The sequence below is a fragment of the Periplaneta americana genome, chromosome 12 (genome assembly GCF_040183065.1).
Source record: "Periplaneta americana isolate PAMFEO1 chromosome 12, P.americana_PAMFEO1_priV1, whole genome shotgun sequence".
Taxonomy (NCBI): Eukaryota; Metazoa; Arthropoda; class Insecta; order Blattodea; family Blattidae; genus Periplaneta; species Periplaneta americana.
Window position 1 is genome coordinate 93848043 of NC_091128.1, and position 72089 is coordinate 93920131.

General features: G+C 35.1%; 2 protein-coding genes across 2 annotated transcripts; one reads left to right on the forward strand and one right to left on the reverse strand.

The window, feature by feature from the left end:
• Positions 1 to 19797: 19797 nt before the first annotated feature.
• On the reverse strand, positions 19798 to 21457 carry LOC138710689 (uncharacterized). The gene has a single exon (XM_069841752.1). The coding sequence runs from the start codon at positions 21329 to 21331 to the stop codon at positions 19916 to 19918; it is 1416 nt and encodes a 471-aa protein (XP_069697853.1). The 5' UTR covers positions 21332 to 21457; the 3' UTR covers positions 19798 to 19915.
• Positions 21458 to 39523: 18066 nt separating this feature from the next.
• On the forward strand, positions 39524 to 42516 carry LOC138710690 (uncharacterized). Its single transcript, XM_069841753.1, has one exon. The coding sequence runs from the start codon at positions 39747 to 39749 to the stop codon at positions 41190 to 41192; it is 1446 nt and encodes a 481-aa protein (XP_069697854.1). The 5' UTR covers positions 39524 to 39746; the 3' UTR covers positions 41193 to 42516.
• Positions 42517 to 72089: the final 29573 nt, after the last annotated feature.

Consider the following 72089-nt stretch of genomic DNA (forward strand, 5'->3'; position numbering starts at 1 on the left):
AACGTGAATATTATTCATATCGCAATTTCACAGATTTATTACAGGTGTATTTAAGAAATTGTAGAAGAATAGTAATTAGTGACACTATCCTATTTATTCTTCTTGGAGCCAAAGTTGTAACTTTTAAAAGTGTGGTTACTATGTTGAAGTGTATGTGTTGCAACGGATGCTTGATTTGTTATGTATGTGAGTCAGTTATGGGATGCTTGATGTCGTCGCAATGTCGTAATTATAGTTTGATTGTGTTTGTGTGACTATTGTGTATTAATTTATGATGTATGGTACGGAAAGCTGCATATTTGTGTTATAGAAGTGTTACGTATGTGTGTTGTTAATGTTTTTGTATGTTTCAAATTGATAACTGATATTTGTTTTGCAATCGCAATGCCTAATTTACGGATTGTTTATGTTTTGTTTACATCACGTAAGCTGATTTAATTTTCTTCTCCATTTCTCTTTATGCTTATCTTTTTTGTGTATAAAATTATTGCCCTAACATACATATGTAAAATAGGGCTAACCCCCATTGGAGATACAATAATAATAATTATTATTCATATCGTTATAAAACGATAACAGAATACAAATGATGACTTGAATTTTATTCACATCTCTAAAGAACGATAACAAAATATAAATAACGTGATATCCATAAAGAACGATAACCGGATATAAATGATAATTTGAATATAATTTACATCGCTAAAGAACGATTAAAAAATAAAATGAAAACTTTAAGAAGGCCCGAACCCACAACCTTTGAATCATTAAACAAGCACTCTACCGCTGGTCTACGAGGTGCAGATATGGAACACTTTCATAGTTCCGGAACTGCTTGTACAAGCACATGCATCGTGTAACATCGCCGCGACCCGAAGTGGACTTTGAAAATATTCGCTGTTCACTAGTGCGGCCACTTTTTTTTTGACAACTGTACATACATACATACATACATACATACATACGTACGTACGTACGTACCTACATACATACATACATACATACATACATACATACATATATATATATATATATATATATACATTCATACATACGTGTTTTGCCCATGGACAGATTTTTCACTGTAAACCCAACGTTCTCCAATCATTCCTATTTTCTGCCTTCCTCTTAGTCTCCGCATAAGATCCACATATCTTAATGTCGTTTATCATCTGATGTCCTCTTCTACCCCGAACTCTTCTCTCGTTTACCATTCCTTCCAGTGCATTATTCAGTAGGCAGTTTCTTCTCAGCCAGTGACCCAACCAATTCTCTTTTCTCTTTCTGATCAGTTTCAGCATCATTCTCTCCTCACTCACTCTTTCCAACACAACTTCATTTCTTATTCTGTCTACTTCACACGCTCCATTCTTCTCCATATCCACATTTCACACTCTTCTATTCGTTTCTCTTCACTTCATCGTAATGTCCATTTAGGAGGTATTTTATAATATGTGGGATTAAATTTATCGGCGGCCAGAAAATGTAGTTTTAGGACTTTTGGTACACTGCTTAAAGTCCACCCACCACACAATCATAGTGTTCTTCCCAAAGACAGGTCTTTCACTGCAAACTCAGCTTTCTCCAATCTTTCCTCTTTTCTGCCTTCCTCTTAGTCTCCATATATGACCCATATATCTTAATGTCGTCTATCTTATGTCTTCTTCTCCTGTTCACCATAACTTCCAATGCGTCCTTCAGTAGGCAGTTTCTTCTCAGCCAGTGACCCAGTCAATTTCTTTTCCTCTTCCTAATCAGTTTCAACATCATTCTTTCTTCTCCCACTCTTTCCAACACAGCTTCATTTCTTATGCTGTCCGTCCATTTCACACGCTCCATCCTTCTCCATATTCACATTTCAAACGCTTCCAGTCGTTTCTATTCACTTTCTTCATTTCCCTATATGTCACACTCAAGCACTTCACTCCCTAAGTTCTTTTTCCAGAAGTCCGAATAAGACGCTTCTTTTTCTATTAAAAGCTTCCTTTGCCATTGCTATCCTCCTTTTGACTTTCTGGCAACAGCTCATGTTACTTCTTATAGTACAACCCAAGTATTTTAAGATGTCCACTTGCTCTACTGCCTCATTTAGAATTCACAAGTTTGCCTTATTTACTTTTCTTCCTATGACCATGATCTTCGTCTTATTTGCATTTATTTTCATCCCATACTGCTCACAGCTGTCATGCTAGCTCCAGTAGCATATACTTTAGTATCACCTCCTCTTCTGCTAACAACGCCATATCATCAGCAAATCGTATTCACTTTTGTCTTCTTCCTCCTACTGTCACTGCTTCTATGTTTTGAAAACAGTTGTTCACTAAATACTCCTAGTAGATGTTGAAGAGGGGCATCCTTGACGTACTTCTCTTGCTATTTCACTTCCTTCTGACATTTCTTCTCCTATCCTGGCTTTAAGGTATATATTTGCAGAAATTCTGCGCACAAATTGATATACTACTTTCAAATAAGATATAAAATTTTATATAATAAGTGCCTGACAGAAGGACGGTCTACCAAATGACCACAAATCTAAAGCCATCTAATTATTAGCAGAGATGGATGATCGCTCCATCCGACTATAAAGGAGGTAACGTGTGGTCAACTCATTGAGCCTCTAGTCTTTAAAGTCGTTAGCTGGACCGAATTACGCGCACATTGTAGCTTCCTTTGTTACGATTATTAGGCTGTGCTAGTTCGATAGCGATCCTATATAGCAGCCGAAGAAATAGTGTCTACATTTCCTCTGGCTCGATTGTAGGAAGATTTTGTGTATCAACATATAACACAGGCTGAAATGACGTCAAGATTAGTACATTAGTATACAGCTGACTTTCATTCAGAGCAGATCAGTTTAATTCGTGGCAATGCAGTACATATTAGAACATCGAATCCTTATTTACTATACGTAAGCCTATATAACCAATAAATAGTATAAAAAGTATCGTGCGACTTTTCTCCGGAAATATTCTGGCTTTCAACAGATATCTGATTCAACAGTCCAGAATTTATGGAAAAGAGAGAGGGAGTCGTTCCTTTTTAAATAATTTAACGCTCACAAACCGCGTTTTAACTGAATAAAAACTCCATGACATATACGATAGGCTAGAACTTTCTCTCCTGAAATCGTTAACAAAGTTATCTCAACAGATAGATGTATCCAAGGTACCAGCTTAAAACGCGACGAATATTTTTAAAACTAGAGCCTTATAAGATAACAGTCGTTCATAATTGGAATGGATCATTTGACTAGGATTCAATTCTATCGACAGAGATGAAATCCAGTGTCTGTCTAGAAATTTTAAAAAGATATGAACTGTGCACTAGAGCGGACTGTTGATAGTTCCAACATTTATTATAAGTTAAGTCAATAATATTCGTGTATTGTAATGTACACCGTGTTTCATAAAGATTTTGGAGGTTAAAAAACTTTATTGCAAGCAAATTATTGAACTTACGTTAATGAAACCTGTGAAGAACGAACTAGGAACGCAAACAGTTTGTGTGTGTATGTTTTGTTAAGCTCAGAGTTCGAATTCCTGCCACTAGGCTGCTTTGTTTTGTTCAACTACTTATTTCTCGTATTTCTTACTGTTGTGCAATGGTTGCTATGCGGGTGGAGAAATCGTTCTGGGTTTTGGAATTTCACACTACTAGGTCAGTAATTACTGTCCTATGTGAATTTCGTATAATATTGTAAAAGAACCCACCTAGCGAAAATTCTGTTTGCAAATAATTGAAAGAAACAGGTTTTTCTCTGCAAAGGGAAATCACCTGGTCGCCCACATTAAATTCAGAGGAAGACAGGGATTGTGTGTTGTGCGCAGTCCACAGGAATCAACAGAAATTGTAGCTAGAGAACTGGACATGTAAGAAAACAAGTGTGGCCCCCCGATCACCGGACCTGACATCATCCTAACTTCTTTTTTGTGCAGTTACATCAAAGACAAGGTATTTGTCCCACAGATGCCATTTAATATAGGAGACCTAAGGCAGCGTATCATCGCAGTGGTTAACACTATTGACGGTCCATGATGATGCGAGTGTGGCAAGATCTAGACTATCGTATGGTTTGTGCCATGTCAGCCATTTGTAGGTGTAAAAGAACTGTTTGAGTTCCTCGTTCATTCTGGACTGGTTTCATCAACGTAAGTTCAATAGTTTACTCACAATAAAGTTTTTTAACCCTTCAAATATTTATGAAACACGGAGAATAATTCGTGAGGTTTTTATGCCGAAAACTAAGTGAAACTTCTTTTCAGGCGTACACCCGTTAGAACAATACCGCATGCCAATAAACCGGATACTGTTAATTGAAAAGAAACACACAAACCAGGTTAAATTAATACAGTGGTTCCTAAAAATTAACCGGCATCTTCCATGGCATATCTTAGAAATTCTGCGCTTTGCCCTCGCAGTTAAACAATTCTTCTGCTCCAAATATTAATGGAAAATATAGTTGAAGTATTTTAATTATGGTAGAATATATGTACTAGTCTTATGTTTAAGATGGTAAGGCTTATTGAAGACGGGAGAAAGAAAGGCATACATAGGTTAGTAAGTTTTATATTTTTATTCCCAATTTGAAATCAGCACTAATACAGAAAAAAAAGATAATTTACAATGTAAACTAAAGAAAATTATTAAAAGTAGTGAATGGAAGCCACTGCTGGAATTCTTCTTCTGAGTGTTATAAGGGAAGAATAGCAATTGTAAAAAAAGTTAATTTGTGTATACAAAATTCACATAGTAAATACAAAAAATATTGAGATGGACGTAACTTACTGCTCATCTTAAACAAGTTGTCTGATAGGCATACTCGCTTTCGAATTCTACAAAGTACATACCTCAAATCATTCCCAGGAATTGGCCAGCTTTTTATCTCCTAGAATTGGCCCTGCTACAGCTAGTACGGTTATATAGATTTCAACAAGGAATTTATCAATCATATGTGATGAGTTCTTGTTCTTACATAGAACACAACTTTCCCCATACCGAATATGAGTACACTAACTAACTAACCTAGCCTGGCAGTGAAACAAAGAAATATAAATTACAACCTTAAACTGCACGGAGAATATTTACCTTCATTTATACATATAGAAAAAAGGTGAACAATTATAGAAGATTTCCAACTAATGTAGTGTATATAAAACATATACCATTTAACTGTTAACGTCAGTATTTGCAGAATCTGTCTTATACAGATATTAAGTACAATATTTTAAAAATTTTATCAATTTTAACCATTTTTTATATATAATAGTGATATTTAACAAATGTAACATGAGTTTTATGTAATGTACATTCATATTTTATATATGTTTTAGATTTCACTTTCGGCAAGTCGGCCAAAACTACGAAAATTAGTCAAATTGAGGATTTCCCACACCAATATTATATTTTATTACATATAACTCATGATTAATTATTTAAATTATTGTTATGCATATTACTGTTAACACCTTATTAGACTTACGTTTAGATTTCGTTGTAACAATTTGAATATCTGATGATGACGTATAGGCGAAAATGTTCATAAAATGTCTTCTGTAAGATGTATTACCAAATAATAATTTTGCAAAAACGATAGATCATATGATTCAAACTTTAAAATAAATTTATAATCCTGGATAATGTAGGCAACAGCGTAAAAATAATTATAATACAAACCAACATATAACACTGGGGGGGTCAACATGTTCCCCACGCGACTACTTAAATGTTAATGAAAAAAATACGTATTTCATAGAATAATGCTGCATTAGCCAAACCTGTTATTTACCCATATCAAGACTATCCATTTCCAATAAGTATGTATTAGACTAGTTTTTTGGTGCAGGTTTGAATGTTTTGGCCTTTTTTGAGCAAAGCCATGCATACCACGTGTTTTGGATTTAATAAGATTTATTTTTAGTTTTAATGTAAAAATTTTACTACTATGATCGTAATCGTGAAATTGAATGTACACAACACACCGCGTAAGTTCATCAACAATGCATGCACTACAGCAGTTCTTCCCAACTGTTTATGACTGATGACACACTTTACTGAACGTCCACGATATCGCGAGACACTTAATTGTTTTTAATAATAATAATAATAATAATAATAATAATAATAATAATAATAATAATAATAATAATACAGTAATAACAACAACAACCAGTGCTTTTCTTCTGAAGATGTATAAAAAAATCCGAACCTATCTATGCTGGATATCCGTTAAAAGATTTCTATTATCATTAAAAAAAATCACCTATTTAAATTAATGTGAAGTCTGTGCTTGGTGGGTTGCACAGAGTTTCTATATACGTGGCCTTATGGTTGACAGGCCAACACGTAAATCATCTTCAAAATGCAGCAGTCTGTTCAGATTGTTTAGATTTCACTGTTTTCATGATAGAAAATGCTGATTCACACAAGTACGACTTTGAAAACGGCAGTTCTAAACGTCTTTTTTAGTTTCTTTGGTATCATCGACTGATTTGACAAATCATTTCCGCATATAAGACACTCAGGATTTTGTTTATATTGATCTCCACGCCACGTAAAACCATATTGCAAGTATTCATCACTATATTTACGAAACGCAGTACATTTTTGTGAACCCTAAAGGGAATTTTCGCTCGCATTATTTAAATTAGCACTGCTGTCATCTAACACAGAATTTCAATCAGATTGTCTTTTTCGAATTAAAAATTTGTCCATGATGAAATTTAAATGAAGCACTTTTGATAAAATAGGCGCGCTATCACCCGCTCACACGTGTATGAGCCGTTCATAACAAAAGTGGTGTAAGTCAAAATTGGGTAATAAGATTTAAAGTAACAATTCTGTAAAATATAGCGCAATGTAGCAATTAATATGGCCTTCTTGCTATCTACTGACTACTAATTTACTTAATTACTTACTTACTTACAAATGGCTTTTAAGGAACCCGAAGGTTCATTGCCGCCCTCACATAAGCCCGCCATCGGTCCCTATCCTGTGCAAGATTAATCCACTCTCTATCATCATATCTCATCTCCCCCAAACCCATTTTAATATTATCCTCCCATCTACGACTGGAGATAGTTTAAATAAATTGAATATTAATTGCTACTTTGCGGTGTATTTCCCAGAATATTTACTTTAACCCTCATTACCCATTTTTTACTTACACCACTTCTGCTCTAAAGAGTTCATATATTGAAACTGACCAATATGTTCTGTCGATTCTAAACTGTTTATTACTAAGTGGGAAGAGCAAACGAATTACTAAGCATTGTTGCAGTGTTCATTTTCACTTGAATAAATCGCCCGTCAAAAAAAAAAAAAAAAAAAAATTAAATTGAGCATTATTGCAGGTGTTCACGTTTCATTGGTAAAGTCTGTCTCAAAATAAAATGTACCATATCAAAAACTTCGTTGTAAATAAAAAATGCGTTGTAAAGAGACTTTCTGGATGGCATAAAATTTATTTTTCAATTACAAAATTTCGCGACACACACCATGGGGCTGTGCGACATACCAGTGTGTCGGTGTGTCGCGACATATCAGTTGGGAACCTCTGCACTACAATATATTCCAAATTCCCCTTTCACCGCTAAACTTCTCTGTGATTATGGGTACGTGTATACGGGAGACTTTTATCGTTTGATAGTTTTGTCGTTGAAAATGAAACATTATTATTTTCAATTCGCATTGTTTAGATGAACCACTATTCTCTAGCAGCGACAGAAAAGATCCCACGTGTTCCATTATTTGCAGCGACCGCGACACCACAATCGTTCAGCGACTGTCGATAATAGCTATGAAACAAAGAATCCTGAATATGTTTGTTCACAAGGGCTGAGATATTTTGCCCAGACGCTCACTAGGCTTACTTTTCCTGTTCATTCACACAGTACACATGTCAAAATGTCTACAATTGCGAGTATTAATACAGAACCTTAACATTCAGGTCGAACGATGACCTTCTCTGATCAACTTGGAACTTCCAGACTATATTTCTGTCGTCGAATTGCAAAAGGGGATACGTCCAAAATGACAAAGTTTATGAAACTGGCCCTTCAATAAACACAGACTAATGAGAGGGTTCACCAAAAGCACTTTCTTATCTATAATAATCTAAGAAGAAGGAGAGAGATGCATGCTAACACCACAGTCTAGTATATATAGTCACGAAGCTCAATATCTAGTAAATATGCATCCATAGATAGTTGCTAAGCACTAGGATCGCTACTATCGTCTCATTACAGGCAATGAGAAAGAATACCTGCACAGTCTATTGTTGCTAGTACCCTCATAAACTCAAGCTTCGTGACTGTATTATACTAGACTGTGCTAACAAATTGAAATCCATAATGACAACGTAGGTTTTCTGCGACAGTTTCCAGTCCGTGTACACGCTGTATCACCAATATCCTGTATACGAGGTCTCAGCGAAGGATTGTCGATCGACAAATAGTCTCCTGTTTGCGCGTAACCTATTCCAACCATTTCACTGACGACAATAAAGAAACGGTGGAATAGAAACTACAAGAGAAACTGAAATATAAATAAGTTTGCAGAATATATTTCCTTTTTATCTTTTAGGAAAGACTGATTATTTTTGTGAAAGTTCTATAAAATTTTGTAATAATTTCTTACTTTGATCTTTAAAGGTTCTTCATTAACATCTGTTATTACGTTTGGGAATCAATCTGCGAAACGAAAGATTCAAACGCAAAATATTATATTGCTTGTACTACACATTTCTTCCTCAGTTTGTTCGTAGTTGATATGACCGAACAAATATACTATTACTATGGTCGGACATTATGTTATGCAGATCTCTGCTAAACTTTAAATCATCAGCATATGGAGAACATAAAATGTTCAATGCTACTAAAATAATGTTCAGTGGTGTAAGCGGAAATGAAGTATGATTTAATTAACATTGAAATTACACTGCACTGAACAACACTATCACTGTGCACTAATTTTGATGCCTTAAAAATACAAGCTCAATGCTCGTTCATTACAAGCAAATTTTATCCAGCACAACTTGAGATAAAAGTGTTAATCTTCTGGATGTCTCAGCGTCTGATAGGACTGTTGTTATGAGTTCTTCAACGTCTTCCATTGACGGAATTCCGTCGTCAACCAATTTTTCAAATGTATCTGATTCATAACCGTTCATGACCATAATTGCGATAAAATTACATGTTATCATGAAGCAATAGAGACCGCGCATAGAGAATTCATCTTTAAATCTTTCCACGTTGAATTCTGAAGAAAGAGACTCCTCTGAACAGTTCAGATAACCCGAGAGTGTTTTTCGAAGTGTTCGATCATACTCAGAAAACAGACTATCCCACTCATTCAATAGGAGTTCAGGTTCTGAATTCAAAAGTAAAATGAGTCCCATATCTATCACAGGAGAAGCATAGTAAGGGGTCTGAAAGTCCAGGAACTTCACTCCCACGGGTCTATTGCTTGAATTGTAGCAGAAAAGCATGTTATTGCTGTTGAAATCACCATGACACAAAACTGCAAGAGGTTCTTCTGGAGCCAGAAGTTCATCAAAGTGTTGCTGAAAACTTCCAATTTTTTCGCAAAGATTCATGATCTTTTCAGTGTAGCCTCTACCTCCAAGCTGCATCTTGTTCAACTCCAGCAGTGTAAACCTAGCACAATGTTTTAAACATACAGCATACACGCTTACTTCATTAAAACTTCCTGATGGTGTCTTACTACTAAGAAATCGTCTTGCATCTGCTATCTTTGTCACTACATGCTGCTTATATCCTTCAAAATCTTTATTCTTCGTCGCATAAGACAACGCATGGAACCGTGCTAATCCTTGCAATGCAACTCTGATGTGATCTTCGTCCATTAACATCATCTTGTTGCCTCCTATTTTATAGCCCTGCTTTCTCAAATCTTCCAAAACAACAATGCCATCTTCAGGATCATGGCAAGAATAATAACACTTCGGAATGACATCAAACTTTGATTGTGTACCACACGAAGTTTTACCCACATTCTTGTCTTCGTCACTGATACAATTTTCAAGTAAAAATGGTATTATGTTAGACAATATTGTGCACTCGTTATAAAATTGATCAACGGAATTTTGTATAATTCTCACTAATGAATTTTGTGGCATTATCTTCACTATTACGTGATGTACATTTGTGTGCTTCTTCATCTTTCTCTCCTCTTCCAGATGTATTTCCGCCGCGTACATTTTAGATGCACCATGAAAGGCTAACTCAGATTTATCTAAAATTTCTACATTACAGTCCTTGACTTTATACTTCACAATTTCATTTTCAGACCCAGTGAAATTTGATGGATTTGAACTGAGATATGACGGTACTTTTGTGATTAAAGTTTCTTTAATTCTGTCCAATATCTTTTCCTCTGACGAAGATTCTTCTTTAGTATGAAGCATGTTAGAACTTAATATCAGATTGGAAATAATACTCACGAAAGCTAGTTAGCTTGATATTCTGATTATTGACCTCATTAACTTGTGACCATAACTTAGACTAAATAGTTCCTTACAATTTCTTATCATTGTTAAATATATAATAATATAGACTCAATACTAACATTACAAGTCAGAAAATATAATCCTCAACATCCTAGAGGATGGATAACAAACAATGGGTCATATCTCTAAACAATAATCCTTATGCTATTTACCATAATATTGCAAACAACGTAATTACAGTACAGTAAATAATATTGTGGAAATCAACATGTAAATACACCTGTCAGATTAACATAAAATAGATACAAATGACAAATCATGCGCTGCGATAATAATGATACCATTTACTTACTTACTTACAATGGCTTTTAAGGAACCCACAGGTTCATTGCCGCCCTCATATAAGCCCGCCATCGGTCCCTATCCTGCGCAAGATTAATCCAGTCTTTATCATCATATCCCACCTCCCTCAAATCCATTTTAATATTATCCTCCCATCTACGTCTCGGCCTCCCTAAAGGTCTTTTTCCCTCTGGTCTCCCAACTAACACTCATAGAGTGCATTTTTGGATTAACCCATATGTCCTACATGCCCTGCCCATCTCAAACGCCTGGATTTCACGTTCCTAATTATATCAGGTGTAGAATACAATGCATGCAGTTCTGCGTTGTGTAACTTTCTCCATACTCCTGTAACTTCATCCCTCCTAGTCCCAAATATTTACCTAAGAACCTTATTCTCAAACAGCCTTAATCTCTGTTCCTCTCTCATAGTGAGAGTCCAAGTTTCACAACAATACAGAACCGGCAATATATTATAAATTCTAACTTTCAGATTTTTTGACAGCAAACTGGATGATAAAAGCTTCTCAACCGAATAATAACAGGCATTTCCCATATTTATTCTGTGTTTAATTTCCTCCCGAGTATCATTTATATTTATTACTGTTGCTCCTAGGTATTTGAATTTTTCCACCTCTTCAAAGCATAAATTTCCAATTTTTATATTTCCATTTCGTGCAATATTCTCGTCAAGAGACATAATCATATACTTTGTCGTCCACATCTGTGGAGTAACGGCTAGCGTGTCTGGCCGTGAAATCAGGTCGCCCGGGTTCGATTTCCGGCCGGGACAAGTTACCTGGTTGAGGTTTTTTTCCGGGGTTTTCCCTCAACCCAATATGGGCAAATGCTGGATAACTTTAGGTGCTGAACCCCGGACTCATTTCACCGGCATTATCATCTTCATCTCATTCAGACGATAAATAACCTGAGATGTTGATAAAGCGTCGTAAAATAACCTACTAAAATAATAATAATAAAATATACTTTGTCTTTTCGGGATTTACTTCGAAAGCTATCCCTTTACTTGCTTCAAGTAAAATTTCCGTATTTTTCCTAATCGTTTGCGGATTTTCTCCTAACATATTCACGTCATCCGCAGAGACAAGCAGCTGATGTAACCCGTTCAATTCCAAACCCTCTCTGTGATCCTAGACTTTCCTATTGACATACTCTAGAGCAGTGGTCGTCAGTACTCGCTGAAATGTGCAATTTGTACGCGGTGCCGTCCCGTGTGCACTGTCGTGCAACAGAGAGAGATAGAGAGCATACCCGCTAGCAGCTACGCAGTGAAGTATGGTGCACTGCATTTTCCGCGGGTTAGAGAAGCTAGCCCCAGCGTGTTCTGTGCTGACGACTCCTGCTCTAGAGGAAAATTATAAAGTAAAGGTGGTAGTGCATCTCCTTGCTTTAGCCCACAGTGAATTGGAAACGCATCTGACAGAAACTGACGTATATGGACTCTGCTGTACGTTTCACTGAGACACATTTTAATTAATCGAACTAAATCTTTTGGAATACCAAATTCAATAAGAATATCATATAAAACTTCTCTCTTAACCGACTCATATACCTTCTTGAAATCTATAAATAACTGTTGCATTGTACCCTTATACTCCCAATTTTTCTCCATTATCTGTCCAATACAAAATATCTGATCAATAGTTGATCTATTACGCCTAAAACCACACTGATGATCCCTAATAATTTCATCTACATATGGAGTAAGATACGACACAAAAATATTATATTATGCATAAGCGAATGCTATTATTGTCTAGAAAATGGCGATCTTATAGTATTCAATTATCTGTCAAATTAGGACTTTTTTAAATTATGCACAATACTAGACTAGACTAAAAGAAAACCTATATTCCACATCGATATTTACTAATTCGAACTATTTGGTATGGTATGGTTTAATGACATTTCTGGCTTTGAGCCAGTCGCCATTATAGAATTTTACACACAGGATGCCCTATCCAGCCTCTGCACATGGATAACAATAAATATAGTTACACGGGGTGAAAGTGAAATAACCCTGCTAATTGAAATGGACGATAGGATAGGTTTAAATGAATAGTAAACCTAGTATATCGGTACGTTTTGTGATTAACCTAAATGCACAGTTAATTAGACAATAAATTTGGAAGTTTCAGTAGTTTGACAACATCGCCGCTAACATACTTCTCTTTCTTCTCGTAATACAGACGCATGAGGTCAACGAACTCAGGCCTGTTGCTATAGTGAACTACTCCTATCTCCTCCGTCTCTGGCCACATCGTCGCAACCTGATCGCATCGTTCAGTGGCTTAAAACTAGTACTTTTTAAGTTAAATTTACATTAAAAACGTCCATGCTAATGAAATATTCCAGAAGGATAAATGATTATTTATTAGATCTCCTATCAATATGGATAAAATCACGATCCTACTTGCCAAATAGTTACCAAATAAGAGGTTGTTAAACATTTGGGAAAATACCTTTTTTTCTGAGAAAAGTATGAACTTCGCACCAATATGGTATTAGGACTACTCTTTTTCCTTAAATGCAGCATGAGCTATCCGCTCTGAAAATCTGCAGGTTATTTCACTTGTACTCTATATACATTATATGAATTTTAGCCAAATGTAGAGTTAGAACTGTGTAATATGAGGTCAAGTTTTAACCCTTATTGATGAAACAGGGCCTAAATGTACAATTGGGTTCAAAAATAATGGGCCGACTCTTGGTAGTTTAAATGTAACTATTTAGGTCAGGTTCACACGAGTAAACTCATTGCGTCCGAAGGCAATGCTGTGATGTTTATTCCGGTTGATTCTTTGATAGTGATCCGTCTACAATGCAGCAAATGCAAGGAGGCGGTGTAGCACAGGGGTGAGGTTTGTGATTTCAAAATCAGAGGATGTAAGTTCGCTTCCCAGCAGGGTTGATTTTTTTTTTACTGTATTACTTTATATTTTTAATGACAAGTCTTTTTTATTTATTATTTAAATTTAAATATACACAATACACAATATAATTAGAACAATAGAAATAGAAATAAAATAATACAATCAATATAAACAGATACTTTAACATTAATAAAATTTGAAGACCGAATGAGCAGCGCTCGTGTTCGGTCGCAGTTCAGATATATTATTAATAGGCCTATAAGAGAATATACGAAATAAATTAGGAACTAAAATAAAAATTACAGCTACAGTGAAATCATATAATATAATATATTAATATAAGAGGAATATAGAAAATAAAATAAAATAGGAACTGAAATTAAAATTACAGCTGCAATGAAATTATATAACATAATATTAACACAGAGAAGAATAATATCGTACGTGAATAAAGTAGGACAATTTATGAAAAAATATATACTCCAAAATTATAGAATACAAATATAATATAGGCTGATTATGTAATTCATACACACAGACTATAATAGTACATTATGCAACGAGCCTATAATGGTAGTAATTAAGACGCGAGTATGTTTATGAAACGAACGCAAGCGAGTTTCATAATTTTCATACGAGCGTCTCAATTACCATTATAGTCAAGTTTGATACGACTTTTTATGCTCGACCATATTTCTAACTTGAAATTATTCATAAGTATTTATGTTATTCTTATCTGACTGAGGAGCGGAACTGACCTTGTGCAATACCTCGTAAATTGTGAGATGTGCGCAGACGCAAAAGTATTGACTTTTCCCGAGAAACAAATGTCGACATTGACCTTGATATAATCTAGAGAGTAAAATAAACATTAATCTTGATATAATCTTGAAATTGAATTAGACATTGAAAAATGAGATGATAAATTAAATTTATTTGAATATTATTTACAATTAACGCTAATTATTATAGTAACAGAACTGACTTTATTTCAAATATAGGCTAGGTGATTTATTGTGCAATTGGTGAAATGAATTTGCGGGAATGTGCTTTGTGAAAGGCTGGAAGATGACAGTGAATTGTTGTTAATTTGTGTGTTGTTTTTTTAGACCGAGTTTAATATTGTATTCGAGATTTCAATTTTATTTTGGATCGATTCTTCAACATAACCTTCTGCGACAGTATTGGATTTCCAGCCTCCGTGACGTTTCAATGTTGTGATATCGCCGCCAGCGTTTACTAAAATTGTTGCAGAACTCTTGCGAAAACAGTTGTCTTTCGATTTCATATCCGAGAATAATCGATACTTGCGCTTTCATATTGCTACAATGGTATTTTCTGATTGGTGGAACACCTGAACTTTAATGAATAGGTGTACTTTAATGAGGTCCATTAAAAGGCTGCTACTAGGTGTATAATTACTAAATTTCGGCATGGTCGAGCATAAATTTATTTAATCAAATTGAAGACATTAACACGTTTCCAATTTTCTTGTTATATGTTAGTGGGTTACATGTTAGAAGTTCTGGGTGTAATTTAGCTAAAGAATTATACAACCGAGGGAAAAAATTAATGCTATGCTTTAGATAAGCAGATATGAAACATTTAGGTTCTACTAATGTTGAATTATTATTTCGTCTTGTGTCATGATTATGTGCCTGTAATATAAACTTATTACGATTTTTATGATAAACTTTTAATAGAGTATATTAAAAAATTTGTTCAATATTAAATACATTAAATTCATAATAAATTAATTTAGTTGGACAATCAAAACGTTTCTTCAAACAAATTTTAATTATTCGTTTTTGTAGTAAGTTTAACGGACTAAGATTAATTTTTGTACTTCCATCCCAAACAATAATACCATATTGAAAGATAGAATTAAAAATGGCCAAATAAACATTTCTTAGAACTCTAATGGGTAAGTAGCATTGAATATTAACGAATTTATAAACTGCTTTACGAAGCCTCTTACAAAGATAAGTAATATGATTAATTAGGTAAAATTATATGCATGTCAAAAATATTTCTTCTATATCTAACTTATCATCCTTTTTATTTAAATTACTACTCCTGCACCGACTTACGAGTCTACACAGTGTATATCAGGATGAATTGTTCGACAAGCAACAGACTCTCTTACATTACGGGTTTCCATGGCTCTGTGGTCAGCACGATGCAGGACCACCGCAGAGATGTAGCAGGACACGTACAGGATCCTTCATATTACGTATATGACGTTTCCCTCACACCACAAGCTCAGCGGCGATTACTGTCATACGCCTCACAAAGTTACTGCGAAATCAGCCACCGCGCGAATTCTACGGTACCGGTAGTAGCTTCATTTTCTAATACCTTTTTAGCGTGGAAAATATTTATAAGTAACTTAAAAGGAATACAAGTGCATCCGACCTGTGTCACAAGAGATGTACAGTAGTAGGCAAAAAAACTGGACCGATCCTTGTAGCTGATTTCAGAGCCTTGTTCACTCCAGAGCACGATAGACTGGTAACTAAGAAACAAAAAAAAAAGTTTCCTTCCCAAGCAGGATTCGGACCACGAAAGTCTTAGTTACCAGTCTATCATGCTCTGGAGTGAACAAGGCTCTGAAATCAGCTAAAAGGGTCGGTCCCGTTTTTTTGCCATTACTGTACATCTGCTTCAGTACAGTTTAGACATATCCGAATACTATTCTGAAATACCCGACTGATGTCTTCTTGTGAAATATTTTAAATTACTTGTAGGATATTTTCTTCCATTTTCCTATAATTCAGAACTATAAAAACTAGCTGCAAAATGTTTTACAGTATTTCCAAATAATTAGAAAAACAGATTGCACTACGCTACACACGAATGAGTAGTTCCTTTAGTGTTCTCAAACAATTATAAAATACACAATAGCTTGCATTACACTACGCATGAATGAGTAATTACTTCAGTAGTTCATGAACACTGGAGTGAAATGCACACATGTAACACCTTACAAATGTCCTTGAACTTCAGCACGTAAAACAGGCTTACTACGTGAGGCAACGTTTCTGTATGTCCCATGCACAAGATGAAGGAGAAACTGTACAAGATAAGGGACAAATATCCAGTCGCGTGGAATGGAGATAAGTCTCTCGACTCCGGGAATCTAATCATAGATCGCTTTGTTGAGAAGAGCAATCCCTATCCACAGAGCTATGTTACGGAAGTGAATAATAATAATAATAATAATAATAATAATAATAATAATAATAATAATAATAATAATAGATAGCCAATGCAAGACCATGAGGAATCACAGTGGGAAATTTATGGCTATCACAGTGACGTTTGTAGTGAAGGTAGGCTATTAATGTCAATATAACTTAGAAAAAAATCTTTCATCAAATCGTATGGAACACAGAAATAAAATGCATATTGTAAATATAATTCTTTATTTCTTTTTATTTTAAACTAAACAGTAAATTCATGACTATGAAATTTTAACGATAATGGAAGAAGAGTGACATAGAAAATGGAAGGGACACTTACATATGAATAATAATACATATATATTTTCTTCTAATCTTTTGGTCATATTTTTTATAAAGATTATCGAATAATTTCTTGCCTTGATCTCAATGGATACATCCTCAACTCCTGCCATTTTTATCCCCTTAATCCGTCAGCTAAACATGAGCTTCAATCGACAAAAATTAACAAAGTCATATTGGCCAAACTATCGTAAAAACCTCTCAGCTACTGTGGCTGAACACATATGATCCCACTAATATGTAGAGGAAGTTATTTTATCCACCTGTCTGTCAAACTTGGAAATTTCCACCCGGGGAAATCATAGCTGTATAAATTAATCACAGAAAGGTACTACTTAATATACCTTTCCAATCTCAACTTCGAAGAATATTCAATTAAATTCGGTGAAGTTGTATACAATTACTGAGAAAGTTGTTTTAGTTCCGAAAATAGTAATAAAATGTTCGGTAGACGCGAAGTTAATTTCAGAAGAAAAGGAAATTCGATTTCGAAAAGAAAAATCTAATTTCGAAAAGCTTTATTGGTATCTAAATTAATCTTTTATTTTATTTTTATTTTGAGCAACAATGTATATAATGTAGGTGTATATGGTACTACTAAATAAATTTTATTATGATGCTCGCAATAATTCTTGTTGTCAAGTAAACGAATATTATTAACAAACGTTGTTCATTAAATGGTTGTACAGCTACAATATTTCTGTTAACTTGAGAGAATATGGAGAATCAATTTTACATTAACGTGTGTATACTAAAATTATATACACAATCTATATATACATGGTGGAAGTGAAATAAGCTTGCGGATTGAAAGGGTCGATAGGTTACACTTAAATGAATAGAAAACATATATTTCGTTTTGTGATTAAATGCACGGTTAATCAGAAAATTAAGTTTGAAGTTTCGGCAGTTCGGAAACATCGTCGCGAACACACGCTGCTCGTGATACAGATGTCAGAGGTCAACGAACTCTGTAACTTGGTATGTCTCGCTAGATGAGCTGGAGCTGTGTTGCAGCCAACTCGCAGCGTGCAATTGCTTGAATTTATTAGATATCCTATCGATATGGACAAAAATCACGATCCTACTCGCAGTAGTTGCCGAATGAGAGGTTGTTAAACATTTGAGAAAAAAAAAAAAAAAAAACTTTTTTATGAAAAAATTGTTAACTTTCCACCAATATGATATTATAGGGTTTTGTTAGATACAACATGAATTATTCGCTCTGAAAATCTGCAAGGCTATTTCACTTTCATACTATATAGTGTGACTGTATAGCAGAAAAAATGAGAAAACCTTTGAAATCCTAAAGTGACTTAATTCATTTCTGACAAGGAAGGCTCACCAAGTGATAATGGATTTCCACAAAGATTTTTACCACATACGTTCCATTTGAAATAAGAAACCTCCCTATAAATTTTACATCCGAAGAAAGTCTGGTTTTCAAGGTGTGTGTGTGTGTGTGTGTGTGTGTATTTATTCATGTATTAACACTACAGTTGGGTATACACCGGGTGGCAGATTTTCTCAAATTCTGCAATCCAGAGTCGTAACAGCTAATGCAAACAGTGCTATGTGTTAGACATATCAGGCAAGAAATCTCATCTATCTGCATACCGTATTGTCAAAATCTCCTTAAATAATATGAGTAATGAAAATGACTTACCAGAAATATAATATTCATAAAATTCGCTATAAAATGGTACATGAAGAAATGATAAGGACATGTAAGCATACCTTAAATTACTCACTGTACTGATGACAGTAATGAAAATCGTTGTAAAAATGCTCAAAAAACAGTAGAACTTTGTGTCACGAACATTTCAATAAAATAATATTCCTGCACATCAACGTGAAAACAAAATTATACAGGAGTGACGAATTTATCAGGTTTTTTTTGTCAAAGTACCGCGTTTTATATCAACAATATTTAAACGTAGTTACATATTTAGAAGATGAAAACTGATTATGTGTTAAGGACTACAATTTTATCACATTATCTCTCTGATGCAATATAATATTCGTGTCAAGTAACAGAAAACTATCACAGAACTTGCGAATGAAATATCCAAGGCCTAAAGCCATAAACGTCAAGAGGCTGAACAATCTGAATTGTATGCTTTGGAATTGTTAACACTTCCACCGTTTTACCTTCTGGAGTTATTCTTTCTATAGCCTGTCTACCTCGGTAACCGATCCACGAGTCTACCAAAAGAATAATATGTTCATTGACATTTGGAAAATATATTTCTTCAAACAACCTGAAGAGATGAGATTTCGGATGTAGAAATTTATAGGGACATATCTTATTTCAAATGGAACGTATGAGGGAAATATCGTTGTGAAAATCCATCGTTACTTGGTAAGCTTTCCTGTAAGTTTGGTATCATTTTCGACATTGAATTTATATTTTCCGTATCTGACTTTAGCCTCATCGAAATTATTTTTTTTTTCTGAATAATGAACTAACCATTTCCGAAATTGAGATTAGACTTTCTGAAGTCAAAATTAGTATTTCCAAAACTGAGTTAAGCTTTCCCGGAATTGAGGTTGAAAAGGTATAGTGAAATAATTTATGATTTACTGTATAATTTGATTAACACTCAAAATTCCACTACACTCTGCAATACTAACAGCTTATAGGTCTACAAAATTTGATGTATGATGAGTTCCAGTTGGATAATCATCTATCATACACTAATATTATCCAAAAAAACTTGAGATAAAAGTGTCAATCTTCTAGCAACTTCTACGTCTGAAGCGACCGTACTTCTCATTAGTTCTCCTGCCTCTTCCAATGACGGAAATCCGCGATCAGCCAATTTTATAAATGTATCTGTTTCATAATCGTTCATGGCTAAAGAAGTAATGAAAGTGCATGCAATCATGAAACAATAGATACCGTGTCTTGAAAACTCATTTTTAAATCCTTCCACACTGTATTCTGAAGGAAGAGACTCTTCGGAACACTCCAGGAAATCCGACAGTGTCTTCCGAAGTATTCCATTATACTCACAAAACAGATTATCCCATTCAGTAGACAATAATTCAGGTGTGGAATTCAAAAGCAAAACGAGTCCCAAATCTATAGCAGGAGAAGCATAGTAGGGTGTCTGAAAGTCCAGGATTTTTACTCCCACAGGTCTGTTAGTCGAATCGTAGCAGAAAAGCATGTTATTCCTGTTGAAATCACCATGACACAAAACTGCAAGCGGTTCCTTTGGAGTCATAAGTTCATAAAAGAGTTCCTGATAACTTTCGAGTTTTTCGCAAAGCTTCATGATCTTTTCAGTGTATAAACGTCCATCTTCAAGTTGTAATTTGTTCAACTCCAGCAGCATAATCCTCGTAGTGTATTTCAAAAACGTAGAATATCTGTCAATTGAAAAATCTGTTGTCGATTTATCAAAATATCGCCTTGCATCTGCTAACTTCGTCACCACATGCTGTTTATACCCTTCAAAATCTTTATTCTTCGTTGCATAAGACAACGCATGGAACCGTGCTAATCCTTGCAATGCAACTCTGATGTGATCTTCGTCCATTAACATCATCTTGTTACCTCCTATTTTATAGCCCTGCTTTCTCAAATCTTCCAAAACAACAATGCCATCTTCAGGATCATGGCAAGAATAATAACACTTCGGAATGACATCAAACTTTGATTGTATACCACACGAAGTTTCACTCACATTCTTGTGCCCGGTACTTTCACAATTTTCAAGTAAAAATGGTATTATGCTAGACAATATTGTGCACTCGTTATAAAATTGATCAACGGAATTTTGCATTGATCTTACTATTGGATTCCGTGGCATTATTTTCACTATCACATGATGCACATTCAATTGTTTCTTCTTCTTTCTCTCCTCCTCCAGATATATTTCCGCCGCGTACATTCTAGATGCACCATGAAAGGCTAGTTCATGTGTATCCAAAATTTCTACATTACAGTCCTTGACTCTATAATCCACAATGTCATTTTCAGACCCAGTGAAATTCAATGGATTTGAACTGAGATATGCCGGTACTTTTGTGATTAAAGTTTCTTTAATTCTATCCAATATCTCTTCCTGTGACGAAGATTCTTCTTTAGTAGAAAGCATGGTAGAACTTAATTAACATCAGTTTGGAAGTAATACTCACGAAGGCTAGTTAGTCTGATGTTCTGATGATTGAACCGTTTAACATGTATCTACGTGTTATACTGAATGCTTGTTCAAAATGTTATATGTACTTTAATTTATAATTTTCATTGAATATTTTACATTTCAGAAAATGTAATCCTTATCCTTCTCTGTTTGTGAAAAGACAACAGAAACAATGCATCATATCTCTCAACTTAATCCTTGTGATATTTACTGTACTATAATACTGCAAATATTGACATATTTATGAAACTAAAAGGTAATGAAGCTTATCTTTACTGATAGGATTGAAACTGTGAAAGAGGGGCGTCCTTGTTTTACGTAATAATCTACAGAGAGTAGACATGTTTTTGAATTTGTAGTAACATACTTTAATGTACCTAAGTTTATCCCGATAAATTTAAATATAAAGTTTTCTGCAGAAAGGTAAGTCAAAATGCTTTTATAGTAAGTAATACTGTCGGGAACAAAATGCAAATTCTAATAATTACACGATGTGAAAAAGACATCATAAAACATATGAGATGATGTGGCATATGACATAACATAATATGATGTCATGGCATGCATAGCATGACATTCTTAAATAATATATATGTGATATATAAGATGGGGCGAGGCGAGGCGAGGCGAGACGAGACGAGACATAGAGTAGCCAAAAAAAACGTATACACTGTTTTGCAAATCTGGCTTTCAGGTAGAAGCTCCCTGTGAAGCAGGTTTGAATAGTTTCAAGGGAAAAATTGTTTCGGGGCCAGATATCGATCCCGGAACCCTTAAGGAAAGAATTGTGACAGTGTCGTGTATAGTTCCTAGAGTAGCTCAGTCGGTAGAGCACTCGTGCACTAAGCGAAGGGTCCCGGGATCGATACCCGGCCCCGGAACAATTTTTCACTTGAAATTATTCGTAGGCCTATACACTGTTTGTTCATCAATAAATTTGGAACAAATTGAGAAAAAATCTCGTTTCTGGGGAAATTGTAGCTTAATGTAGGCCACCATCAGCATCCAAACACTAGTGATGCCGCCGAACTACGAACTAAATTTTGTAACATTTCCAGTGTGTTAGCTGCACATGACGTTAAATTTCGATTTGTTCTCGTACCGCATCCAGTGTAGCTGGCTTTTCCCGATAAATAACATCCTTTAGGTTCCTCCATTGGTAGAAATTGGTGTTAGGTCTGGGGACCGTGCTGGGTACTTGACAGCATCTCTTCGACCTATCCATCGTCCGGGTAGAATTTCATCCAGATACGCCCTGACATCTCGAAGGTAGTGGGTTGGGGCTCCATCTTGTTGCAGATAAAATCTTTAGTCTCCATGCAGCTCTCGGAACGCAGGTACGATTGTTGTCTGAAGCATCTCGATATTATACCACACCGGTATAAGGTAACTGGCCTTCAAAGAAGAACGACACAATCAAATCCGGAGAACAAACCGCACCACACATTAAGTCCCTGTAAATTGACGACTTTGTCTTGATACACGTGCGGATTTTCGGGAGTCCAATAAACGCAATTATGGCGGTTTACAGGACCGTTCGGTATGAATTGTGCCATGTCAGGCCAGACAATGTTCCCTGCAAACTCTTCATGTTTTCAAACCACTCACAGTAAGTACGCAATTCGTCGATCAGGGTCGTCCTCATTCATTGCACGCAGAAGTCTTGCAGTGCACACCTTCCACTTTGCAGTCTTCAAAATTCGATGTAAATATGATCGACTGACTCTTGTGTCATGTGCACACTTTTCACAGATTTCTATGGTGAACGTGTAAATTGTTACTCCTGCAGAAGTAGCTGCAGTTGTTGCTGTTACAAGTCGACCGAAACGTCCATTTTGCACATCATTAACAGTACCGTATCACTGGCTCCGAATTTGTGCCGAATACGCGCAATTATTACGCGTGTCGGCGGTATTGTTTGAAACTCCTTCTGCCATTGTCGCCGTACCTCGCTAATGTTTTCAAACTTAAAATACCACTTCCAAATCGCCATCCGTTGTTCGAACGACAACCTTGCATTCGCCATTTTGTTTTCACATTACACTTGCGAGCTCATCTGGTCACTGCCAACTAACAACATTTCCCCGAAAATTAGGATTTTATCTCAGTTTGTTCCAAACTTATTAATGAACAAATAATATATGCATTTTTGGGCTACTTTCTACATACATACTCTGTACATACGTACATACATACATACATACATACATACATACATACATACATACATACATACATACACACATACATACATACACACATACACACATACACACATACATACATACATACATACATACATACATACATACATACATACATACATACATACATACATACATACATACATAGGCCTACGTTAAAAGTCTTGTTGACTTAAATCCATTAATTTGTTAGACCGTTACCTTCAAGAATACCTAGCAGCTAAACAAGGAAATATTACTTGGAAATTAAACACCAGTTGCCCTGAAAACCAAATTGCATTTATTACAGAATAGAAGAAAGTCTATTTTATTAATATACAAACATCAATTTGCAGAAGTTTTCAGTGTGACTGACGTTGTTATCCACGGTGATGAATTACCGGGTATTTGGAAAGCTTACTAAATAAGTCAAATATATTTTCAAGCTTATTGAGACTTTCGCATACAGTAGCATGTTCATCGTTAAAGTGATATGTTTATTAATCTATTCTGCGTCCTCTATATGCTCCATTTTCGACATTTTCTCCAAAATGCAACTATCGTAACATTTTATATCACCGTAAAAATTGATAACGATGCTGTAATAATATACTCTTCAATTTCCGAGATGTCTATAGCGTTCTGAACTGAACCTGAGTCAAATAATAACTACAGAATAAAGATTCACTGAAGCATACGTATCGTAAAACGGTCATGTTCTCCTTCATTTTATGATGAGTTATAGCACCTGTACAACACTCTGAATAAGAGATCCCGTAGCGACAAATATTTAATGGATGAAATTTCGAAGTATGAATAGAAAATGAACGACTACTCCGTATTGATGTATTCCATTGCCACGATGTATTCACAAGATTGTGCACCGGGAACTGAAATACTTCCTGCACATTGAACGTGAAACTGCTCTAATATGTTAGAATGCATAGCACTCGTATATGGTAAGGAATATATAGCCATTATTTAACTTTCATTTTCTAAACCACAGGGGCTATTCAGAGACGAACGAAGAGTGATAAAATGGCAATAATTGAAAGTGGCTGGACCAAGGATAAAACAAAAGTTTACGATTCCTTTTGACGTGAACATCTATATTCGACCTACAAGGAGAAAACAATTGTCACGTTTTGACATGAAAGTTTACTGCAACGTCACCATGGAAACAGAAGTACAAGATGAGTATCGTGCCTCGTGGTTTTCTACCCGATCCTTTCCGCTCTGTTTTTTATAGCATATGTTTCGAAATTTTTCACACTGTCCTTTCCCTCATGCGGAATTCTTCGTTTACGCCCATTTTCGGCTTTCCTCCTGAAAAAATTACTTAAGACCATTTAGTAGAACAGAGTGAAATAGAGTGAGGCAATTGGCCTGAGGGTTAGAACCTCACATAAATGTTAAGATGAGTCACAAGAGTCCTTACAAAAGACGTGTTTACCACTGCGTACCTTTTAATTTATACTGTAATTCTTCCTTTTCTCCCAATTAATTAATTAATTCATACATTAATTCATTCCGCTTTAAAAATTCTCTTAAATTCCTTTAACATAATGGTGAAGAAAGGAGTGAGAAAAGTGGCCAAGATGCTTAGAGCTCACATAGATTCTTTCTCACAGCTCCAATTTCCCTGCAAAACGCGCGATCGCATATCTTTTAATTATTTCTCCTCCCATATGAATGAATGAATGAATGAATGAATGAATGAATGAATGAATGAATGAATGAATGAATGAATGAATGAATGAATGAATTAACTAATTAATAAGAGAACGAATTAACGAACGAACGAATAACTAAAAATAAAAAATAAATAAACGGACTGATAGGCAAACAAACAAACAAATGAATGAGTTTTCTTACTTACTTACAAATGACTTTTAAGGAACCCGAAGGTTCATTTCCGCCCTCACATAAGCCCGCCATCGGTCCCTATCCTGTGCAAGATTAATCCAGTCTCTATCATCATATCCCACCTCTCTCAAATCCATTTTAATATTATCCTCCCATCTACGTCTCGGCCTCCCTAAAGGTCTCCCAACTAACACTCTATATGCAGTTCTGGATTCGCCCATACGTGCTACATGCCCTGCCCATCTCAAATGTCTGGATTTAATGCTCCTAATTATGTCAGGTGAAGAATACAATGCGTGCAGTTCTGCGTTGTGTAACTTTCTCCATTCTCCTGTAACTTCATCCTCCTTAGCCCCAAATATTTTCCTAAGCACCTTATTCTCAAACACCCTTAACCTATGTTCCTCTCTCAGAGTGAGAGTCCAAGTTTCACAATCATACAGAACAACCGGTAATATAACTGTTTTATAAATTCTAACTTTAAGATTTTTTGACAGCAGACTAGATGATAAAAGCTTCTCAACCGAATAATAACACGCATTTCCCATATTTATTCTGCGTTTAATTTCCTCCCGAGTGTCATTTATATTTGTTACTGTTGCTCCAAGATATTTGAATTTTTCCACCTCTTCGAAGGATAGATCTCCAATTTTTATATTTCCATTTCGTACAATATTCTGGTCACGAGACATAATCATATACTTTGTCTTTTCGGGATTTACTTTCAAACCTATCTCTTTACTTGCTTCAAGTAAAATTTCCGTGTTTTCCCTAATCGTTTGTGGATTTTCTCCTGGCATATTCACGTCATCCGCATAGACAAGAAGCTGATGTAACCCGTTCAATTCCAAACCCTGCCTGTTATCCTGAACTTTCCTAATGGCATATTCTAGAGCGAAGTTAAAAAGTAAAGGTGATCAAAGGTTCCGGATAGAGGAGACGGCCTCCAGATATGGAGGGTAGCTGTGAATATATTGAATAAGCAGTCGTGAACAGCTTGGGGGTTGGGCGAAGGGTTAACAACCCATCACCGTAAAAAACTGCTTGTTACGAATCCCTACAAATGAATGAGTTAATCTTAGCAAGTTAATAATAAATCTGTAGCCGAAATTTTTCTGGTAATTTTCGATTTTCCAAAAATAAGTGGTCCTAACATATATAATTAACCACCCTGAAACCGAAAATCGCTTTTTTGACATTTTTGTTTGTATGTCTGTCTGTCTGTCTGTCTGTCTGTATGTTTGTTACCTTTTCACGCGATAATGGCTGAACGGATTTCGATGAAAAGTGGAATATAAATTAAGTTCGTTGTAACTTAGATTTTAGGCTATATGGCATTCAAAATACATTATTTAAAAGGGGGGTTATAAGGGGGCCTGAATTAAATAAATCGAAATATCTCGCTTATTATTGATTTTTGTGAAAAATGTTACATAACAAAAGTTTCTTTAAAACTAATTTTCGATAAGTTTCATTCCTTGAAAAATTTTGATAGGACTGATATTTAATGAGATAAATGAGTTTTAAAATTAAAATAACTGCCATCTAAGGCCGTGTAATGAATTAAAAAATAAATGACTTCGTCTATAAGGGGCCTTGGACAGCAACAATCGAAAGCTATGAAAGATAGTCTACAGATAATGTTTCTGTGTTTGTATGAAGTAATATCAGAAGTTAAATTAACCGATTTGTATAATTAATTATTAATTCACCATTGGAAAGTGTAGTTTCTCTAGATGGACATAATGCTATGTTATTACAGTAACTTCTGAGTGAATCGAGGACAGGTAAGATTAAAATAGCTTCTTATGCACAGAAAACTTGATAGGCTATTCTGTACATTCATTTCCTGTATTTCCTAAAATAATTTTTATGACCAAATGAGTGGTCTCTGGATCAAAATGATCGCATTTTAATTATGCAAATACAATTTAAATTAAGTAACATAATAAACGATTTATCCTTATATCAAACACGAATGTTCCCTGGATAAAATGTCCTATTTTAATTATGTAATTACTTTATATTTATTTCTAACGGGTGCAGCGGAGCGCACGCGTACGGCTAGTTATTAATAATACGGGTTATATTTCTAAAGAAGTAAGTCTCAATAGAAATAGTAGTACGGTAATCTCTGAAATTTCTCCGAAATTATCGCCAATTTACAGTTTAAAACAAAATATAATTGAATGTGTAAAGTTTAGAAATATACTCGTATTTTTCATTTTCCACAACAAATTGATACTAACAATATGCAGATCATTGTTCTTTGTACCCTCTTTTATATCTTAGCCTATAAAGGTACTACTGCTCTATTTCAAATTTACCTAGCGTCTAGATCCAGAGGCATAGTAAATTCGTAGATTTAAGCCCACAGAGACGGTACTTCAGATCTGGGCCGTGACCTCGCACACAACTGTGTAATACGCTGCACTAAACTTGTATTTCTCTCGCGAGAATTTAGTGAGCGGGTTTATCGAGTGAAATATTTCTTGTAGGAAACGCATATCGGCGGAATTGCATGCTGCGCTAGCATTTACAATTCAGCAGCCAAATTGATAAAAGAAGAGCGGGCGGAAGCTTAATAAAGTATTCGAATTCTAACATATCTGCTTCCAATGCGGGAGTTCTCGCATTTTTTTATTTTAATCAGTCTCCTTGAAAAAATTCCGAAATATATCACGGTCGTTTAAAATAAAACCATACTTAACTTATGTAATGCCACCCTTTTATTTTCTTACTTCGGGGTGGCACTTTAATATTCGCTACCTGTTTACGTTATTCGGCTCGCAAGATACTCGCAAAGGAATCTCTTGGACAGTCACTCACTCTTAGAGTAAGCTACTATTAATTCTTTCATAGGGCAGGTTTTTCACTGCAAACCCAGTATTCTCTCATCTTTCGTTTTTTTTTATATTCTTTCTGCCTTCCTTCGAATATCGTCGTTGTTCCTGCAATAACTCCTATGTGACATATTTATCGATTTTCAAATTGTTGCTCTATTAAATAACTTAAATAGTGATACAGCAAATAATAAAATCTCCTATATGTAATTATATTTCTTTGTTTCGAAAATGTAAGAATTCACAGTCTCCTATGTACGTCTGCCATAGGATGAATAAATGTGTTTTTTCTTCCTACTGAAACATTTTATATTTTGCACATAGCAGTTATTGCAGGAACAACGACGATATAATCCATATATCTGAATGTCGTCTATAATCTGATAATTATCTTCTGCCACGAACTCTTCTCCCGTTCACCATTCCTCCCAATGTATTCTTCAGTAAGCAGTTTCTTCTCAGCCAGTAACCCAACCAATTTCTTATTCTCTTCCTGATAAATTTCAGCATCATTCTAGCTTCACTCACTCTCTCCAATACAACTTCATTTCTTATTCTGTCCATCCATTTCACACGCTCCATTCGTCTCCATATCCACATTACAAATGCTTCTATTCTCTTCACTTCGTCCTAATGTCCATGTTTCTGCTCCTTAGAGTGCCACACTCCACACAAAGCATTCCACTAGTCTCTTTCTTAGTTATTTTTCTAGAGGTCCGCAGAAGATGCTCCTTTTACTATTAAAAGCTTCCTTATCCATTGACATTGTTACATTTAAAATAAAAATAAAATACAAACTTATCTAGGGATACACAAACGGAACTTTACACGAAGGAAAGCTTTTGCAATGTTGAATAATATCTTCAGGGACGCAATAATTTCAAAGAATATTCAAAGCCATATTTACAATACTATCATCAAAAACATAACCACATAATATATTATGTAATAATGAATTGTTTTATAATTTTAGTCAATAACTAATCAATTAAAACGTTTGACACTGTCTATTGCCTGTATGGAGCTTAATGTCAATAAAGATATTAAATTACACTTAAACATATATTATTCATAAATGTTCATATTGAACAATTGTGGGCAATTGAAAATGTTGTAAAAAATGTCTGTATCTCTCTAATGGTGGCATTTATTCTACAGATACAAAAGTTCTTCTAGTTTGACACATAACAGAAATTCCGAAAGTCACAACATTTTATTTTATCAATAAATATTACAGCGGCTTGGACAGTGTTCAAAGATGTCTGGAGCAATTTATTTGGAAATTATAAATCGCACAGCTGCAGAAATTCATGAAAAACTCATCCGGGACTACGAAGGAGAAGGGTGTATTGTTTCAAGTTACATTTCACTTCCAACATTGACATTTGGATTCCCTCCCAAAGAATGTTATTGTTGTCAGCGGAAAACATATGATTGGTATTAACCGTGTACAGCAAACAAGAGCAAACTTCTTTAAAAGAAACTGAGTGCTAATATGGCAGAGAACTGCTGTATAATGTCAGACAAGTTTTCCAGTTCAGTAGATGGATTTAAGATTTAAAAAGTTTTAAGTCACTGTAATAAAATTATACAGTGGTAATTGTATAATTATTACGACATGTAAGCATAATAAAGAAAGTTATATACTCATGAGAAACAGCATTAGACCTGTATCAACATTTTAAACGACTTTAGGAACACATGTCACACATAATAAAACAAGAAAGAAAAAAAAAACGTTTTGACATGAAAGGTTTCTTCTGACGTCACTCGTGATACCATAAAAACAAGAGTGTAAAATGGACTTAAGGTACGATCACACGTCGCTACTTTTGCAGCGCTGCAGTACAAAAAACTGCGCAACTCTTGTACTGCGACGTGTGAACAATGGTGCAACCCGAAAAGTAGCGGCTGCCGAACCTGCTGCCCGCTACTTTTCCATGCTGCGCGCAACTTAAAAGTAGCAACGTGTGAACAGGGTTCCCAAGGTTGCAGCCGCAGCATTTTTGATATCGGTTTTGTTGAAACTTTTGGTGCGGTTGCAACCATTGTTACCACCCAAATGTGTCAACGATACTTTTATTGTTTTGATATACTTTAATGTTAAATGTGATGAAAATAAATTATTACAGTTATTAAATACACAACACAGTCTGAGCATAATTGGTGACGATATAATTCATTTTTTTTTATTTTCTTACGTGTGAACAGACTCGCAACCTCCAGTTGCAACTTTTGCAGCACTCGGGTTGCGCAGCACGAAAAGTAGCGTGCAGCGCGCTACTTTTGGCTTACGTGTGAACACGACACGCAACTTTTGCAGCTGCAGTATAAAAGTAGCGCTGCAAAAGTAGCGACGTGTGACCGTACCTTCAGTGCATCACAGTTTTTCACGCGGTCCGTCTCGGTCCACCCTCTATTTTTTTTATTTTAGTAGGTTACTTTACTTCGCTTTATCAACATCTTAGGTCATTTAGCGTCTGAATGAGATGAAGGTGATAATGTCGGTGAAATAAGTCCGGGGTCCACCACCTAAAGTTACCCGGCATTTGCTCATATTGAGTTGAGGGAAAACTCCGGAAAAAGCCTCAACCAGGTAACTTGTCCTGACCGGGAATCGAACCCGGGACACCTGGTTTCGGGGCCAGACGCGCTCACCGTTACTTCACATGTGTGGACACTCTATTATGTTATGTCCATTTTCTCCAATATTCTTTTATGTGGAATGGCCACATCGGAGTGAGAGAAGTGACCAACAGGCTTCGAGCTCACGTAACTACTTCCTCCAGTCCCAATTCCCTCGCAAATACGTGTTTTCGCGTACATTTTAAGTAATTCTCCTTGCACTTCTATATTCATTCATTCATTCATTCATTCATTCATTCATTGTTATTTTTCATTCAATTTTTTACGAGACAATTCATCCTGCCTGTGACTTTCCTTGGTTTTCATAAGGCACAAAAATAAATGACAGAATCAGTCCTAGAAAATGGACCACAGACCTAGGTTTTACCCTCCATATAAATTTAATCACTTTAGAAATTAAATTGTTCAGATAGTCGGAACATTACTCGAGTACCACTCGCACAGCTTAAGAATTGTAACGTCACTCTTCCTTCAGTCACTCAGCCCAGGGTTTTAACATTTTCGGCGATTTTGTCATGCTGCTTTCATGTCGTATTTTCGATATCCCTCTCATGAGATAGCTATTAGGTTACGTGCTTTTGTGGTTTCTCCTTTCATAATTATCTATGGTCCTTCGTCTGAAATCGGGGAAATCCGAGTGAGACAAGTGGCCGACAGGTTTGGAACTTACACAGACACTTCCTCTAAACAGCAATTTCCCTTGCAAAAACGTATTTTCGAGTACCTTTAAATGTTTATACTTTCACTTCATTCATTCATTCATTCATTCATTCATTCATTCATTCATTCATTCATTCATTCATTTATTCATCCATCCATTCCACACAATAGTCATCATAATATTAGAAATATGGGTCATGTACGCATATGAATATCAAATGAAATATGCTACAGTGTTACAGAAAGTATATATTTTTATATTTTATGACCTTAATTCTAGTATAGACGTATCACTCAATCAATTAGATTTCCTTAAATTCACTGTCATTTTTTATATTGTCGGATTTTGTTTCATTGGCCATGTGGCAAGTATAGTAGCTTACAGGGCTACTGTTTAAAATAACAGAGGAAAAACACAATACAAGAGAAGACACGTAGTCCTTACCAGGAAAAAATCTGCAAACCCTCTCAATTCATAGCTATAAATAATGAGTTCTCAGCCATATTTGAACTTATTTGAAAATCTATACTAACACCTGTAGCGTACATAGTAGCAATTGTTCTTTTTTCTGGTGGGGGAACTTGCCTTTTCCCAATATATCGATGTCTATGAAGTGATACGTCGATTCAACAAAAATGGTCATTTAGTTTAACTACATTATTATTATTATTATTATTATTATTATTATTATTATTATTATCACTATTATTATTATCACTATTATTATTATTTAGATTAACTACATTATTATGGCAACAAAATTGTAAACTTAACTAATGTTTTGTCCTCGAGCAGAAGAAGTTCTTATTTTTGTTTTTGTTTTAGTAAGTTATTTCAGGACGCTTTATCAACAGCTTAGGTTAGGATGAAGGTGATAATGCCGGTGAAATGAGTCTGGGGTCCAGCACCGATAGTTACCCAACATTTGCTCGTAATGAGTTGAGGGAAAACCCCGGACAAAACCTCAACCAGGTAACTTGCTCCGACCGGGAATCGAAGCCGGGTCACCTGGTTTCGCGGCCAGACGTGCTAATCGTTACTCCACAGGTGTGGACCAGAAGATGTTGCATAGCGGAAGGATATACTAATCTACCATAACAGTTAATATTTGTACAATTTTTAATATGTAGTTTTTGAGTTTCATTTTACAGCCTACAGTTTTGCAGAATTATTTCACACAGTAAGCGAAAGTAAAATTCGAGACTTTACAACAGTAGGATTGTTAGGAATGCCGTAAAATTGCTCAGCACTCAAAGCCCAGGGAAACTAAATGTTGTATTGTCAATTCGATGTCATACAATTTTCTTTTATTCTAATCAAAGTTTAGACATGCCATTTAAACTTTATAGGTCTTGCCATCTTTCCCGAGTCTGCCCTGCTGTCATTTTAGGTTGCAATGTTACACTGTTTTAGGAAATCTCTTTTCAATAAATAATATTCATATCTCGCAATATTCTGAATTTACTAGGAAGTCGTTTCTCTTTATTTTATCCTGTTTCAAACATATTTTTTACTGCACAAGATTCCCATTTCAGCTAATTCTATTTGAGTGTATATATTTAGATTTTTCAGCAATGAATAAATGTTGATGCAGACACGACTTCATACAAATATATGTATTTTATTTTGAAATGTTATCTGAATTTCTTCACAGATGGCTTGAATATTGCAGGTTATGATTTATATTATTGTCTTGATATATAATTGATCTAAAGTATTTTGAGAGAAATTCACTTTTAAACTGTTTTTTTATTCACCTGCAAATTAACAGATACGAGGTACCACATCTTGCCATAGACATCATTCTGTAAACCTCTACCTTTCTTGCACTTGTACGGAGCAGGATTCGAAGGCTTGCACTGCAGCCTGAGGCTTATTTTGCTTATCACTCCAATTCTGTGAATGAATGGGTAGCCGAACGACCGCGCTCTTGTACAAGTACAGCACGCCGCACACTGGCATTTGTATGGCTGATGATGATTTGTGAATTAATGATGGCGAAATTAGTTTCAGGTCCAACGTCGAAAATTACCCAGCGATTCTGCTTCACTTGGTTGAGGGAAAACCCAGAAAAAACCACAACCAGAATTTGAACACGGACCTGCTCGTTTCATGGCCAGATATATTAATCATTACACCACAGCGGTGGAAAAACATCTGCGTACTCAATTATTATTATCATTATTATTATTGCTTACTTACTTACCTATCTACCTACTTACTTATTGGCTTTTAAGGAACCCAGAGGTTCATTGCCGCCCTCACATAGGCCCGCCATTGGTCCCTATCCTGAGCAAGATTAATCCAGTCTCTACCATCCCACCTCCCTCAAATCCATTTTAATATTATCTTCCCATCTACATCTCGGCCTCCCCAATGGTCTTTTTCCCTCCGGCCTCCCAACTAACACTCTGCATGCATTTCTGGATTCGCCCAATCGTGCTACATGCCCTGCCCATCTCAAACGTCTGGATTTAATGTTCCTAATTATGTCAGGTGAAGAATACAATGCGTGCAATTCTGTGTTGTGTAACTTTCTCCATTCTCCTGTAACTTCATCCCTCTTAGCCCCAAATATTTTCCTAAGCACCTTATTCTCAAACACCCTAAACCTATGTTCCTCTCTCAAAGTGAGAGTCCAAGTTTCACAACCATACAGAACAACCGGTAACATAACTGTTTTTTAAATTCTAACTTTTAGATTTTTTGACAACAGACTGCATGATAAAAGCTTCTCAACCGAATAATAACAGGCATTTCCTTCCGAGTATCACTTATATTTGTTGCTGTTGCTCCCAGGTATTTGAAATTTTCCACCTCGTCAAAGGATAAATTTCCAATTTTTATATTTCCATTTCGTACAATATTCTCGTCACGAGACATAATCATATACTTTGTCTTTTCGGGATTTACTTCCAAACCTATTTCTTTACTTGATTATTATTATTATTATCATTATTGTTATTATTATTATTATTATTATTATTATTATTATTTTCACTAGCGCTTCTACGAGCACCAGTCGGTAACGTACGGACAAGGTGTTTCAGAAGTATGAAGGATTGCCTACATGCACACTGGATACACAATATGCCCTAGCACAATCGAGCTGTGTTAGTGAGAATACGCCCACCTTGGGATTAGTACAATGGGCCACATAATAGCTTAATTACTGGATCAACAAGCTTCCCAAATATAAATAAATTAATTAATATTATTAATCAGATTTAAGATCATTAAGATATTACATCAAACAGATAGTCATTCTGTCTACATTAATAACCTGGATTTAAAAATAAGCATACAAGAACTCAAGAGACTGGAGATGAAGCAACATTTGACTACACTTAACATGCGTACAGAAGCACCGTAGGCTGTTACCATGCAAATGAAGAGAGCCTGGATCAATATATTGGTCGTGCGGTGACCTTGTTCATTGATAACATCACAGAAGAGGCTCTCACAGGGAAAGCAAATCAATTTATAGCGACCTCTACATTCGCAGATAGTAATCCTCGACAAACTTCATGACTACGTTAGAAATTTGCACTTCATCCTGGATGCCTACAAGTTAGTGACATATTTGAAGTATATTTCTATAACACGGTTCCCGAGTGGTCTTTTTAGTTATTATAATCATGTGTACGCAAGGATAAAGCCAGTTTCAATATTACATGATAGTAGCTTCGAACTCCGCTTAAAGTATTGATATTTGTCTCTTGTAAATATGACTTTATGCTCGACCATGCCGAAATGTAGTAATTATACACCTGGTAGTAGCCCATTAATGCACCTCAATAAAGTACACCTATTCATTATTCAGTTGTTAAGCCAATGAGAAATCACCATTGTAGCATTATAAAAGCGCAAGTATCGATTATTCTCGGATATGCAATCAAAGACAACTAGCGAAACGTCACGGAGAGTGGAAATCCAATACTGTCGCAGAAAGTTATGTTCTGTTACTATAATAATTAGTGTTAATTGTAAATAATATTCAAATAAATTCAATTTGTCATCTCGTTTTTCAATTCTAAATCAATTTCCAGGTTATATCAAAATTAATTCATGTTATTCTCTAGATTATATCAAGGTCAATGACATTCGTTCCTCGGAAAAAAATCAATACTTTCGCGTCTACGCACATCTCACAATTTAGGTCAGTTCCGCTCCTCACTTACATAACCATAACATTTTTTATTTATTTATTATTTATTTATTTATTTAACCTGGTAGAGATAAGGCCATCAGGCCTTCTCTTCCCCTCTACCAGGGGATTACAACTACAACATTAAGAATACAATTACAATTATAATTACAAATAATATTAAATTTACAGATACAATAAAAACAAAGTACTATAAGATTAACTGATTAATAAAAGCTAGACAATTTATTGTGAAAGTTAAGAAGAGAGAAGCATTTATTTTATTGATAAATACAAATTAAACCTACTCTACGCAGTAAGAAGATACTTAATAAGCTTGCTTTTGAATGCTACTAAATTCCGACAGTCTCTGATGTCACTGGGTAGGGTATTCCACAAGCGCGAGAGCGAGATTGTGTATGATGATGAATACGATGATGTCTTATGTGTTGATATGGCTAGTATGCGGCTATTTTGCGTGCGTGTGAAGAGATTATGATATGATGACAGTTAACTGAAGCGGGAGGCAAGGTAGGTAGGTATAGAAGTGTGAAGGACTTGGAAAAGGAGAACAAGAGAATGAAAATTTCTACGTTCGTTAAGCCGTAGCCAGTTTAGAGTTTGGAAGGACGGGGTAATGTGGTCAGCTCGACGGACATCGCAGACGAAGCGAGAACAAGAATTATGAACACGTTGTAATTTTTGCGACTGGTTAAAATTGAGGTCAGTCAGTAGAAAATCACAATAATCGAAGTAGGGCATTACTAGTGTTTCCACTAGTATTTTCTTGAGAGATAGCGGAAGGAATTTTCGAATGCTGTTTAAGGAATGTAGTATGGAAAGCACTTTTTTGGTAATATGGGTTACTTGGTTATTCCAGTTTAAATGCGTATCAAAGTAAACTTCAAGATTTTTGACACAGGAAGCAAAAGGAATTATTGTGTCATTTAACTTGACCGGAAGAGCAGGAGTAATACTGCATAATAGACGTTGATGTCCCACTAGGATTGCTTGTGATTTTCTTGCATTGAGAGTCAAACATGAATACTTATGAATAATTTCAAGTTAAAAATATGGTCGAGCATAAAAAGTCGTATGAAACTTGCCTACAATGGTAATTAAGACGCTTGTATGAAAATTATGAAACTCGCTTGCGCTCGTTTCATAAACAAGCATACTCGCGTCTTAATTATTACCATTATAGGCTCGTTGCATAATGTACTATTATTTCTTTGGTATTAAGGGAAGAGGATAGTTATACAGGGTGATTCACGCGGATTTACCGTCCTTTACGGAGCTTATTTCTGAAAACATTTTGAGCAAAAAATGTCATATGAACATAGTTCCTATTCTCAATATTTTCAGAGTTACACTAATTTAAAAGTTTTTTCTTTAGTTTGAAGGTGAAAGAATAATACAAATAGAGAATGAACCATTCAGAATTATCATTTCTTTAATTGGCAAGTATTATGAAGCTAAAAATGTGCTGTGAACTCCTTAGTTGCTTCGTACAGGTATCTTTTTCTATTTTTAACTAGAAAATTACATTATTCTTACGCACTTATCACAACAATTATTACAGATCACACCACTTCCACCGCACGCTTGTGAACGGTACTCGTCGCTCTACGTACCTGCATACGTCTCTCTTTGATTTCCGTAGCGCTCGCGCTTTCTGCTGACTGCACGCTGACCAAGATCACGCGTTCACAGCAATGCGTTCCATTAACGAAACGTAGCTCTGTAAATATTGAGAATAGGACCCATGTTCATATGATATTTTTTGCTCAGAATGTCTTCGGAAATAAGCTCCGTAAAGGATGGTAAATCCTAGCGAATCAGCCTGTATTTAATGTTGTGAAAAACCACTAAATTTTCTTTTCCTTTAAAATACTTTTTGATATGTGAAAAATACCTGACATAAAATTTAATTCACTTTTATAATCTTGTCAGCTGCTGTGACGCCTTTCTTTCTAAATCTGGTGCTCAGAGTTCTTAAATGGCACTAAACTTAATCGCAGTTTCTCGTAACTCTAAATTTTTTCTTTATTCCATGCATTTATACTTTTTTTGGAGCTACTGTATTAATACTACTTGCATGATACTGTATTTGGTACACACATTCTTTTTAGACTATTATAAAAGTTTCTCTGTAATACAAATTGTTATTATAATGTCTTGTAATAGACAATGAAGTCAAGTTTCTACAGTGTTCACAACAGTTAAATAAAATATTTGTTAGAATAAGTATTGTTAAAATGTGCTTGATATTCAGTTGTTAGGCATGTTTCAAGTCTAGTCTATTGCTGCCTCATCTTTAGTAACATTGTGTACAACAAAAGAATTATCTTAAACTATTAAAGGTTAAATAACTATTGGAAATATTTTTGTATGAAAAGTACAGGGTGTTTCAAAAGTGATGACCAATAACTTACAGATTGAAAGTACAAAGTAACCCAAGCAAATAACAAGAAAAAACGCTCCAATACACATTGGTCCGCAAATTAACAGTTGTTTAGATAATGCACATCTTCTGTTGATATTCCTCGCTGTCAAAGAGCAGACATGCAGAAATTTTTACTGAATTATATCTAGATCAGGTGCTCAAAATGCTGCCTCAACACAACGTTGTGCTCTTCTCTGTAGTGAGCTGCGAAACCTCTCGGCCAGTCCTGGATCATTCTTTACTAGCTGAAAGCCATGTTCAATCCGAAACCGCAATTTCTGAAGTGTCTTTACCTCAGAAATGTAAATCAGGCTTTTTACATGACCCCAAACACATAAATGTAATTAGATTTAAATCCTGTGACCTAGGAGACCACCGTACATGGTCTCACCTGTCTAATGTCATATCGCATGAACGGTTAATTTGCGGATCAGTGTTATTTGGAGCTTTTCTCGCTTCTTCCAGTTTGCACTTTTCATCTATTATTTATTGACCGTCTCTTTTGAAACATCCTGTATATATTTTGATTTCAAATTGAGTTCTTAATTCAATGTAATTCACCATTTTTATAATTACTTGGACAAATTTCATGTTCATACAATGGCTGAATTAGAGTTTAATTTATATTTTAGGATATTTATTTATTTATTTATTTATTTATTTATTTATTTATTTATTTATTTATTTATTTATTTTGCTAAAAATTGTAACATAAAATATAATATAAATAGAAAAACTTTAGCTTTGTAATGTACGTTGTTGTGAAGTTCATTTTTTCTCACAAATTATATTTTCATAATTCTGCTTCAAATGGTTAAGGGGGAAAAAAAACCAACCAAGTAACTTGTGCAAATCAGAATTTTAACCCTGGCCCGTTCTTTTCATGGTCAAGCAAGCTAACCCTTACTTCGCGGCGATGGATTGGTCGAATGCTTAATAAAACGTATAGTAAAATAAAATAACCTTTTCCTACTTGGTTATTTAACGACGCTGTATCAACTACGAGGTTATTGAGCGTCGATGAGATTGGTGATGGTGAGATGATGTTTGGCGAGATGAGGTCGAGGATTCGCCATAGATTACCTGACATTTGCCTTACGGTTGGAGAAAACCTCGGAAAAACCCAACCAGGTAATCAGCCCAAGCGGGAATCGAATCCGCTAAAATAACCTTAATGCCATGATTTTCACGTCCCGATTTTCTTTATATTTAAACATATTTAAAATTTTCTTGTCCTTAAAGAAATTTCTTCCGTCATGTCTTCACTGAACTGCGTACTCATTGTATCAACATGATGTATAAATTGAAAGTGTACATTTTTATGACTATGTACATAGCTTGAGTTTACTACAAACAGTAGATGTAATCTCCTGTCCTTGTCAGCAAGCTTCCAACTTAAGCTTTTAAGGTGGTGTAAATATTACAAAACTCTGAATCTAACATATAATATTTATTGCAAGTTACGTCAGAGAGCGAAATCGTCAGTGCCTATGTTAACTTGATATCAGAGGCATTAGTTTAGTTGCAACACAGGCAAGTGTTACTGCTGTAAGGTGTGAGTATCAAAATTTGAAAGTGATGAGTGAAAACTACACTACAGGATTCGACCATCAATTACAGTCATCGCTGCATAACATCAAACATACACTCACAACAAAAATACCGTACTATTTGGAGTCTACAAGACAGGTGGTGCAATTGGTATCATCAGACACAGACATAGCGAGCTATAATGTGTTAGACTGTAGTGTGACGCCGTTAAAATCGCCGAGAAATGAGATTACTGCTACCTACCGTGCTCAACTAGAAATAGAGGAAAACAGAAGACGGGCGGACTCCGAAGAAAGTCGTAAAATTGTTACCAAGGAGAATGTTATAGTCAAGATGATGATAAATCCAGACGTGGGAGACATGCAAGACTCTAAACACCTATTTTATGCAGAAAGTAAGATGTTTAGTGATATAATTCCTTTATTACTTTCGACATCTGCATTTAATGCTGTGGATTATGATCGACAATCTTCATCAAGTAACATTTCTAAAGCACTGTCGTTATTTCCAAAGTGTTATTACAATTCTAGGAAACCCAAGGACTCTGTTATTGTGCTTGAAGACATTCAGACAAGCGGTTATAGATTTGGGGGAAGTACCTCAATGATAATGGACTATGATCACATTGTTCTGGCACTACAAGGTTTGGCGAGGTATCACGCTTTATCATATGCGATGAAGAGAAAAGATCCTCAAGGTTTCTACCGCCTTGTGGTACATAAAATGAGAAAGGGGAAGAAGTTTTGTACAGACAAGAAAGACACAGAACAAATGTACGCCCATGCGTATTTTCAAGCCTTGCAATTTGCAGCTCTTCAGCCGTTGGAAATATTTGTAACAAGAAATGCAAATGCTGATTTGAAGTACAATGCTGGAGTTGAACGTTTAAACAAATTGCTTGAAGACACTGTTGGGTTAATAAGTAAATGTCTAATCCCAAAAGAGCCTTTGTCAGTGCTGTGTCATGGAAATTTCAACATGAAGTGTATGCTTTTTCGTTACGATTCCAACAAGAAGCCAATAGAAGTGAAGTTCACGGATTTTCAGAATGTTCACTATGCTTCCCCAGCAATTGATTTGTCCTTTTTTCTATTCCTGAACGTCAGTCCTGAACTGAGGAAGAAACATATGGATGACTTCTTCTCCACCTATCATCGGACTCTTCTAAGTGCTCTCTGCGAGTTCTTGGATTGTCCACAAGAGGAGCTTCTCTCTGATTTCAGTATGAAGGCCTTCAAAGAAGAATTTTCTAACAATGCTTTGTATGGTTACATACTCGCAGCCGGATATTTGGTTTCGTCAACAAGAGGTCTGAAGATTAACAAAGTCTTTGAAATGTTCAACAATGGAGTACCTTCCAGAGAAGAAATGGATAAATATATTATGGAAAACATTAAACTCGAAGATGAAGATGTAATTTATAGGTTGGTAGCACTGATCACTGAATTGATAGATGCTGGATATTTCTCTTAACCGAAGCAATCAAGATCTTACGATCACATAGTTCGTTGTTCTTTCGCAAATGTTGTTCTTTGTGGTGTAAAATGAAACAAATTAAAATTATTGACAATTTTCATTCTTCAGTGAAGAATGTGATAGAAAGTGTATATAATATAGGCCCTAATTGTCAGTGTTGAACACAATTGGTTTTTAAGTGAACGTATGATAGTTGCATAGTCTAATCTTTGTAAATGTCTTACACATAGCCTATATTTACGTTAATTAGTCTATAATTTATAATTGTGTGGTGTTTGGTCAGAACATAATAACGCCAAAAAAAATCCATTTTGACATACAAACATTTTATTTTCACTTTTCCTTTAAATATCAGAATCTTAGTTTACAAAAAATGGGAATGAAAATAACATAGATTAGGGCACTGTTTAATTACAGGCTTATGCACATGCTCATGCCTTTCTATAGGTTCTAAGTAACCTATCGCTAGGTGTAGGTAGCAGGAAATGACCATTTTGAAGTTATTATGTTGTGACCAAACACCACAGAATTTCTCTCCTCTGTATTTACAGTTTAATACACAGTAACTCAAATGAATGATTATTATTTATGGAAACAATTCTATGCCTGAATAAGCGCTTACTTATGCAGATTAAGCTTTCAGGTATAACTCCCCGTAAAGTTAATTTGAATAATTTCGAGGGAAAAATTGTTCCGGGGCCGGGTATCGAACCCGGGACCTTTGGTTAAGCGTACCAACGCTCTCCCGGCCCCGGCGGAACAATTTTTCCCTCGAAATTATTCAAATTAACTTTACAGGGACTTATACCTGAAAGCTTAATTTGCATAATAAACGTCACTGTACGTTACAGAAAACCACAATTTAAGTCACACAGAGTTAGCGTGCACTCAATGTTGGTTGCTTGACGGTTGTCAGCCTACTTTGAGGTATGTGGATATAGAGGGAAAATTGGATCGGTGTCGGGTAGAGTTCCCGGGTAGCTCAGTTGGGAGAGCGTTGGTACGCTTAACCAAAGGTCTCGGGTTCGATACCCGGCCCCGGAACAATTTTTCCCTCGAAATTATTCAAGCGCTTACTTAATCCGAGAGTGGTCGCAATACTAATTATTTCCACGCGACTGGAACTTTTTCTCAAAGTATAATATTCCCCATAGCATGAGGCCTGTTTAACAGAACATAAGATATTATTAAAATGCATTTATTATATATTTGAATTATTCACTGACAATAAATTTACTTGGAGTGTTAATTTGTAAGTTACTCTATTATCTGAAAGACAGTGTATAGAGGCTAAGTTAGATAAAACTGAAATATTTTATCACTTAAATTGAACTGCTTAATAATCTGTCTTGCGTATTTTTATGATTGTGTTGTTCCAATGCTATTCAAATCTGTACTGAAGTCAAAGAACCAGTTCTTGCTGCAAAGGCATTACAGGTAAGTACATGTTCTAATTTCTATCTATGAATAGTGGTGCCACAGTTACTTTAGCTGGAGACATTAAAAATACATTCTTTATAGTATGTATAAGGATATAATACATGCGGTAATAACTGTAGTTTATTCATAATACATGTTCCTTATTCAAAGACACGGTGTTACTAATGAGCACTTTCATGAACATAAAATTAAATATAATTATTGGTATAATTCATAACCAATTGAAATTATAAATATGGAGACTAGTACCTCTTTCAGCTCTTTCCTTCACTGACTTAATCAAATAGGTCAACTTATAATAATTTGATCACACGTCGCGCTTTAGTATAGATGAGCTTTTTTATGTCTTTAATGTGAATCTTTCATTACATTCTGTGAGAGACAGTGATGCTCTGCTAACTTTATAGTGTTTTTTGAAAGGACGAATGCATGTTAACGCAATAACATCATGAGTAGACCTATGTATTATTTTCTTTATTAATTTTGAAGTAAGCTTATAGGACTGAATTAAATTTATTAGCTTTCACACTTACTTATAATTGAAAGAAGAGAGGAAATGACCTTTCTTCGATGATCATCCAGAATATCATTCTAGATAAAATAATAAATGGCAATATTCGTTAGATGACGGGGATGTATAAAGAGTTGAAATTGTGGAGGGTACAGAAAGAAAGCAGCTTATCTGGTATGGTTATTTGCAAAGAATGGAAGATCGAATTCTGAGCTGCTAGGAGTACCATAACAAAATCAACGAAACAATTTTGTTATGGTACCCCTAGCGTCAAAGAGGATACCTATAACTGAAATTTAATTTAAATCATATTGCATTTATACCCGAATAAGGATTGGTTGACTCGTAGATGTTTTGAGCTTCAGCATTAACTTTCTCTGGTTGTGTGTTAGAGGATTCGAAGACGACGGTTGGATATACACTTTCATTTTTATTTGATTAATCCTGCTAATGCATAAAATATCAGTACGGCGGTTGATCTCGTTGGCGATACAATGAATTTCTTCGTGGACTGGTAGTTTTTTTTCTGATTACAATATGTTTATGTGAATTGTGTGTTAACTTTCTCTAGCTTATCGGTTTTTTATCTATTTAATCAACCTTATTATTATTATTATTATTATTATTATTATTATTATTATTATTATTATTAATTTTATTAGACATTTATCCTTCGAAAACGTGGAAAAATTCAAATATTTTAGAGCAACAGTAGCAAAATATAAATGACACTCGGGAGGAAATTAAACGCAGAATAAATATGGGAAATGCCTGTTTTTATTCGGTTGAGAAGATTTTGTCATCTAGTCTGCTGTCAAAAAATCAGAAATTTAGAATTTATAAAACAGTTATATTACCGGTTGTGAAACTTGGACTCTTACGTTGAGAGAGGAACAGAGATTAAGGGTGTTTGAGAATAAGATTCTTAGAAAAATATTTGGGGCTAAGAGGGGTGAAGTTACAGGAGAATGGAGAAAATTACACAACGCAGAAATGAACGCATTGTATTCTTCATCTGATATAATTAGGAACATTAAATCCAGACGTTTGAGATGGGCAGGGCATGTAGCACGTATGGGCGAATCCAGAAATGCATATAGAATGTTAGTTGGGAGGCCGGAGGGAAAAATACCTGTGGGGAGACCGAGACGTAGATGGGAGGATAATATTAAAATGGATTTGAGGGAGGTGGGATATGATGATAGGGACTGGATTAATCTTTCTGAGGAAAGGGACCGATGCCGAAATGGCGGGCTTATGTGAGGGCGGCAATGAACCTGCGGGTTCCTTAAAATCCGTAAGTAAGTAATATGTAAGTAAGTAAGTAAGTATAATTTTTCGACACTCTTATTCAGTACATTATTATTATCTGATTATTACTGATGTCTGTGTAACATCTATGTAAGTCCTAGAGCACTAGTTCATGCTCATTTCGGGTAACATTTCAGTCTGATTCATACCATTTAAACAAAAATGTTTAATACAATTGAATTTTGATTTGAACTTATGTAAATTTATAATCTATAACTAATATACGAGTAACTTAATAAAAAAAGAAAATAAAAAGGCAAGATAATAAGCAGAGTCCGTTTTCGAAGACGCGGAAGAAAAAATAATCTGTTAGACCTGTAGTGTCGATAACAGAAAAATAAAAGATTGTTCTTCAATTTAAGGGTTAAAAATGAGGTTACTGAAGTAAGAGCTTATTTTATATCCTCATACTTTTATTTCCTACAAACTTTAAGAACCCTATGATATCGTGTACGTGTACCTTACATTATGACATCATTATTATATAATTTGAAGGATAGTAAACATTATTTTCCTAAGAAGTAGTCAAGCAAAAAACCTTGTCACTAATAAAATTTGATGTGGGAAGTTCGTGATAAGAAGCGTGGGTTTCGCGATGATTGGTGGGCGTGAGATGTTTAGATTCTGGAGAGGTGAACTGGATATGTACACAGTTCAACATCGGACGCGTGTGTTTACTCCCAAAACACCGGAACTTGTCGTTAGAGCACTTTCAAACTGAACGATATCTGAGAAAGTGTGGTCTTATAGCTACTTGAAGATGGCACTGAACTCCACACATCCAAAGTGGTAATTATACAAGTTACATAGCGTTCTACTTTAACTACAGAGTCTATCAAGAAACTATTAGGCGATATTAACGTCGATCACAATGCAAAACAGATTTCAAAATAACAGTCGATATCACATTTTCTAGTTAAAATCTTCTCTCTGTCCGTCGAAATATAACAAAATCTGCCTGAAATCGAATATGACTCCTAGTCAGGAAATGTCAGATATTTAGCTGATTCAGGGGCGTACGCAAGGAAGAGGTTACAGGGTTCCCCGGCTTGGTCGTGATGAAATGTGTAGTGGACAATCTTCAGCTTGTCCTCTATTCATGGCCCAAATTTTATATGAGATTCATGCTTATTAGTACTCATATCATGCCAATTTTCAAGTATGTAAACCAATTAGTTATCTAGTCATTTTTTTTCCTCTACTCGCATAAAAATGCTTCTTGCGCCAAAAATAAAGGCTTTTTTTTTCAAACTATGATATATAGTTTCCTTACGAATTTACAAACAGAAATTTTTGTCTCGATTTTATTATCGGACTTAAATCTTGAGAGAAATATTTATTAATCATGCGTTTAATATATATATATATATATATATATATATATATAGCTAAAAATTATTTGGTACTATTTTTTAAATTAAGGAAATATATTCCAAATTTCAAAATATATCAAAATCAAGACCAATTTCAACTCAATGTACTTTGCGTAACAACTGTTGAAAGTTTTATTAAATTCTAACAAAAACTGCACCGCAAGACGCTTTTTCTACAGTCAGATATGCTTATACAATAGTATCCGAGAACTCCGAGGAAGAGGGCGTGAACTCACTAGAGATGAACAAAACGAATTGCCGCTCTCGCTCGCTGTGTTCGTTGCATTTGTCTTTCGAGTCTCGTCTCGTCATTCTCGTGCGCTTCGAATCTCGCTCATCATTCTCGAAATAGCAATAGGTCGGCGTGGAAAGATTTCGTAACTTTGAATAACTTACATCATTGAAATAAATAACATTATAAATTTTTAAATGAGACAAAAAGACAAAACAGAACAGTATCTTAGTTATAAAAATATTCTGGTTCTATTATGCTTATATGATATTACCTATGGTTATATAAATAGGAAAAAAAAACAATTCTCAAATAAATTTGCATTTCTAGGAAACATAAAACATGACGTTAATATCTTTTTATTTAAGATTGCACACTTGATCTCAAACATATGAAAAGAAACTTCCTAGCTTTTTAATAAGGGGAACGGATTATTATACACCGAAAGGTAAAGATGATGTTTCAAATAGGCTACTGGCCCACCTGTCAGCATCGGATTTACAATTTCAAGCCGGGACGTCTGTCAGATTTGAATAATCATCGCCTCTTATATTCATTTCATTATTTTTTGTATGTCTGTATGTTTGTCTATCTATTTATCTCTTTACTCATTAATTAATTAATTCATTCATTCAATTAGTGTTAAAAGCAGAACAATCTTATTTCACCTAGCGGTAGATTAAGGTTAAAGATGCATCATTACGTATAATTATCTCAATATAATTATTTATAGGACTGAATGCATTATATGTTGATAGGACGCACAAAGGGCCAAAGAAAGCCTGAATACTGAAGGAATACCTAAAATTTGGTTGTTGCCGATTGCAAATGAAACTGATAAAATCACTCTATTCGGTTATTTAATTACGATGTATAAACTACCAGGTTATTTACAGTCGGCGGAATTGATAATAGCGAGATGATATTTGGCGAGATGAGGCCGAGGATTATCTATGAGATTACATTACATTCGCCTTACAGTTGGGGCAAAATTCAAAATAATCCAATCAGGTAATCAGCCCAACCTGGAAATGAACCCACACCGATCAGCAGACAAACACATCTAGTAGCTGAACTACGCGGATGGTCTTTTTTTTTTTATTAGCGTAAGTACTTTATAGTGTTCCTTCGAGAGTTAATATCTTCTTGTTGTTGCTGTTGTTTTTTTTTTAATTTAGAGCAAACATCCAAATAGGTTTCTCGAAATGTTTATACGATTATGCAAGTCTAGTTTTTCAGGTAAAGCTCACGTTTTATACAATTCTTAATCAAATTAATTTATTAATCACGGAGAGGAAATTATTGTAATCCGTGGGAATACCAGCCCCAACAAATATCACGCTGCCACTGGAATATTAAATTACTGGTTAATGTAATTGATATGATGATTTACGGCCCTTTAATGACATTTCTATGGACATTGCGAAGGAAACAAAAAATTAATTAGGAACAAAAAGCCTGACAGATAATCTGAGTGATGGTTTGTAGTTTTGTAGTTCGTTCGGGAATACATCATGTCGTGAAAACCTGGACCAGGCCCCCGTCTGTCATCTGGGTGGCACATTGTCATAAACATCACTCCCACGTCGTGATTCACCTGTCACTGACTGGCGCTGCTTCATGAAGTCACCACCAGAAGGCTATGTCTCTTGTTTCGTACCGGAGTGACAACAAAGCCATCTCGAATTACGGCAACTATAGCAACGTTTAATTGCTTTCAAAACAAAACGGCTATAGTCTATTTATGGGCTAGAGCCGTGAAGAATAAATCTCAGTAGTACCGAAGCATTTTCATTATAATATGGCATTTTTTATAGTTAGTCTGTCAGCTGAATACAAAGGTAATCAATGTTATAGTTCCAGCAAGTGAAATGAGAGATCTATTCCACAAAAGTAAGAACTAAAAATAAACTGACATTTACACATTTTCATATAGTGCACCTATATGCTTCTTATTTTCTCGTTATTACCATAGTCTATTCAAAATTAAAAAAAAAAAAAAAAAATTCATATAAACACTAACCGAAGGGTGGAAGGGAAGAAAGAGTTCTTTATTTTTTATGTTTTTTAGATATACGTATTGTTATATTTTCACAATTTATAGCAAAGACGTGGCGTATCCATATTTTTTTAGTTGGTTATTTAACGACGCTGCTGTATCAACTACGAGGTTATTTAGCCTCGATGAGATTGGTGATAGCGAGATGGTATTTGCCGAGATGAGGCAGAAGATTCTCCATAGATTACCTGGCATTCACCTTACGGTTGGGGAAAACCTCGGAAAAACCCAACTAGTTAATGAGCCCAAGCGGGGATCGAGCCCGCGCCCGAGCGCAACTGCAGACCGGCAGGCAAGCGCCTTAACCGACTGAGCCACCGCAACGCCGGTGGGCCTCAACCAACATGATAGTACTAGGCCTAAGTACTATTGCAATTCTAGAATAAAATGGGAAGTGTAAAATATGTATAAATATCTGTCATATTTTGTATAATATTCATTCATTCATTCATTCATTCATTCATTCATTCATTCATTCATTCATTCATTCTGTTCTGCTCAAGGGCAGGTCTTTCGCATCAAACCCACCATTTCCTTTGTATGTGAGCCAACTCGCTAATTCTGTGTCCGTACACCGTTGCGGTTGAGGGGTTAGCGAGTCTAACTCCGAACCCAGCGCGCCCGGGCTCGATCCTCGATCGGGACGAGTTGCCTGGGAGAGGTTTTGGGGTGTATTTCCCTCACTCCTATGGATGAATATCAGGTAACTTTATCAGGCGATTGGAATCCCACTCATCTCCGTCACTTTCTTTCCTCCCCTATCATCCTTTCATTCATCATTCCGTTACTTCTTCTGGTTTTCAGATCGCCCTCCAAAGCTGCTGACTCTCTCGACCGACCTCCGTGGATTGTATTCATGCGATGATGGATACCTTCTGCAACGGAACCCGGGGCAGATCTTCTCGTGGGAAGACTTCCGCCTCGGGCCAATAAGGGAGCCTTGGGGGTGAGGGGTTGCCGAAGCAGGAGTGGTACATGGACTCTGTTGGCTGTAGGGACCGGTCGTTAAGGGAGTCAAGTGGTTAGGTCGGTGCGCGTAGAGGATCGGTGGGCACACAATTCATCCCATATGGGGGAGGGGGGATGTACAATAGACCTCAGGTCACAGTGCGTGAGATATTCCCTCTCTCCCTCCTAACAAGTTAAACAAAAACTCTGTGTCTAGTCGGCAGAGGCGTTTGCCTCCAGATCCGGAGCTGCATTGGATGTGGGTTTGATTCCCGCTTGGGGTAATTACCTGGTTATTTATTTTTCGAGATTAATTCAATTGTAAAGCAAATGTCAGGTAATTTATGGCGAATCCGCGGCCTCATAAAGCCAAATACCATCTCGCTATCACCAATTCCAAGAACACTAAAAAAAACCTAGTATTTGGTACAGTGTCGGTAGAGAACTAACTAAAAAATGTGTCAGAGCGTGGTGTAAGGATTCTGCAAAACGCGTTCGTACCTACTTAGCAGTTGATTGAAGTGAAAGTAGTGAAGAGCAGGATCGGAATATAATGGTTTCTTTTCACATTATAAATTTCATTTCTGCAGCACTCTTCATCTTATCTTTATGGCAGTGTTTCCATTGTTATTTGTCCGACGAAGTACTAGAAACTTTCTTTTTCATACGAGGGCGTTGTTAGTCGGAGGACGAGAACGCTCGCATTCGGAGATAGTCTATAATAATACCCGGTGACGCTTAGGAAACGATATGATCCATTCCTGTAATATCTTCGGGGCTAATAACTCAACCTGTAGGGATTCCAATCATCTCTACTCTGCCTCCTGGGGATTGTATGCATAATAGATCTACTACGATCTATATCCAGGACTACGACCTTTCAGTACATATATACCCACAAATGTACACAAACCGTAAAAATCAATAAATACGCACAGCTAGATGATAAAATCAGGAGTGTATTAAAAATGAAGAATGTTACCATATATCTCGCTCTGCAGCCATGAACATTTAAAATCTTAATTTTTCTGATGTAATAGGATTTCTATCGGAGTTTCACTTTTCGGAACACGTGCACAATTCTTTCATCAACAACTCGTAAGGGAAGTGGTGTTATATCAGATACTCATATGTAAGCAGTACATTTATTTGGCAGTAGAAAGTAGGGCTACAGAAATAAAGTTTTCTGCATTTGGTTATTTAAGGCCGCCGAATCAGCTGAGTGATTATCAGCATTCATGAAATTGGCGACAGCCATATGATATTCCACGATATGAGTCGCAAGTTTCGCTAAGATAAATTGAATGGTTCAGAGCCGTAGTGGGCCAAGCGCCATTTATTAAAAACAGAGAAAGCAAGGGTTAAAGTTAAGCGAATACCATGGTTTAATGAAGATTGACATATCATTTAGTTTTAATGTGTATACTTTGTTACTTGCTATAATTATGTTTCCACTGAATTATGGTAATAACTTCATTTTAACCCTTGTTTTCTAATGTTTTAGTAAATGTCGCTTGGCCCACTATGGTTGTGAAACCTTCAATTGGGTTAAATGGATCACAGTCTTATACCCCTAGGTACAAACCATATAAATATGACTTCATACTTTGATCAAATTGAAATAATTGTAATATTATCTACGCTCAGAAAAAAAAGCTTTCTTTTTCCTTCAAATTATCGTCTTGTAGCCTACATTCAGAATCATAGAAACACTTGCTAGTCTTTTATTATTTTCTCTTTCCAGTACCTTGGTGGTCCAGTCCCCGAAGTTTAGGGGTGACTGGGTGACTTCCTTTCTTTGTGTATAAGCTAATATATTTCATTTGATTTGTCTGACTGAATAATAGTTGTTAATTTAATAGAGTAATAGTTGTTAATTTATCATCCAACGCCATAATTTTAGAATGATTGTTTCGTTAATTACCAGTGCTGAGAGTCAAGAGTGTCATATGTGGGCTATAGCGCCAAGTTGTTGCTTCCCGCCATTCAACAGTCATCTAAAAATTGGGAATCGTATTTTTTTTCTTTAAACTGATAAATATCGTCAACACGAATTAATTAATTTCTCCATATGCACAGTAAGAATTTTGTGATTATATGGTACATTTTCCCAGGTGGTCCCTCTTACCCAAACCTACTCTCACTAGCGATTTTGATTTACCTAGAGAAAATCAAAACTCGAGTGGGATTTAATTGATTATTAGGCCTACACGATTAGAAGGAAGCATATAAAGATTAGAAGAAATAAATTACTCTAATATAATAAAATACTGACTTACTAAAATTCTATTTCACCAATGTTAGCTTCACCAAAACGTTTGAACGGAGCCGCCGTTTTCATTTCAGTATCTATGCGGTAAGCAAATGACGATCGCAAAGCATGTTTTATAGGACCGTAAAGAATTTGCAGTTTGAAATGTTGGCAAACAAAGAAACTAATATAGGGAGGTGATAAAGCAGAAAGTATATAAAGATTAAAAGAAATAAAGTACTCTAATACAATAAAACATATATTAATTGACTTACTAAAATTATATTTCACCCATGTTAGTTTCACCAAAACGTTTGAAGGAAGCCGCCATTTTCAATTGACTATATATGCGAGAAACCAATGACGATCGCAAAGCATGTTTTATAGTACCGTAAAGAATCTGCATTTTGAAATGTTGGCAAACAAAGAAACAAATTCTAGGGAAGTGATCAAAGAAAACATATGCTAGGAAAGTGATAAAATTGTAGCGATAAACAGTCATGATTGGTTGACAGACGTCCTTTCGTACAGTTTTATTGGTCAAAAGTAGTATGACGTAGTAAAAGTGTAATAGAATGAATCACTTCTCATATAGCATGGAAGGTGGGGTTTGATCTTAGAAAGACATATGTAAGCTTTAGGGATTAGTTTGGTGGTGGGAAATAGAGATTTCTCTTTAATCGGTTATTTAACGACACTGTATCAAGTCCGAGATAATTTAGCGTCTGTGAAATTGATGGTAGGCAAATAAACAAAACGCAAAATTATAAATACGCTATGAGGTTGTTTAAATACTTCAAAAATAGTCTGCTGATAATGTTCGATCTTTTGAATACATTATATAACATCATTCAATGGTAATTTGGGAATCGATTTTCCTCTGTTTATTTTTTTCATTTACTACAACATGAAGAAACCTAAAGTACAAAATCGAACTGTGGTTCTGTCGGAGACTCGGCTGTTGGGTTTTACGTCAATATGTCCGGCTTAAATTAACAGATCCAGACGAGATCTTTTGTTTGGCTCCAAAATCATCTCGCTAGCACATCGGAGTCCCGAGATATACTGAACAAAATCACCGTCAGGCGCCGTGAATCACCCACCTTTGCCTCGCGAATGCGTGGTGTCAACTTAAGGTCATACTGGCATCGCCGTCGTATACCCGATCGAACGAGACTACATTTATTTCAATCATGTTATTTGTAGGCGGCGGATTTTAGCTTATTTGGATATTTTATTCCTTAGTTGCGAATTATAATTATGCTGCCATTGCATAAATGCATTTCAAGACATTTGTAAACAAAGGTCAAGATTTTATAGTGCATATATATATATATGTATATTTTAGCTGTTAATGCATATTTCAGCTTTTAGCGCTTATAGACGTATATTTTGCTTTTTTTTATCTATTTGGTGCTTAAAAAATGTAATACAGAAGAAACGCAGACATTGAAACACATTACAGTAGTTATATTTTATTAATTGCAATCTGACAACGTGCAGACAGTGTACTGTTTTCGGTGAATCATTGTGGATAATTCCGCGGCAATCAATAACGCACTCCATAATGAAATACACTGCTGACTTTGTGTAAATGCATAATATAGAGACGTTATGATGGATGAAAGTTGAGATTAAAATAACAGATAATCAAAACAAGAAGCCGCTTTATCGTCTACTTCGCACGTGCATAAGATTTAAACAGTTGTAACCAGTGTTGCCATATTTAGCAATAAGTCGCTAAATCTAGAGAATTTTGAATAGTCTCGGCGACAAATTTTGTAAAATACGATTACTGTTCTCCAACCAGGAGATTAACCGTGAAAGGAATGTGCTTACTATTGCGTCATCTATTGGAGCGAAGTAGATAGATAATATTACTTTTATAACGTCAGTTAAAAATTATGCGCTCTCCTGCATATGTTATTTCCTGTATGGAGGGATTAAAAGACCAGGAGATTAACCGTGATCTAATTTTATAACTAGGGTAGTATAAATATGTGTGTGTGTCAGTGTTATCGTTCGTGCTTTGAGAGTTAGCCAATGGAGATATGTGTACCCACGTGTGTGACCTTATGACATCTTACGACATCAACATTCATGCCCCGCTGCGTCTCATTTCCCTGAGACTTTCTCCTTGTTGGAGTATAGTAGCGACTTTCTGCTGATTTTTATATTCCTCCACTTTTTCCCTTCTTTTAAGTTAAAATATTCAACTGAAGTCGTGCACTTCTCAGTTTTAGAAGAGGCATGGGTGCATGACCGAGTCGTCTAATGATTTATACGTGAAAGCCCTGTTCTCAGGGGTGAAAGATGCTGATTCAGTGATTCTCACGGGTTAGGTCTCTCTCTCAATGCTACTGCTCCAACAACGATAAACGGTGACAACTTTGATTGATAAATCACGAGTCGCGAGCTCCAGCTAATTCTTGGTTCTTCCCCGCAACGCGGAGATTTTCCACTCCGAACCGACCCAAGGCAATAGAGTTTTGAAATTTTGTGCCTACAGTTCGTGTGATGCAAATGAGGCTGTTGTTTTTGCTGGTTTTAATATATTTTAATGTATAAGATTTAAAAAGCGTTAGATTTTACAAAAAAAAAATTGTGATCAAACGCTTGGGTGAAAATTTCCACACATACAATTTGAAGTGTAGTGTCAATGATTGGATCAAGTGCAGTGTATTCACAATCAGCTGTTCCTACAACTTCCACCTCAACATCACAGCCGTCAACAATACAACCAGAATCCGCGGAAGAGGATGACGACGAGGAAATTATATTTTTCTCCGCCATATGTTTGTTTTTCTTGTTTTTATTTAATGATATTTATTATTAAATTTTAGCTACATTTCTGGGGATTTTTTAACAAACTTTGGAGAAATTTAGCTACTTTTTTTTTTTAAGTTAGCGAGATTGTAGGGCGACATGTTGGCAACAGTGGTTGTCACGAGAACGCTGCAACATCATTGACGCGTAAATTGCATGAAGTGATGGTAGTCTTCTTTGCGGTCGCTAAACTCGAATTTTTCCGCCTGTCAAGAATAATATAGACCCGATAATGAAATGTTCTGTCTTCTACTTGCCGAACTGGCAAATCAGAATATTTCATTGTATTGTGGTTTACATACCTGATCAGTAGGTGCAATTATCTTACTCCTAACAATAGCAATAGCTTTTATAAGTTATGTCCTCCCAGTCAGAGAAAACCGCTCTACACCCCCCGCCCGCATTCTTGTCTCTCGAACTATAGTAAATGCAAAGAATTCCGCTATTATAACAAAAACTAAAAGTATTAATTTGTTTTCGATTAGTGTACATTTTGGTATACTTTTCAATGCTCAGCTGTTTTCAGTTTTGCTACACAAATTGCTATCCCGTTCTTGCGTTGTAATTGTACAACTGACACATAAACCCTGTTAAGAGCAAACCAAATTGAAAAGAAAAAACGTAATTCATATTGGCTCGTGAATATAGAGCTCGCTGCGTGACATTACTGGTATCAATTTATCACAGTCACAAACAACTTTTCTGCCATGAAAGTTACATAAAACTACTTAGCCTACTGAGTTTTTGTCCTTGAGATCGATTTTACTTAATACTAGAAGATAAATGTACAGTAATTCTAGAGCTTTTGCAAGCTGTATTTCCACTTATTTCTTCTGATGACCTTGGTGAATGATATACGAGAAGGAAATGCGTGGCATTAAATCACACTTACTTTCTCATTATAGGCCTATATACACGATGTAATGATGTGGAGTGTCTCTATGCTATAGTGAGGGTCACATAAGAACAGTTCCTAAACAGCTAATATTGCCATCTTGTCAGTGTTGCCAATTGTTACCAGACATCACACGATGACTTATTTATTTACCGTGCTTTATGTTGGAAGGTTATTCTAAATAATTCAATAATTTGTAACATTTTCGTAGGCAAACTATACGGGAAAGTATTTTGTCTGGCAGTACGAAATTCATTGGTTTGACTAAACAATTTACTCACGAAACCTAACCTAAAAATATATTTTGTTTAACCACATGAAATTATTAGTACTAACTTCGAAAACTTACCTAACTGTAGTCGCGAATTATAACCACAAAACAACACATAAAATAACTATTATGTATTAATATTAATACTGATATTAATTAATTATTAGTATGTTCAAATGTCACTAGCTTCCAATAACCGGCTCAGAAATCTAGTACAATTTTAATTTCATGGAACTCCAGTACCGACAAATATTGTCGATATTTGTCTCAGCTGCCAACACACCAGATACAAAATCACCACCATTTGCAGTATTTGTCAGTATCGAAATTTGAAACGAAGTTGGCAAAAGAAAATTCAACCTGCAAACTAGAAAATCACTATAGTCCACTAACATATGTAGTAATGAGAAAAAAAATGGTTAGGTTTCACCCTTAGGGTATGAAGTAAGCTGTGTAATATAATTTTTATCTATAAAACAGATTTTCTGAAAGTTGCAAATTTTTAAAGCATTCAAATTTCTGTTTCAGACAATATGCCGTATACTTTGATGACACAACCGCCTGTTAAATTAAGTACAAGGGGTAAAAGGCGGTCGGAGCGTGGTGCCGACCACACCACCTCATTCTAGTGCCGAGCTCAAGTAAGCATGGGGTTCTACTTTCATGCCCCCAAGTGCCTTCATGGCATGTGAAGAGGCTACCTTTACTTTACTTTGATTACAGCATTCGCTTACACTATTGTATTTCTAGCGCCATTCACACCCAATATCGTCCTTAGGTTAAGATACGTTCTAGTGAAAAATAGCCTAAGATGGGCTCATTTCTTTAACTTATAATAATAATAATAATAATAATAATAATAATAATAATAATAATAATAATAATAATAATAATAATAATAATGAGAAAAGTGTGCTCGAATTGAGCATTCATGTCCAAGTTTAGTCTTTGCCATAGTCTGTTACTGATTTAACTCTCTTCGCACACATTATGATGTGGCATTTCCTACATATTTGTCCGCACATCACACATTTACAGTCTTCGGTCGGTTCATGAAACTTGTTCACACATATTTTATGATGAAATCCGGTATTGCGAGTCTTGTTGTCACGTGTCTCTGGCTCCTACACTCCCTAGTCCAGCTGTCGTCTAGCATGGCTGATGTGGTATGGAACTCTAGGTCTATCTCCTTCTTCTTCCGGTCTCTTATGCTTACAAGTTCCTGGTAGGGTCCTGTGGATGGTAGCCAGTGCTGCGACCAATTTCTTTCACTTATTCTCCTCATTTGATTAACGTATGTGAAATCGCCATGTATTTTAATTTCGTTATACAATTTTTCCTAACTGAACTAATATTTTAAACAGTTATTTCTTTCTTAACAGTTATTGCGTTCTTCTAATTCAGGTAACAAAAACATCGAACTATTTTGGTAACAACAATTTCTCATTCTCTCTGTTGTGCTTCTAGCTGCTGAAATAATTAGGGGTTGATGTAGATCAAAGCGCAATGATTAAAAGTTATTAACTGTGTTATACTGCGAAGAGAGCTATGAACTTTTGCATGCTAATTTCTAATTTATTAAATTATAAAAATTTGTCATTTTTTCAGATTTTCATGCAACTAGTTTTTTATTTTTGGATTAAAAAGTAATACATTACAATACTTACTTACCCTTTTAAAGGAACCTGTTATGTAAGATAGTCTGAAATTGTTTATCCTTAATAAAAGAACACAAATACGGGGTGGGCAAAATAAAACTGGCCCGCGGAAAATATATATGAAACATATGAATTTTTATGTATAAGACTGACGCGGAAATGACCCTGACAATGCAGAAAACCGTGATTTCGATGCAACAATAGGTTGCTGTCACATGTCCGCACATGCACATCTCCCGCATGCTCTGTCCCGAGCTTCGCTGTGTCATTACGTTTGAGTGAGTGAGAGAAGCAGACGTGCTTAGTGACCAGTTGAATGCAACACAAAATGGTGCTCACGATAAGACAACGCGTGTTCATTGTCGAATGTTATGCGAAGCACAATTATTGAAAAAGGTGTGCGGAACTGCTTGCGCAAGAGTTTCAGACTGAACGTGTTTTGCCAAAACGTCCAGCAAAGACTGCAATGCAAAACTTAGTGGCAAAATGGCGTGAAACGGGCTCTGCAGCGAATAAAATCTGTAACTATCCAAAGGTCAGTCTTAAACAGTTTTATAACTATGTATATATATATATGTGTGTGTGTGTGTGTGTGTGTGTGTGTGTGTGTGTGTGTGACAGCAACCCATTGTTGCATTGAAATCACGGTTTTCTGCATTGTCAGGGTCATTTCCGCGTAATATAGGGGAGAGTCGGGTAGTATCGGACATCGGGTAATATCGGACAGTGAGTTTCTTTCATCTACCACACGATGATAGTACTGATTGACATGGTTACGTTTCTGTGATGTCGCATAGAGAAACGTAACCATGTCATTCAGGAACTACCATATGGTGGTAGATGAAAGAAGTGCACTGTCCGATACTACCCGATGTCCGATACTACCCGAATCTCCCCTATATATATATATATATATATATATATATTACAGATTTTCCGAGCCAGTTTTATTTTGCTCACCCTGTATAAAGTATCATGTGGAGAGCTTTATTTGTTCGTCTCAATTTAAAAGTTTGAATTTCAATTTCAAAATTTTGAGTTATAAATTAGTTTTCTTTGAAAAAAAAATGTAGCTATATAAAAGAAAGCAATTTTCACATATCTAGTGTAAGATAAATTGAATCTATCCAAAAAATAATAAGCTTGCAAACTATCATGCATTATATAAATTCGTTTCCGAGAATAATGAACATAAATATTGAAAAATTTAAAAAATGTAAAGTTACAGGAAAATGAGAACCAATACTCCTCTGTAAGGGTCTGTGGTAGTGCGTAAATTGAGTATTGAATTTTTTAAATACACATTTCATGCCACATTAGTCCTCGAATTTTGAAGGAAGATTCTTGAAACAAAGTACAATTAAATGAGGTAATGCGAAAATGTATGATTTTAGCCATTTTTACTTACATCCACCCATAAGGCAGACTCAACCCAACCCCCAGGCAAATAGCTTGAAGATCATCTCATTTAAATAAGATTTTTATATTTATTTATCGGCGCATGTCAATCCTCCTCCCTCAAAAAGTATTGTAATTTATGTAGTGTAATTTCTTGTAAATGAAATGGCTGGTGTAATAAACAGTTATTACAGCAGCTAGTTTGAACATTTCACCGCAATTATTCACCTGTCTGCTAGAAGTACTATTCAGAGAATTGGACTGGGGGAAAAAGAGATATGGGCTGAATACCAACGGTAGGATTCTATCAAATTTACGCTTCGCTTCGGATGACATTGTACTTTTCGCTAAGTCAAGACAGGAACTACAACAAATGCTGACTGACCTCAGAGAGAAAAGCTCAGAAGTTGGGCTCCAAATGAACTCGGAAAAAACTAATGACCAATGCAGACAAAATCCCTATAACCATTAACAACATGACACTGGAATACGTCCCTGAGTATGTATACCTGGGACAAATTGTGTCACTCTTGTATGAGAGAGTAAGAGACACGAAGAAGAATATGTTTGGCATGGAAACAAATTTTGGAGCTTGAAATTCATCCTGCAAAACCAAAACATCAGCACCAGACTGAAATTTGAAGTTGTGGAAACCTGCGTAATCCCATTAATCTTGTACGAATGCCAAGTTTGGTCCCTGACAAAGCAACAGATAAACCTGCTTCGAGTGTGCCAGAAAAAAATGGAAAGTAAAGTCCTACAGCTAAGACTGCAAGACAGGATACGAAACACCGACATCCGAATAAGAAGTCGTATGCAGGATGCAGTAATGGTGGAGCAACATCTCAAATGGAAATGGGGCGGACACTTGAGTAGGATGGAATGCAGCAGGCGGATCTATGTCTCGACCATGTGGGACCCACGCATTGGGAAAAGAAACAGAAGACGTCCAAGAAAAAGGTGGTCGAACGCTTTCCGGAGAGAGACTGGAGCGGAGAAGACTAGAACAGTAAGGGAAAGGCAGGCATGGAAAAGACTGCAAGAAATCACGGACACTATTTAAACTCTATATAGATGTGTATTGTTTATATAGTTCTTTGTGTGTGTGTGTTTTTGGATAGTTTGTTTATGTCTTTTGTTGGCACAATTTATGCGTTTAGTTGGTATTGTTTTTTGTGTGTTTAGTTTGGATAGTTTTTTTTTGTGTGTTTAGATTGTATAATTTGTTTGTTCAGTCTGTATTGTTTTTGTTTGTTAAGACCAGGGATGCAAAACTGTCCTACAAATGAAGCACGTGTCATAACCCGAAACACGTAACTCATCCCTTCCCTTTCAACCTTCGCATCTTTGTACGGCAGGGGGCGAAATGGTGAGAGAACAGTGTGTTTGCCAAACGTCACCAACGTCATTGAAGGCTCCGGCCTTGTGGATAGGGAAACAAACTTTTTCCCGATGTTTTCAACCCTCTCTTTCCCAGTTCTGCAACCCTAGTTAAGACGGTATAATTTATGTGTTCAATTTGTATAGTTATTTTTGTGTTTAGTTTGGATAATTTGTATTGTGTTAATACTGTATAATTTATGTGTTCAGTTTGCATAATTTTTTGTGTGTTTAGTTTGGATAGTTTGTGTGTATAGACTGTATAATTTATGTGTTCAGTTTGTATACTTTTTTGCGTCCGTTTAGTTTGTATAATTTGTGTGTTTAGTCTGTATAGTTCTTCGTGTTTAGTTTGTATAACTTTTTTATGTGTTTAGATTGTAAATGTATAGTGCAAGCTCTCTTGGACTGGGTCCTCAAGTATAGTAGACCTTCAGTTCATCCTACCTGCTGTAGGAGGCCGTTGCCTTTATGGGATCTGAGGCTTTCATATTACATATATTTCATCCGGCAATGTTTAATTGAGGAAGATTGACAAACGATACAGTTTAGAGTCAATACAGGCTAACCACGACAGTTAAAAAATCAAAACTCAAACGCTAAGTAAATTGGACATGTACTATGTCTATATGTATTTCTATATATGATTATATTAGTGTTGTGTATTTAATCGATTAATCGATCAATTTCTGTTGTCGATTAATCGATCAAAAATATTTATTCGAATAATCGAGTTGATTAAAATTAATCGGTTGTAATTGATATTAATTATTATTTTGTTAATATAAACTCATACTAAAAACTCCGACGATATTCCTCTCTCTGAAATTGCTTACTAAAAAGCATATAGTACTGTTATTTTCTAATTGCAAATCAGATAGCGTAGGGAAAATCTTTGGACATACACTTCAGAATGAGATGGAGATATGAGGACAGTGACCTAGTCTAGCTCTATTGAAAGGTGAAACACAATGCGAAACCCTTATTAAGTTTTATGGTTTTCCAAGAAAACTTCGACCTTGTTGTCAGGTCATCTTCATAGCATATGAAATACATACTTTTCTGGGATTCGTCTCCCTCATCCCTTATAAAATAGCCATGTCTACACTGTGTGCAAGTGAGAGTGTAACTATTTTCTCCCTTTTCTAAAATCTGGTAATTCGACTACAATAGGGGCCAGTCTTCTGTTTCGACTGCTGTACTTTTGCAGTTGAAGTTTCTATACTGAGTTTTTATATGAAGTTGTGTGTTTAGTTTGATAGAGAAAAAAAAATCAGTTTTCTGTGGTTTGTGAAAAATGTAAACTCCATTATGTCATATGACAATTTGAGAGGTAAACTCGGTGAAATGTTTGATTTAAATTAAACGATCGTGGAGAAGTGCTTGACAGAAAAAAAGTTTTTTCGTGTTTAGCGATGCAGGAATCATTTTTACCAAACGTAGAGCGGCACTTAATTCGGAGCATGTAAATCCACTCACATGTTTAAAATCATGGATGAAGCAGTATTAACTAGGTGAGACTTCATACTTTATGTTATTTATGTTTATCTCAAAAATTTCCCGAGAAAATGACACAATAAATTATAAGCCTCATAATAAATATGTTAGTAAGTAATTAAAATAGTTGTTTGTAATGTAACGATACAATATATACAGATATACAACATTTAATACTTATGCTTATCACCGAACACAAGTTGAATTATACAATAATTGTGTATTGGAGTATATTAAACATTTTTTCAAATCGATAAAAACGGGATTAATCTATCGATCAATCGATTAAATTCAAACAGTTAATCGATTAAATGTTTTGATATATATATAATATTGTGAAAGAGTTAAATTAATCAAAACATATGGAATAAAATAATACTACTCATGGTTATATTCTTATAGATTTCTTGCTATTGAGAAGTCTCCTACTTTTCATTTAATGTAATATTATCAAAAATAACGCAAGAATGTTATAATAACAATAATAATATAATTACATAGTAAGAGATTATTAAGAAATCACCATCGCATCGCATCGCATCGCATCGCATCGCATCGCATCGCATCGCATCACATCACATCACATCACATCACATCACATCACATCACATCACATCACATCACATCACATCACATCATTTGATTTTAGACTTTAATGTACTTAACGTAAGACAAATATTGTATTAATAAAATTCATACATAAAAATCGAAATAATTTTGAATTGTATTCTCATAGTTATGAAACAAAAGGTATGAATTGAACCAAAATGCAACACTGTTACAGTATTTAATCATAGTAGTAATTTAGGCCCAAGAATATATAACAAATTTATTTTTAAATATCCTAATATTGTCAATTCTAATAGTTCTAGTATTAAATTAAAAAAGTTATGTATAGATTTTATAAAAATTGAAAATTTGTAAATTTAAATTTATATACTATAATTGCATAGTAGACATAAGACAAATTGTATTGCATACTTATTAATTTCAATTCAGGAATCCGCCCCTGAGCACGAGTTCTCCTCTTTCAGGCGCGAGCTAAAGTTTTTTTCTATATATAATATATATTATGCTATAATTATTAGAAAAATAATAAATAAATAAATATCATATCATATCATATCATATACCATACCATACCATATCATATCATATCATATCATATCATATCATATCATATCATATCATATCATATCATATCATATCATATCATATCAAATCATATATCATATTACGCAAAGGGTGAGGAGTAAAATTAACACAGTTTGGAAACTATAGTCGTGCGTTCTAGTTCCGCTTTGGTCACTGATGTTCATCTCTTGTCGATGTGACGTGTTCTGTATTGTAGCGAGCATAAAACATGTGTTACTTGAGTGCCTTCATGTGTCTAATTATTGTGAAAGTTTTAAACTGCTAGAAATGGCACAAGGCTAAATACCAGGAATGTGAAACTGTATAGGAAGAAAATTAAACCATCTTGCTCGCAATTTCGTAAAACATAAACATTATATTAAGTCGTAAATCGATTTATTTGAGGGATAAAACATTATAATAATTGCCTTTGTCATACCAGTTTCTTCGCCATACAAGACTGAACCTTGAGGCCATGTTTTATAATTCATAGACTTCCTGGAATATTGATCGCACAGCATTTCTCTGGCTTACCTGCAGGTTCTATCCATAATGATAAGGTAAATGCAAATTTCTTCCTTACTTTTGAACACTTTCGCTCAAAAACTTAGTACTAGAAAAGGGACCGAATACTAAACTCTTGAACAGAAACACAGTCACGGCTTTATAACACAGGAGATCAAAATTCAATTAGGCTACCTATGGGCAGACGCTGCGAGTCTTTTCCTTAGCAAAGCGATTGTGAGTAAATTATTCCTAGCATTTCGGTTTTATCTGTAATTGTAGTTTATTTACTTTTTCCATTACCATCGTACTCAACGAAGCGTTTATTGGAATCTTTTTCAAATATTCAACTTTTACCTATCACTCTTATGTATCACTTTTATCTGTCACTCTTTTTTAACACTTTTTTATTATCAGTCTACCATGCAAACTGGACATGGATAATTCTTTTCAGCATTTCACTTTTGAATGCCATTATTGCCTTAATAGTTTTTATCATCTTATTAGGTAATGTGGGTTTGGGTAATTTTTTAACATTTTCATTTTACATATCATTCCTGTTTTGTCACTTTTTATTGTCATCTTATTAAGTAAAGTGAGTATAGGTAATTTTTTCAACATTTCCCTTTTACACTTCATTCTCGTTTTATCACTTTTTATTATCATCTTACTAAAGAAAGCGGCTGTGGGTAATTTTCTAACACTACCCTTTTACATGTCATTTCTACTTTCATTATATTTTATTATCATCTTACAAAACAAAGTGGTTGTGGTTAATTTTTTCAATATTTCCCTTTTACATGTAATTCTTATTTTTATGACTTTTTATTATCATCTTGCTAGACAAAGCGGGTATGGGTAATTTTTTTCAACATTTCCCTTTTACACGTCATTCTTGTCTTATCACTTCTAATTATTATCTCATTAAGTAAAGTGGGTGTGGGTAATTTTTTAACATTACCCTTTTACATGTTATTATTGTTTTATCACTTTTTATTATTATTTTATTAAGTAAAGTAGGTGTGAGTAATTTTTTTAACATTACCCTTTTACATGTCATTCTTGTTTCATTATTTTTTATCATCACCTTAATAAACAAAGCGGGTGTGGTTAATTTTTTTAACATTACCCTTTTACATGTCATTCTTGTTTCATTATTTTTTATCATCACCTTAATAAACAAAGCGGGTGTCGTTAATTTTTTTTGACATTACCCTTTTACATGTCATTCTTGTTTCATTATTTTTTATCATCACCTTAATAAACAAAGTGGGTGTCGTTAATTTTTTTTAACATTACCCTTTTACATGTCATTCGTGTTTCATTATTTTTTATCATCACCTTAATAAACAAAGCGGGTGTCGTTAATTTTTTTTAACATTACCCTTTTACATGTCATTCTTGTTTCATTATTTTTTATCATCACCTTAATAAACAAAGCGGGTGTCGTTAATTTTTTTTTAACATTACCCTTTTACATGTCATTCTTGGCTTATCACTTTTTATTACGTGTGGGTAATTTTTTTTTCGACACATCACTTTACTTGTCATTCTTGTTTTATTATTTTTCATTATCATCCTACTAAACAGATTTGGTGTAGATTTTTTTCAAGTAGTACAATTTTATTGTCATTATTATTTTTTTTGCTATTTTTTAAGTTAATTTATACACTCTTTAACATCTTTAGTTATATCGCGTGTGTAGGATCTCTGACCATATCAACAGACCGTTTTGATTATTCCTGAGTTCCTGTTTCTATTCTCGTGTGTTACAGATGGTTAAGTTTGTTTTCATGTAACTTATTTTAGATTTTGATTAATGTTTCTGATATTGGTCGCTTAGGTGGTGGTCAATCATGGTATGTAAATTTCTTAACCGGGATTTCTGCCTTTGTGGAAAACTATCAGAAAACTTAGTCAGATTGGCTGGTCACGGGGTTTGTACCCGGGACCTCCCGAATGCGAATATCACATGTTACCGTCTGATCCAACTCGCTCGGTTTATTACTTCTTATAATCATGTTCTTTTTAACAAAGCGCTCGTGGGTTTTTTTTTTCACAATTTTTACGTGTTATTTTTGTGCTATTATTTTTATTATCATTCTAGTAAACAAGGAGCATGTGGGTAATTTCTTTTTCGGGATTTCAATTTTACATGTCAGTCTTGTTTTAACACTTTTTATTATCATTCTACTAAGCAAAACTGTGTGTGGTTAACTTTTTTTACTATTTCACTTCAGACATTCTTATTTTAACTCCTTTTATTACCATTCTTTTAAAAAACAGGTGGGGTAATTGTTTCCAACATTTCATCTTTATTTGTCAGTCTTGTTTTAAAACTTTTTGGCATCCTACTAAAGAAAGCGTTTATAGGTGTTTTTCAAACTTTTCACTTTATCTCTAAGCCTTGCTTTATCACTTTTTATTACCATCCTACTAAACAAAATGGGTTTGGGTAATTTTTCCCCATTTCACTTTTACGTGTCATTCTTCTTTAATTTCTTTTTATAACCATCCAGCTAGACAAGCTGGATTTGATTAATTTCTTTCAACATTGAATAATTTAAAGGAAAAATTTGTTCCCGGGGCCGGGTATCGAACCCGGGACCTTTGGCAAGCGCACCAACGCTATACTGACACAGGAACTCTACCAAACACCGACTCAATTTTTCCATTTATATCCACATATCTCAAAGTGGGCTGACAAACCATCAAAAATCTAACATTGAGTGCACACAAACTCTGCATGACTTGACTTTCAACATTATTTCATTTTTTTCTGTCATTCTTCATTTATCACTTTTAGTACCATCCAACTAAACAAACTGGGTTGGAGTAATTTTTTCGAATAACTCACTTTCACGTGTCACTCTTGTTTTATTACTTTTTATTACCATCCTAATAAATAAACTGGCTTTGGATTATTTTTTTATCATTTCAATATATATTTACATTCATTCTTCTTTTGTTGCTTCTTATTATCATCCAGCTAACCTAAGCGGTTGTGGGTATTTTATTTCCGCATTTCACGTTTACATTTTATTCCGGTTTTATCACTTGTTATTATCATTCTACTAAACAAAGCGGTTATAGATATGTTTCTTTCAAGTGTTAAACCTTTACACGCCTCTGGACAAGCCGCCACTGATTAAATGAGCGTGTCTGTTGGTAATTGTATTTTGAAAATTGCTTACGTGTGTCAGTACTTTCAAAGAGACAATAATCGTTCATTTAACGATGTGTGTCGTCACATGCAATGGTTGACATATCTGCAGACCATTATATTAAAGAATTATCAATTCTTTTGCATTGTCAACGTAGAGCTGAATTATGCAAATAACGCTCCATACTTTCGAATTAGAGAACATTTATGTCCAATTTATAAATCCTTATTACTGTGGTTTGCGTGTTTCAAATACCTTCATTGACCTTGAAAATTGTGGAACTATGGTTTTGTCATTTGTGAAATGTCAACAGAAACAGAGTACAGTAATTTTCCATCGATTTATGTCATCAAAAACTAATGAACGTTACCATAGAAACAGAGAACATTAAAAAAATTGTCCACCATGTTTCCAATCAATTTTGAATATCTCTGTCTACCAACCACAGAGAATGAATTTATGTCCGCTCTCCACGTATTCTGTTTTGGGGTTGCAAATCACAAGGCAATATCATATGGGTAGTCTTTTATGTGGAAAGGTTCAGCCGATAGTGTAGTTGTAGGAAAAAGCCAACGGGTCAAGACAATTATCTACATACCATAATTAATTAAAAATGAAACATTTTTATCTTTAATCGACTAAAAATTCTGTGTATGAACTATAGTGACCGGTGTCAAGTAAAGGGCTTAATTGTCTCATTGTACGTTCCTTTCTACGCGGTAAATAATAAAACTGATTTTCACTTTACATATATTTGTGTGAAATCAATTGTGTGTGACCAACATATAACAAAACTTTCTATTTCCAAAGTCATTACCGTCTCATCATTTTATAAAGGTGACACCAAAATGTTGAAAGAAATAGAAAAACTCAATTTCCCTGATGATTTTGTAGATGAGGTGTTGTGACCACTCCATATATCTAGTTAAAGGTTAAGCACACAAACGCAATAGAATTTGTCAACAGTAATCTCACTAGAGGTTTTGATTTAGCTAGAGAAAAATCAAAACTCGAGTGGGACTTAATTGACTATTACCGTTTAGAATAAAATAGACTATATAAAGATTAGAAGAAATAAAGTACTCTAATACAATAAAATATATATTAATTGACTTGTTAAAATTCTATTTCACTAATGTTACTTTCACCAAAATGTTTGAAAGGAGCCGCCATTTTCAGTCGACTGTCTATGCGGGAAACAAATTACGATCACAAAGCATGTTTTATAGTACTGTAAAGAATTTGCAGTTGAAATGTTGGCAAACAAAGAAACAAATGCTAGGGTAGTGATGAAAACAAACAAATGCTAGAGAAGCGATACAATTAAACAAATGCTAGGGAAGCGATAAAATTGTGCAATAAGCAGCCATGATTGGTTGAAAGACGTCCTTTCATACCGTTTTATTGGTCAAAAGTAGTATTACGTAGTAAAAGTGTAATAGTCAGAATAAAATTATTACATTAAGTCATTTCCCAAGTAGTCACGAACATAAAAGTTGTTTTGTAGAAATAACCTCTTAACCCTATATTTAACACTTCTTATATTATTAATATTTATAATTGCAGAGGTAATTTATTATAAAACGTAATACCCATAACATGATGACTAAACGTTTTTGTGATCTGCATCTGGCAACATTCAAATTGTTCATCTCTAGTGTAGTATAAATGCACATCAATGAAAGGTATAATATATCATATTATGATAATATTATTTTGATATATCTGTAAAATATATCAAGTGAAGCTACTGTTAATACATTAAATTCTGTAGAAACTAGATTACAGTGTTCATGTTGACTGCATACTTTTACAATTCGGATAGCTTTTTTCCTGTAAATCTTGGGCACTGCACTATTACCCCAAAAGTGAAACACCATAATTCAAGTAAGTATGAAACAAGCTAAAATATGTATTTGAAAAATCATCGCCAGGAATTAGGGTGTTTCAAACTTCGTAATAAGAAATAACCTTTGATAACTTTTTACACGGCTCCTACGTATAATATTCCTATGTGAGCTTTCCATACATCCAAGAACCTAGTAAATGTATAGGATACCTTTAGGCTACAATGTCATTCCTAAGACTAAATAACAATGTCAAAATCTTACTAATATTTAAGCTGAAACCATTAGCTAAAAGCAATATTTCCATAGAATTGAATGTGTAACTCACATCAAAAATCATCATTTACCACAAAAGCAGTATCATCTGCGAAAGTAATGGTTTTGTCTGGAATTGCAGGTGGTAAATCATTGACAGCTACAATAAAATGAAACGGACCCAAAATGAAGACTTGAGGAACTCCAACATTAACAGTGCACTTAAATTCAGTAACTTGCTATCTATTTGTGAGATAGGAATAAATTAAGGAAGTCTCGTTTGCGTGTATAACAATAGAATGAAAGTTTCTTCAGCTATACATCATGAGACAAGCAATCAAATGCCTTACTGAACTCACACATACAAGCCATCGTGTTATGCTTTAATTGAAATACATTTAAAACCAAAGAAGTGCGCCTCCTTGGACTTGGGATAACATGCTGGACTCCTGATCAAGGTGGTCCGGGTTCGATTCCCAGTCGTGAAGTCAGGAGGATTTAATTCGGACCTGTTCAAGGGGGCTGGTTGTATGTATATTGTCCAAGTGTGTGTGGTGTCTCACAGTGGCTCCCGGGTACTCTGACTCAGTAAACGGGGGAGTCCTGCAGTGTGTGCGTGTGTTCAGTAGAGTTGTGGGTCTAGGCACAATAAGCCTCAGGCTGCGGTGCCGAAATTAGTAAAAAGAACAATGAAACAATACTTTCTAATAAAGGAAATCGTCTGACAATTCAAGTAATTGAGTGCCATTGTATTCTACGATATCAAATAAACTATTATATTTTATATGCAACATTGTCAGATAAATTGAAGAGCAGATACTGGATATAAAAAAAAAAAAGAATCAGAAATATAGTTTACGAGAATTCGGTTTAAAAAAAACAGACAGACAACCAAAAAGCTGCGATGCACTAAATAGCTTTTGGAGTATCAGTGTTCTGAAAATGTGTACTTGCGTTAAAAATCTCTAAACCGAACATGTGAGTAAAACAATACTTTCGCTTTTACACTTCGTACAACAATAAAATTAAAAGTCATCCAAAATATTTATTCATTTATTTATTTATTCATTCATTCATTCATTCATTCATTCATTCATTCATTCATTCATTCATTCATTCATTCATTCATTCATTCATTCATTCATTCATTCATTCATTCATTCATTCATTCATTTTCGAATAACAGGTACTAAGATTACATCTTTGACCTAAGCACAACTTCAATAAAAAATAAAATAAAAAAAGACATGGAATGCAAAAGGAGAAGAAAATGTCCTTCATTGTCTCATTAAGTTTCTCGCCTCCCAGCATAGGTCACACTCTTTCACTTTGGTTAAGATTGGACAGCGAAGTAGGTGGTCCCTGTTCATATCTACTTGTAGATCACACAAGGTACATTTTGGATCTGGTAGTAAGACAAAACGATGGAGGTGTTGAGCTAGACAGTCATGCCCGGTGCATAAGCGGAACTTTGCGACTGCTTCATCCAAAATATGACAGCAATAAAAATATATGCTTAATCTCGATTTCAACATACCTACGCCAAAAGTCAGCCTCTGAGTCCGTTAAGTGCAGAAAAGGTGGTGGTACTAACCTGAAAAAAGATACAAGAAAGAATTTCACTCAAGTGAAACATTCATAATGGCATAAGATATTAATTCACTAAGAGTAACTCTGAATACAAATTCCGAAGAGCTTCAATGTTCACAGTTCTTCCAAATTGAAAACAGTTACAAAAAGTGAAGCTTTCAGACTGGAAAAAACGGAGATCGAATCTCTTCTAAAAGATTTGCCTCATTTTCATGCGATACTAGATATTTTAATAAAGTCATTCTTAAATTGACTATTATGCATTAGAGTGCAAAAAGCACTTTTACATTAGCGCTAAAAGTAATTTTAACATATTCAACTGTTCGCGCCGATTGCCAATTATTTCCCGCCAGATATTACAAGGCAGTAATCGGAGCCGATCAACAAAGGGTTCGAATAATATCAGGAATATTTTTAATAATCACTGATTTTGGTTAAGAAGCAGACTACACAATTTAAATAAATTGCCTTAACAACTATTTTATTTGTAAATATATACAAAAATAAGAATTTAATGTAATTATAACATATAGGGGACACCTGGGTTTGAACCGGGGACCTCTATATGTAGCCTACAATCGAATGCTCTAGCACTAACTTAGATCACCACTTAGTTTAAATTGAAAAAAAGAAGTTTCACTATTACAATGAGGGAAAATACAGCAGTGAAGAAATACTGCGAATTGTCTCTATACCAACACGTTCCCCTTCTGCTATACTGTCACAAGTACGCGACAGTTCCACACCTGTGGAGTAACGGTCAGCGCGTCTGGCTGCGAAACCAGGTGGCCCGGGTTCGAATCCCGATCGGGGCAAGTTACCTGGTTAAGGTTTTTTCCGGGGTGTTCCCTCAACCCAATACGAGCAAATGCTGGGTAACTTTCTGTGTTGGACGCCGGACTCATTTCACCGGCATTATCACCTTCCTATCATTCAGACGCTAAATAACCTACATGTTGATACAGCGTCGTAAAATAACCCAATAAAATAAAAAAAATGCGACAGTGCGTTGCGTTGTAAAATTTATTTTAACGATTTTCGCAAGTATTCAATTTAAATTTGTAGCTAAACGGTTTAATTTACTAAAAAAAGACTCAAGACACTAGCCGTTCAGATTATTTTTTACCTATCTGCTTCTATAGCAATCAGCCATTTCTCTCGCACCGTTACCGCAATAGAGCTCTCAAACTAAGGACAAAGATTATTTTTTTCCTGCTTGATGATACTTTATCGAAGAAAAAATGTAATAAAAGGTTTGTTATTATTTAACATGTAGAATCACCTGATGGTGCATCGGTCCCTTTCCACTCTGTATAACTCAAACTTTTTTCTAGACCCTTCTATCAGAAACAGGATTCTTTGATATACTGCACATCTACGACAATGGATCCATTATTTCATTTTCCTTCAAAGGAAACAATTCTGAGGAGTTGATCGTCTTTTGATATGTAGTCTATTGTTAACGGCCGGATTTGAACCCACGAGCCTCGAATCCAGTACTTAGTAAAGTAAACAATAGACCACCGGAGATGTATGTATTTATTTACACTGCAAATGGGTAAGCACCCGATGACAGTGGTATACACAATATAAACAATACACAATAAAATTACAATACAATACACAATACAATTATATACACAATACAATAAGAATACACAATACAATTTAACACAAAAATTACAATTAATAATAATACATAAAATAACCTAATTAATAAGTGAACCTAATTGTACAATACAACCTACATATGTATAGGCCCTACATAAGTTTCACATTGGTACTGATAATAATCTTTCACTTTACTCTCATCTCACTCACTGTAGTGGCACTAGTGAATGACGAATATGTACTGAAATATAGAGGATGTTTCATAATTCATATAGGTGTTGTAGGGGGGAATTAGTAGATAAAGTTTTGATGCGGAATCCATGTTTGGTAACGTAACATTTCGGTGCTACAACCATGACAAGATGGAATCAGTTTCAAATCTCCCGCTTCACCTACGTTAACGAGCTCTTATCTGCATGCACTACAAGAGCTACTCGAAGTGGTGATCATGACATTCATTACACATGTATCAGAGTCGAATGTTCCCACACACACGCCTAAGAATACTTGGTATGTGCTGAATCTCTTATGCCGCAGCCCAACTCGTGCACGCAGATCTTCCTCCGACTGTAGGGATCTCATAAACATGGCTCTTCATTTGGCCCCACCAGAAAAAATTGAGAAAAGTTAAGTGCAGCGATCGAGGCGGCCAAGCAATTGGTCCACCTTGACCTATCCACCTTGACCCCGAAAGTTTGGTCGAGATGCCGAACTGCAAGTGAAAAGTGATGTGCCGTCA

Coding starts and splice junctions, on each gene's coding strand:
- LOC138710690 (XM_069841753.1), top strand. CDS start 39,747: ATGAGTGAAAACTACACTACAGGATTCGACCATCAATTACAGTCATCG.
- LOC138710689 (XM_069841752.1), bottom strand. CDS start 21,331: ATGCTTTCTACTAAAGAAGAATCTTCGTCACAGGAAGAGATATTGGAT.